This window comes from Nuphar pumila, chromosome 4 (genome assembly GCF_984573655.1).
Source record: "Nuphar pumila chromosome 4, dmNupPumi1.hap1.1, whole genome shotgun sequence".
NCBI classification, from domain to species: domain Eukaryota; kingdom Viridiplantae; phylum Streptophyta; class Magnoliopsida; order Nymphaeales; family Nymphaeaceae; genus Nuphar; species Nuphar pumila.
The window spans coordinates 37,339,820-37,411,908 of NC_143252.1; the positions used below are offsets into that span (position 1 = coordinate 37,339,820).

Consider the following 72,089-nt stretch of genomic DNA (forward strand, 5'->3'; position numbering starts at 1 on the left):
CGGGTTCGGGTTGGGGGTATGCCAACCTGCCAAACCGGCTGACCCGTTTAATAAACGGGTTAGGCGGGTGGGTCAACCCGCCAACCCGACCCGTCAACCTGACCCGCGAACCTGAGAACCCGTTTACCCGACCCAACCCATTTCTTAAATGGGTTGGCGGGTCGCGGGTTACCCGTTTATTAAACGGGTCGGGTTCGTGTTTGCCACAGCCGACCCGTTTAATAAATGGGTCGGGTTCGGGTTGAGGTATGCTGACCCGCCAACCCGACACGATTGCCACCCCTACTTAAAATCCCAAAGCCAATTATAGAAGCCCGAAACTGAGACAGGGTTCATGCAACCACACGTACTTATCTACAATACAAGCTACATTGACTCGAAGATTCACCGTCCTCTTTACTCGCTAAAAGAGACATCTTATCTTGGTAATTACTGCGACGCCTGACCTCTCTAGCAGCCCATTTTTGTATCATTGTATGAATATATTGAATATGATCCCTCCCCCTCTTCCACGCAGCCGGTAAAATAGCCTCCTCTCCCCTCTGAAAAACGATTTGGCGCTAAAAAGGAAGGTTTGGATGAGGGAGTTGGACAAGTAAAGGGATGCGTTTCATCCTTTAGAGAGGAACACCTGGGACTACTCCTCTACCAACGTTCCGCACTTGAAGGACTCTCTCTTTTGCCTCTGCCACCATCATTCTCAGCGCCCTTTCCCTCTCACAGCACGCTTTCGTCTTCTTCTTCTTCTTCTTCTCTCTGATGCACTAAAGAGATGCTTTGTCTCAGCGTTTCTGCCAGCACCCACAATCCCAATCTCCGCCTCACCTCTCGTTTCGGCGATGGCGGCAGCAGGAGAAGGATCCCTATGCAGCTCTGTACTCGCCCTCTGGTGAAATGCATGGCTGTTTCGACCGTCTCTGTTGGTATGGTTTTACTTGAATCCATCCTTTTAGCGTTCTCTCTCTTTCTTTCTTCTGTTGGGGAATTGGGGCTTCTGGTTTTCGTTTCCTTTCTTTTTTGTGATTTTTAGTGGGTTGTGACCGGAACAGATTCGGACGATGCGTTGAGATTCGTCGAGGCGTCGAAAAATGGGAACGTTCTGCCGCTCTACAAATGCATATTCTCCGATCATCTCAATCCGGTCCTCGCCTACCGTTGTTTGGTGAAGGAAGACGATCGGGAGGCTCCTAGCTTCCTCTTCGAATCCGTCGAACAAGGCTACAAGGGAACGAATCTCGTAAGCCTCCGGTTAAACTGTTGTTCATCTTCTTCACGTCTCAATTGACAGACCCATTTGTTAGTTGTGTTGGAATCATGTGGGGCTCATTGTGGTCTCGGTTGTTCTTCTGGTAGGGGAGGTACAGTGTTATTGGGGCGCAACCGACGTTGGAGATCGTTGCAAAGGAGAACTTTGTGACCATTATGGATCATAGAAAGGGAAAAAGGACTGAAGAGCTTGTTGAAGATCCTATGGTTATACCCAGAAGGATTATGGAGAAGTGGAAGCCCCAATTGATCGACGGTCTTCCGGATGCTTTTTGCGGTGTGTCATCTTATTTCGTATCATTTTTATTCTCGTTTATGCTTGAAAAGCAAAAGAATTTGAAACCAGCATCCGTTGATCTGGATGACGGAATGAACTCTCTGTGTGAGAATGCACGTTAGAACATCTTATTCTTGTTTTCCAAGGACAATAGGCGAGCATCGTATTTGCTTTTTTGGCTCATTTCAGCACACTGAGTAGCTAACACACATGTAATAACTCATATAAACCAGCAGAACTCATCTCAAATATATCCATTTTGTATTGCCATGCACCATAAATTTTAATTAGTCACCTCCAACTACTATAGCTTAAATTTAGTGAATGATGCAAACGAAAATGTTAAAACTTGCCCATAATAGATTTGCATTGATCCTCAAACAAGCTAACATAATCTAATTCCGTTGTAAAACGGATTCTGGAAGCATTCATAACATAAGGTGGGTGCAGTAAACTGTAAATACACCAAAAAGAGTGCCAGAAAAAAGTTACAGATTACTGCTAACTTTCTCCCATTTGGCTTTGTTATTCTTGTTTCTGTTTTTAGTCTAAACCCATTTCTTATATTTATGTGTTTCAGTTTTCACATGTCTTGCCGTCACCTTGCCTATCATGTTTCTAAATTTTGGTTTTTCATTGAACGAGCCATGTACATCAAGCTGCTAATGCATGAATCACTATTTTCAATGTGACAACCATCTCATATACGTCTAATCTTGAGATTTTTGTCTTGAATGTTAATCTGCATGATGCTCCCCAATCTGATTTTATTTATATGTTCTAGTGTGGTCCTCAAATGGTTCCGCAGTTCTTCCTTTTTCCTCCATCTGTGCCAGCAATATTCCTGTTGTGTGTTTTGTTTTGCCCTGCATCCCGTTTTGCTTGTGTGATTTACATGTAACTGATCAGATTGCAATGAGTTGAAAACAATCAGGGAATCCTTCTGTGGCATATCTAGCTTGGACTGTAGCGAGACCACAGGTCCAGTTGTCCTTATAGGGGATGTTATGCTCTGTTCATTTTTCCCCTTCGTATCATCCATGTCAGTCATCTGACAGAAAGAGTCAAATATTGTGTTGCATATTGACAACTTGTTGGCACCTCTGCAATGATTGTTCTTTGATGTGTCCTCTATTTTTTTTGTAAAATTTAACTATAAATATATGTCACATGTAAGTTTTTCATGGTTTCAGGCGGTTGGGTTGGGTTTTTTTCATATGATACCGTTCGCTATGTAGAAAAAAAGAAGCTACCTTTCTCATCTGCTCCCAAGGATGATAGAAACCTTCCAGATTTGCATCTGGGACTTTACGATGATGTCATAGTGTTTGATCATGTGGAGAAGGTGTGCTTATTCTCTCTTACTGTTTAATTTTTATTTTTAAAATTTTGGTTGAAAGACACTATATTGTTTAACTTCATTTAGCAGTACACAAATGCACAGGAATCAAATTGATCCTCTGACCATTGTGGACCTGAGATCCAGCATATCCTCTGAATGCTCTTCCATATTGTTTGCATCACATACTTAGATCTATCCACTGACAATTTTGCAAAATAAACCAAAATATCTCTACTCTGCAGTAGTCCTTATAGATGACTTCATTTTCCCATATATGATTTGATGAGTAATGATATTCTTAGAAAGCATACGTGATCCACTGGGTTCGCCTAGACCAATATGCCACAGCTGAAGAGGCCTATGAGGATGGGAAGAAGCGGTTGGGTATTCTGTTATCTAGGGTGCAAGATGTTGACACGTAAGTTGATGCTTTATCATCATCCTTGATTTTGCATTTTTGTTGCTTTAGTTGGTGTTATTCTTACAGTTAGTCATATTGAGTGCCACTTTCATATCTATAACTTAAGTTGCAATTGGCAGGCCAAGGCTGTCGGCAGGCTCTGTAAAAGTATACAATCAGCTTTTTGATACTTCATTGAAAACCTCAAGCATGACAAGTGAAAGGTACAAGAAAGCCGTCTTGGAGGCCAAGGAGCATATCTTAGCTGGAGATATTTTTCAGATTGTTTTGAGCCAAAGGTTTGAGCGAAGAACATTTGCAGACCCATTTGAAGTGTATCGAGCATTGAGGATGGTGAATCCAAGTCCATATATGACTTATTTGCAAGTGCGTCTACTTTCTACTTCCTGTACCTCTTTTATTATTTATTGATTTGTGATTTATCTGGTTTAGTTCGGGTATTATGTGGGTTTCTGTTCTTTGTACCAGTTTGTTTTTGTTGTTGGCCCTATTGTCATGTTATGATGGAGTTTTCCCTTTTCCAGTCTAGAGGTTGCATATTAGTTGCTTCAAGCCCTGAAATTCTCACTCGTGTAAAGAAGGTAAGAAATTTGTTCACTTGAAAATAACTATATTGATTGCTTCTGATGGTTATCTTGTTGCACATTTTAATGACTTAAAGAACCAAAGGAAACATTGTTGGAGCTTATTCTTACTGGCTTTCTTGGTGAAATCCAATTATGCTTTTTGCGCTTTCATGTCTCAACCATGTTTACCACTTATTTCTCCTTAAAATTTAAAATTTTGTTTTCTGTCATTGACATGGTTCTAAATGGATGTATATGAGCAAATGCCTAGATGTTTAAAGAGTATTCTTTGTCATTTTATCTTAAGGTAAAAAACATTATGGTTGTAGTGGCTGATCATCTAATAAATCTTTATGAAGGGTGAAAGTGAAACTTCATTCAGTCACCAAAAAGACATGCAAAAAAGAGGCTGATAGGACATCACCTTGATTAATTTCATTTGATTAGCATTTCATGTGAAGAAGTATTTCCAAATCCCAACTACCTACTAGGTTCAGTATGTCGTTTTTGCGACTGCATTTGGCCCATAGGAATCTCTGTCTCCCAACTGAGCTCCACTAGGTTCAGTATGTCATGTTTACGACTTTGCATTTGACCCATAGGAAGCTCTGCCTCAGCGATTAGGCTAAGTTTTATTCACAAATGGAGTTTTTCTTGGTACACTTTTGTTACTTTGTTATGGGATATACCCTTAGTTGTCAAAAGAGGCGCCTAGGCTGGCTAGGTGTAGGGCCACCGCCTAGGCTTACTGTTCTAGGCAGCAGGGCCCTTTTTTTTTTACCTAGGTTGTTCATGCCTAAGCCGCAGGGACATAATTGTCATGTTTTTTAAAATTTTTGTCTCTTTTCTTTCTTTTTTCTTTATTCTTCCTCCCGCCCCTAAAAGCTTTCTTTTTTTATTCTCTCCTTTTCTTCTTTTGTTTTTCTTTGTTACCTTAATTTTTTTTCTTCTTCCTCCTTTCACCCCTCTGCTTAGTTGTCAAAGTCGGAGCCTAGGCGGCCTAGTTGAGGTAGTCTCTCGGTCTGATGTGCAGTTGTACACACATATTATATGTTTTCAGTGTAATTGTATATAATTATATATATTAACACATCATAAACATATATTATAAATTTACAATATTATGTGTTTATATTATATCTATAATTATATATATATATACATATTTGTGTACTTAATTCATATATAATCTATATGTTTATGAGTTATCTATTTGGTTGTTTTTATGTAATATAATTGCTTTAAAGTGTTTGACAACATTATTTGTCTATTATTTATTGTTGATTGATTTTGTGTTATATACATGTTTGTTATTAATTTTAGTAGTTTGTTTACATATTTTGTATTTTTTTTTAAATATTTTTATTTGGGGTACCGCCTAGGCCTCGCCTAGTCGTTTTAGGGGCTTACTGCCTAGACTCCGCTTGACGTCTTTGACAACTAAGGATATACCTATAATGAAATAGTGGAAAATATAAAATCAATGCAACTAAGGACTTACAAGATCACAAAGTGCACAAACACAAGTCCACTATGAAACAACACAATAGACAACAAAGGGCAACACAAGAGAATAATAAAAAACATATTCTTATTGATTGAATGCGTTAGGGAAAAGCATGGAGGAATAGGGAGGAAACACCCCTATTTATATACATCAAAAAGGAGAGAGTGAGAGCCATTGGGGGCTCCTACATAGAGACGTTGGGAGCCCCCAATAGTCACATTTGTGATCATTGGGGAGCCCCAAGTCTCTATGGTCAAATGACCATAGAGCCCTCAAAGGCTTATTTAATTACAAAAGAAAAAAAAAGGAAAAAAGAAAAAAAAGAAAAAAAGAAAAGAAAAATAAATGCTTTTTAAAACAATTATTTATTACATATGTGAATTAACAAGAATGTCCCTAATAGGCATTAGCTATTACAAAACTAAATATATATATATATATATGAATATATATACATTTATAAATATATATACTTATATATACTCATATATATATATTTTAACATCCCTCCCACCTCAAACTTACAATGAAGTGACTAAAAGTTTGTTAAGGAGAAAAAAAATCGAAGTGCATGGAGAGCTTGATGAAGATATCTGCAAGCAGATACTCGAATGTGACATATTGTAATATAATAGTTCCTCTTAGGTACTTATCACGTACATAATGACAATTCATCTCTTTGTGTTTTGTTCGCTCATGGAAGGTGTGGTTACTTGCAATATAGATTGTACTCTTATTATCACAACACATCTTCAAAGGTTTTGAGATGATGACACCCATATATCTAAGAAGACTTTTTAGCCACACAAGCTTTATTGTTATTGTAGCCATTGCACGATATTCTGCTTCGATTGAAGATAAGGATATTTTTTGTTGCTTCTTTCACCTCCACGATATTAGAGAATCTTTTAAAAAAACACAAAAACCTATGGCTCAAATTATATCATTGGGATTTTCTCTCCAATCAACATCAATATAAGCAAGCAAGTCTAGGAAAGAAGATGAAGATAAAAAAACTTTTTTTGTTATGGTATTTTTGATATATCTGATAATTCTTAACACAACACTCATGTGCATAGTTGTTGAAGTATGCTCAAACTGAGTGACAACGTGAGTTTCATGAGCTATATCAGGTCTGGTGATTGACAAATAAGTGAGTGACCCAATCAATTGACGATAAGGTGTAGGATCTTCAAGGAGAGTCTCATGTTCAAGTCTTAATTTAGCATTGATCATTTCAGGGGTTTCTACTTTCTTGTTATTTGAGATGTCAGACTTAACGCAAATATCAACAACAATCTTTGTTTGAGACAAAATGTACCCTCTCGGAGAATAAGGAATCACACTCTTATTATCACAACACATTTTCGAAGGTTTTGAGATGATGACACTCATATCTCTGAGAAGACTTTTTAGCCATACAAGTTGTGAGAAATCACACCAGAATGTGTTTACGCAGAAGCGAGAGGAATCGTTATGGCGGAGATGCTAACTGAAGATTATTTTCTCTGTATTATGTATCGTGCCCTATATTCTCAATATATACACAATATATGGGTCGGGTCTGGTATGTTATATCAGACCCAAATACAATAAACAACCCAGACCTATGAATGACCTACACACATATGGATCGGGTCCCAAACCCGAATGGGAACAATACACCAATCTCAATACCCTCCCTCAAGTTGTGCATGGTGTTGTACCATGGACAACTTGTTCTTTAAGAACCAAAATTTTACACTTGTAAGTCCCTTGGTGAACAAGTCAACGACTTGATCTGCTGTCGGAATGTAAGCTCGTTCAATTTCCTTGTCTTCAATTTTCTGTCGAACAAAGTGTTGATCAATCTTTATATGTTTCGTGCGACTGTTACGGATGGGATTGAACGCGATCTGTATAGCACTATGGTTGTCACACAAGAGGGTAGTGGGAAGAACATTTTCTCCTATTTCAGTTAAGAGATGTCTCAACCATGTAGCTTCTGCTGTGGCCGCTGCCATAGACCGATATTCAGACTCAGTGCCTGTAACGCCTCAAAATTTTAACCCAAAATTCGAAGTTTTTTTTTTATAATAGCGGAAACAAGAAATAATATAGGGTTAAGCATTTCGAGACATTACGGTGGAGAGAAAACCCAACACATTTATTTCATTTCAATATCAATGAAAATTAACATTAGAGTTATAAATTATATGAACAGTTAAAAATTACAATAAACCCAAGCGATTCTTGGAACAATAAATCCAAAAACCTCGATCCGATGCCTCGTCTCGCAGCCGCTCATAAACCATATTCTTTACCTGAAAAATAGTAAATTGATTGGAATTAGACTACCACGTCTAAGTAGGAATTACTGTAAATTTGACAAATATACTAAGTAACAAATATGCAAGAGATTTGTTTAATTACGGACAATAAAACATAGCATGAGAATATGAACATTACTAAACTACTGCACATTGTTAATTTAAGTTTCTAGCTAGAATATATGAACACTACCAAGACCAAATCAACCATTGCAGGAGTACAAAATTCATTTCATGATAAGGTAATATCATTTGCAGCATTTAAATATATCATGGCCACCGATTCCATTGAATGCTTAAAAGTAAGTGAAACAGACTATGCAACAACTATAACGGACATATACATAAGCAAGTAAAGCGAATTGTGCAACAGCAGCAACATGCATATCAGTCATATAACAACCACAATATAAATTCAATTATCTCATATCTACACCTTTCAGTATTTCATTTCATCACAAGCTCAGAACATGCTGGAAGAATATAAACATGTCTCCCTAGTAATTTCAATCACTGTGATACTTAAAATATTCTAATTGATGTTTATCTTTTCTTATCTCGCGGGTACACACGGGTCAAGGCAACCATCACAGAAGAGAACGTTCGGGGTATATTATTCAAAGTTGTTTTATTAACCCGAACATTCTAACTGGGACTGAAATCCCAAGGGAGCGGCCAGTGACCGAGAGAAACTCCCAAAGGCCAAAACCAAAATAGGATGCATCCCTAACTTCTGCAGAAGAACATGGAACTACCACCTAGGACACATTTGGTAGTCCGGATCCCCCAACTCTGAGGACTGGGACCAACGAGTCGCTTTACGCTCGAAACTAAACACATGTCCCCAGAGTTTTGTACCACCTACCATCTCCAAGGTAAGCTCGAATCTGAGTGGGTTAATCTTTTCATTTAATTATTTTCCCGAAGTATGGGGCATTTCCCCAACTTCTTTCTAATATCATAGTAGTAAAATTCTCAACCTTAGTCATTTTACCAAGGTGCATAGAACAATCCCAATCCTTTGTCATATTAATTGCATAACCCACCCAAAGTACTCCGGTGCCTTTAAACCAGTCAAGCACGAAAGTTATTATTTAATTTCCTTACCAATATACTTGAACCAGACCACGTACCTACATTAGGTACTTAACCCGTATCGCCCCTTGGGCAAGGTTTCCCTAAACAATTAAATTTAAGTTTCTTATCAGTATTATGATCATTATTCTAAATGCTTCGGTACCTTTAAACTGTAAAGTACCAAGACCCCGGTACCTTTAAACCAGTCGGTCGCACAACCTTTATGATTAAGTTTTCATCATTTTTCTTGCCATAACACACAGACTAATAGCCCAAATACCCGTATCGGGTAATTCAATCTGTCTTGCCCATTAGGCAAGGCACATGTCTAAAGATTGCAGCGTGCACCAGGTTATGTGTTGAGTCAACCTCTAATATATAACAACTTCTATGTATGCTCAGCATAGTTTATTGTCATGTAGGGTCTCAATATTGAAATGAAAATTTCTCACAAACATGGTAACTACCAGTATCTTCAACAGTTAACATGAGTTATCATAAGCATGCCATATCTCACAGCATAAGACATAGACAAAAATAGGCTAATCAGGAATTTACCTAGACAAGTTAGGGTTTACATAATGAAATAGTTTCAATCGGCCAGCATAAACATGCTATGTTTTACAGGATGAAACCATTAGCATCTGTCAACATAAATTATGTTGTGTTCAACATAGGTTTACAGAATAAAATAATCAACATCGGCTGATCATAAACTATGCTAAGTTCAGCATAACTTTACAGAATAAAGTAATCAACATCGGCCAATCATAAACTATGATAGTTCAGCATAGCTTTACAAAATAAAACAATCAACATCGGCTAATCATAAACTATGCTAAGTTCAGCATAACTTTACAGAATAAAGTAATCAACATCGGCTAATCATAAACTATGCTAAGTTCAACATAACTTTACAGAATAAAGTAATCAACATCGGCCAATCATAAACTATGATAGTTCAGCATAGCTTTACAGAATAAAACAATCAACATCGGCTAATCATAAACTATGCTAAGTTCAGCATAACTTTACATAATAAAGTAATCAACATCGGCCAATCATAAACTATGATAGTTCAGCATAGCTTTACAGAATAAAACAATCAACATCGGCTAATCATAAACTATGCTAAGTTCAGCATAACTTTACAGAATAAAGTAATCAACATCGACCAATCATAAACTATGATAGTTCAGCATAGCTTTATAGAATAAAACAATCAACATCGGCTAATCATAAACTATGCTAAGTTCAACATAGCTTTACAGAATAAAATAATCAACATCGGCCAATCATAAACTATGATAGTTCAGCATAGCTTTACAAAATAAAATAATCAACATCGACTAATCATAAACTATGCTAAGTTCAACATAACTTTCAGAATAAAGTAATCAACATCGGCCAATCATAAACTATGATAGTTCAGCATAGCTTTACAGAATAAAACAATCAACATCGGCTAATCATAAACTATGCTAAGTTCAACATAGCTTTACAGAATAAAATAATCAACATCGGCTGATGTAATTTAGCATAATCAGGTTATGGATTGGAACGGATGCAATCGGCCAACGTAAATCAACACAAGCGTGATATATGTTTCAGAATAAGAAAGATATGATCTGTCAATCAAAATTTACATAAGCCTAATTTGTATTACAAAATTAATTATACAAAAAAATCAGCATTCATCATCACAAGTCTGGAAGAAAACCCCTCCAAATTTGGGTTTATCCACTGCTACCTCCAAAGTCCTCTTTTTACGGAAATGTGAAACACGGACTGTCCCCTTTTTCTCTTCTTTTTTTTTTCCATAATAATCTGAAACCCCCAAATCGCAGATTTGGGGTTTTCGGTTTGGGGTTGACAGACGACCCCAAATTGGGGATTCCCCCCCCCCCCCCCCCCCTTACAAATCGATCAATTTGGGTTTTGGACAACCCACACCCACCAAACCCATGATTGACAGAAACCCTACCGTAAATCCCAGATTTTTGATTTGGGGATTCACGGCAACCCAAAACCCCAATTTTTTCGAGTTAGGAGTTACGGCAAATCCAAAGCATGCTTGAAAACTAGTAGATATGTGAAATCACAGTAAAACCTACCTCGGCGATGCGAAATCCCCAACTTTGTTCGATTGTTTCTCCCGAGCCGCTGTGAAGCCAAGCCCTCCTCACGCCGACTCCACGAACACGAATGAGAGAGATGGGAAAACCGAAGTAACCTCGTTGTCGTGCTCGTGAGTCGTGTGTCTTTCACCGACTGGTGTAAGAAAGAAAGGAAAATGAGAGGGAGAGAAAGAGAGAACGAAAAAGGGAGGGTAGTAACGAGAGGAAGGGGATGCGAGTGTGTTGGCTGAGGCCATCTGTGAGCAAGAGGGCAGAGAGGGGTGGGGCTGCAGTGAGAAGAGAAAGGAGTTAAGTAGGAGGGTGTGCCCCCGAAAAGGAAGGAGGTGGTTACCTCCTTCACTCGTCTTGGCTGCGCCTCATCGTTCCACAACCACCCCTCACAACGAGTTAGGGTTCAAAAATGAAACCTAACACTTTATTTATCGGGTAGGGACCTCTTTCTTTTTTTTTCTTTACTTAACGCACGGTGAGGTGCGGGGCATGGATCGACCGGGTCCGCGACCCGCGATCTAGCCACGGTTTGGATCCGCGGCCCAACGATGGTTTGGGTCCGATATTTGGACCCATACAGATCCATATATATTTGTTTATACTTAGTATTATTATTATGACCTTATTTTTATTTATATATATATATATATATATATATATATATATATATATATATATATATATATATATATATTATCCCACTATCGGGCACGGGGTTGGGTTTGGCCACACTCGTGACCCGCGACCCAAATCTTTAGTGGGTCTGCACTTGGCCTATTCGGGTTCATTCGCGGATCCAGATCTCCTTTAAGTTTTTAAAGTACTAATATTTTAAAACTTTGAATATGGATCCAAATTAAATTACTATGGATCCAAATACATGATTATGGATCCCAAATGATCTTATTTTGGATCCAAGTAGCGTTTTAACTAGACCCGAGTATTACCGTTGTAAAATTGACATTGAAAATTAAGAATCCGATATCCAAGATCCAAATGAAATATCGAAATTCCAAACATGATATTATGAATCCGATATTGAAGATCCAAACAAAATATCCGATATCCGAATGCAAAGAACACATACAATAAAGAAAAATATCTGATATTCAGTTCAAGAACATAAATTTCAAGTTTATTATTGGATAAAATTCACGGGTATTACATCCTTTCCCCCTAAAAAGAATTTCGTCCTCAAAATTTCATTGCAGGATTCCCTTAAAGATCGTAGTCTGAGGGAATTGGTATCGATAAGGATGCACATAGGTGTGCGAACTCCCAACATATAAGGATCAGAACAACACAATGAGTTTATAAGAGAAGTTTGAAGTTTAAAATTATGTCTCGACAGAATTCATACATGATTTCTTTGATGACAAAATATACTAAATCACAGAAAAGTCTTAACCTGAGACAGTTAGAGTGTACGTTCACTACTTTCTACTTGTTTAGTCACGAATGATAGACACAACCTGTTATTCCTTTAGCTTGTTCTAGATTATTGGATGAAATTTTCTTTATTTTATCATAACCACGTCGTTGTTTTTGTCTTTGCTACTTCTAACAGACTTTTTATCTTGACTAACCTCCACTTATTCCTATTTCTCAAGGCTTTGCACGGTTAGTTATCTCCAATCGAGATTTCGCTCAAGACATAATTCTCTCACAGAATGGCTCATATATCCACGAAAGACATAAACATAACATTGTATCAAGATCTAAAATCAATAATGATCCAATTCTGCTATAACTAAATCCAAATCTATTGATTTCTAACTAGCTATATTAATCAATCTCAGCAAATTCTCCCAATTTACTATAACTCTTTATTATTTAAAGATTAACAAGATCCACGTCGGATCACCTGGTCTAGGAAATGCACAACCTCACACGGAATTACCGCCCTAGATGGTATACCCGGTCTTGGACAATACATTTCCTCACAGGAATTTACCGTCTTTGCGGCTACCCGTTCTTGGATAATGCATTACCTCACGGAGATCTACCGCTATAGCCGGATTACCTGATCTTGATCATACACACCCTCACAGATAACCTTTATGGAAAAGGTCCTCAAAATGTGCCAAAATAGTGATACTACAAATTACCGCTCTCAAGGTTAGTAGCTACCAATATGGGCACAAGCATATATATCATCAATATGCATCATTACTTCAGTTGGCACATAAATCATAAAATTACACCTTTCACCATTATGGTTCCATGAACCATAGTTCACTATTGAACTTAAGCATATATCGCATGCTTTCAAAATTTCAGATCACGTGGCCTTTCAATCATATCATACTAAGGCATATTATCCTATGCATCATATCATTGCCACCGGGAACATGGCATTTTCCAAATTTAACATCGAAGCATGCGTAATCAAAACATGCGTCCTATACAATGAAATCTTGTATACATCAAGAATCAATTAAACCTCAAGATATGTAACTTATACGTTGTTCGAGTTATGCAGATAAGTTTCCAATCATATATGTATATGATACATTCAGATCATTTCCTCATTTTATGTGCATTGATAATTCTTACATTATATCACATTCAATTATTTCGACATGAAACACACACACATATCTACTAAGAAATTTAGTCAAATATCCATAATACACACATCAATCATGCTATACAAGTATGATAGATCCCTTCAGACAATCATAATACGGTCATCTACAATGAAACTATATAGGCGTGGTACATCCACCTAGTAGGTTGACACTAATGATTTGTTGGCGTGATAAGTCAACAACCTAAAAGCTAATCATTTGTAGGCGTTATGTATCATTCCCTAATAAGTAAAAATTAATCAATTGTAGGCGTGAATTCACCTATATACTCATATGAGAATCACAATAAAAGAACAAGTATTATGATAAATAACAAAACAAAATAACTCATACTCATAGAGCGCTTGCAGAGTGTGGCACGACCGTGATATTTGATTTATTGTTCTCAAGCTCTGATATCATTTGTAACGCCCCAAAATTTTAACCCAAAATTTAAAGTTTTTTTTATAACAGCGGAAACAAGAAATAATATAGGGTTAAGCATTTCGAGACATTACGGTGGAGAGAAAACCCAACACATTTATTTTATTTCAATATCAATGAAAATTAACATTAGAGTTATAAATTATATGAAAAGTTAAAAATTACAATAAACCCAAGCGATTCCTGGAACAATAAATCCAAAAACCTCGATCCGATGCCTCATCCCGCAGCCGCTCATAAACCATATTCTTTACCTGAAAAATAGTAAATTGATTGGAATTAGACTACCACGTCTAAGTAGGAATTACTGTAAATTTGACAAATATACTAAGTAACAAATATGCAAGAGATTTGTTTAATTACGGACAATAAAACATAGCATGAGAATATGAACATTACTAAACTACTGCACATTGTTAATTTAAGTTTCTAGCTAGAATATATGAACACTACCAAGACCAAATCAACCATTGCAGGAGTACAAAATTCATTTCATGATAAGGTAATATCATTTGCAGCATTTAAATATATCATGGCCACCGATTCCATTGAATGCTTAAAAATAAGTGAAACAGACTATGCAACAACTATAACAGACATATACATAAGCAAGTAAAGCGAATTGTGCAACAGCAGCAACATGCATATCAGTCATATAACAACCACAATATAAATTCAATTATCTCATATCTACACCTTTCAGTATTTCATTTCATCACAAGCTCAGAACATGCTGGAAGAATATAAACATGTCTCCCTAGTAATTCCAATCACTGTGATACTTAAAATATTCTAATTGATGTTTATCTTTTCTTATCCCGCGGGTACACACGGGTCAAGGCAACCATCACAGAAGATAACGTTCGGGGGTATATTATTTAAAGTTGTTTTATTAACCCGAACATTCTAACTTCTGCAGAAGAACATGAAACTACCACCTAGGACACATTTGGCAGTTCGGGTCCCCCAATTCTGAGGACTGAGACCAACGAGTCGCTTTACGCTCGAAACTAAACACATGTCTCCAGAGTAGGGATGGCAGTGGACCGGGGGAAAGCGGGGCCCCGCCCCGCCTCGCCCTGTTTGGACCGGGGATGAAGGGTATGAAACGGGGATGGAGGCAGGGACGAAGGTTAAAATCCATCCCCGTCCGGGGGTGGAGGCGGGGATGGACTGGCACGTTCCCCCGCCCCGCCCCATCCCGGTCCATACCCGCCCCGGCCCCGGCCCATCCCCGTCCCGGCCCCGCCCCGCCCCATCCCCGTCCCGTCCCGTCCCGGCCCCGCCCCGCCCCATCCCCGCCCCCAACCCTTTATATTTTTACTGTTTACTAACCCTAACTCCCTTCCCTAATTTCCTAACCCTGGAGTCGCCGAGCTGGGCCGTCGCCTCTTCCCCTTCCCCATCCGCATTATCATTGTAGCCGGGCCGTCGCCGACCACCGTTGGCCGTCGCAGGGGGAGGCCTCCACCGTTGGCCGTCGCAGGGCCGTCGCCGATCTCCGACTCGTCCTCGGCGACGCTTGGGTGCAAATGCACACCAAGAAGCTTCGGCAGTACGTCGCTAACTACGAGCGCATGGCGTGGAGCAAGGTCGTGGCGGCCATGGCGGAGATGCCGGTGGTGATCGATGCCGAAAGCGCGAGGCGGGCTTTCAGGCGGTTCAACTCCGCCTTCGAGGAGGCATACCGGGCGCAGACTGCGTCGATCGTGGTGGAGGACATGAAACGGGGATGAAGGCGGAAACGGGGACGGGGCGGGGATGGGGACGGGGCGGGGGTGGAGGACATGAAACGGGGATGAAGGCGGGGGTGGAGGATAAAATCCATCCCCGCCGCGGAGGCGGGGCGGGGGTGGAGGATAAAATTTTGAGGCGGGGCGGGGGTGGAAACCTTGTCCCCCGCCCCGCCCCACTGCCATCCCTACTCCAGAGTTTTGTACCACCTACCCTCTCCAAGGTAATTCCGAATCTGAGTGAGTTAATCTTTTCATTTAATTATTTTCCCGAAGTATGGGGCATTTCCCCAACTTCTTTCTACTATCATAGTAGTAGAATTCTCAACCTTAGTCATTTTACCAAGGTGCATAGAACAATCCCAATCCTTTGTCATATTAATTGCATAACCCACCCAAAATGCTCCGGTGCCTTTAAACCAGTCAAGCACAAAAGTTATTATTTAATTTTCTTACCAATATACTTGAACCAGACCACGTACCTACATTAGGTACTTAACCCGTATCGCCCCTTGGGCAAGGTTTCTCTAAACAATTAAATTTAAGTTTCTTATCAGTATTATGATCATTATTCTAAATGCTTCGGTACCTTTAAACTGTAAAGTACCAAGACCCCGGTACCTTTAAACCAGTCGGTCGCACAACCTTTATGATTAAGTTTTCATCATTTTTCTTGCCATAACACACAGACTAATAGCCCAAATACCCATATCGGGTAATTCAATCTGTCTTGCCCATTAGGCAAGGCACATGTCTAAAGATTGCAGCGTGCACCAGGTTATGTGTTGAGTCAACCTCTAATATATAACAACTTCTATGTATGCTCAGCATAGTTTATTGTCATGTAGGGTCTCAATATTGAAATGAAAATTTCCCACAAACATGGTAACTACCAGTATCTTCAACAGTTAACATGAGTTATCATAAGCATGCCATATCTCACAGCATAAGACATAGACAAAAATAGGCTAATCATGAATTTACCTAGACAAGTTAGGGTTTACGTAATGAAATAGTTTCAATCAGCCAGCATAAACATGCTATGTTTTACAGGATGAAACCATCAGCATTTGTCAACATAAATTATGTTGTGTTCAACATAGGTTTACAGAATAAAATAATCAACATCGGCTGATCATAAACTATGCTAAGTTCAGCATAACTTTACAGAATAAAGTAATCAACATCGGCCAATCATAAACTATGATAGTTCAGCATAGCTTTACAAAATAAAACAATCAACATCGGCTAATCATAAACTATGCTAAGTTCAACATAACTTTACAAAATAAAGTAATCAACATCGGCTAATCATAAACTATGCTAAGTTCAGCATAACTTTACAGAATAAAGTAATCAACATCGGCCAATCATAAACTATGATAATTCAGCATAGCTTTACAAAATAAAACAATCAACATCGGCTAATCATAAACTATGCTAAGTTCAGCATAACTTTACAGAATAAAGTAATCAACATCGGCCTATCATAAACTATGATAGTTCAGCATAGCTTTACATAATAAAACAATCAACATCGGCTAATCATAAACTATGCTAAGTTCAGCATAACTTTACAAAATAAAATAATCAACATCGACCAATCATAAACTATGATAGTTCAGCATAGCTTTACAGAATAAAACAATCAACATCGGCTAATCATAAACTATGCTAAGTTCAACATAGCTTTACAGAATAAAATAATCAACATCGGCCAATCATAAACTATGATAGTTCAACACAGCTTTACAGAATAAAATAATCAACATCGGCTAATCATAAACTATGCTAAGTTCAACATAACTTTCAGAATAAAGTAATCAACATCGGCCAATCATAAACTATGATAGTTCAGCATAGCTTTACAAAATAAAAAAATCAACATCGGCTAATCATAAACTATGCTAAGTTCAACATAGCTTTACAGAATAAAAAAATCAACATCGGCTAATCATAAACTATGCTAAGTTCAACATAGCTTTACAGAATAAAATAATCAACATCGGCTGATGTAATTTAGCATAATCAGGTTATAGATTGGAACGGATGCAATCGGCCAACGTAAATCAACACAAGCGTGATATATGTTTCAGAATAAGAAAGTTATGATCTGTCAATCAAAATTTAGATAAGCCTAATTTGTATTACAAAATTAATTATACAAAAAAATCAGCATTCGTCATCACAAGTCTAGAAGAAAACCCCTCCAAATTTGGGTTTATCCACTGCTACCTCCAAAGTCCTCTTTTTACGGAAATGTGAAACACGGACAATCCCCTTTTTCTCTTCTTTTTTTTTCCCTTAATAATCTGAAACCCCCAAATCGCAGATTTGGGGTTTTCGGTTTGGGGTTGACAGACGACCCCAAATTGGGGATTTCCCCCCCCCCTTACAAATCGATCGATTTGGGTTTTGGACAACCCACACCCCACCAAACCCATGATTGACCTGAATTTTTTTTATAGAAACCCTACCCTAAATCCCAGATTTTTGATTTGGGGATTCACGGCAACCCAAAACACCAATTTTTTCAAGTTAGGAGTTACGGCAAATCCAAAGCATGCTTGAAAACTCAGTAGATATGTGAAATCACAGTAAAACCTACCTCGGCGATGCGAAATCCCCAACTTTGTTCGATTGTTTCTCCCTAGCCGCTGTGAAGCCAAGCCGTCCTCATGCCGACTCCACGAACACAAATGAGAGAGATGGAAAAACCGAAGTAACCTCGCTGTCGTGCTCGTGAGTCGTGTGTCTTTCACTGGCTGGTGTAAGAAAGAAAGGAAAATGAGAGGGAGAGGAAGAGAGAACGAAAAAGGGAGGGTAGTAACGAGAGGAAGGGGATGCGAGTGTGTTGTCTGCGGCCATCTGTGAGCAAGAGGGCAGAGAGGGGTGGGGCTGCAGTGAGAAGCGAAAGGAGTTAAGTAGGAGGGTGTGCCTCCGAAAAGGAAGGAGGTGGTTACCTCCTTCACTCGTCTTGGCTGCGCCTCATCGTTCCACAGCCACCCCTCACGACGAGTTAGGGTTCAAAAATGAAACCTAACACTTTATTTATCGGGTAAGGTCCTCTTTCTTTTTCTTTTTTTTTCTTTACTTAACGCACGGTGAGGTGCGGGGCATGGATCGACCGGGTCCGCGACCCGCGATCTCGCCACGGTTTGGATCCGTGGCCCAACGATGGTTTGGGTCCGATATTTGGACCCATACAGATCCATATATATTTGTTTATACTTAGTATTATTATTATGATCTTATATATCTCTCTCTCTCTCTCTCTATATATATATATATTTTAGCCCACTATCGGGCACGGGGTTGGGTTTGGCTACACTCGTGACCCGCGACCCAAATCTTCAGTGGGTCTGCACTTGGCCTATTCGGGTTCATTCGCGGATCCAGATCTCCTTTAAGTTTTTAAAGTACTAATATTTTAAAACTTTGAATATAGACCCAAATTAAATTACTATGGATCCAAATACATGATTATGGATCCCAAATGATCTTATTTTGGATCCAAGTAGCGTTTTAACTAGACCCGAGTATTACCGATGTAAAATTGACATTGAAAATTAAGAATCCGATATCCAAGATCCAAATGAAATATCGAAATTGCAAACATGATATTATGAATCTGATATTGAAGATCCAAACAAAATATCCGATATCCGAATGCAAAGAACACATACAATAAATAAAAATATCTGATATTCAGTTCAAGAACATAAATTTCAAGTTTATTTATCGGATAAAATTCACGGGTATTACAGTGCTGGACCGTGCAACGGCTCGTTGTTTCTTGCTGCTCCAGGCGATAAGATTCCCATCATTAAAAACGTAGTACCCTGACACCGAGCGCCTGTCATCCGAGTCTCCAGCCCAGTCTGCATCTGTATACACAACTAGTTGGTGTCGTTCACCTTTAGTTTTAGCTTGATGATAAACTAGACCATCCCCAAGGGTTCCTTTCAAATATCGAAGAATCCTCTTAACGACATTCATATGCTCTGTGCATGGCTCATGCATAAACTGCGAAACTTGATTTACTGCATATACAATGTCTGGTCTAGTAAATGTGAGATATTGAAGCATACCTACAAGACGCCGATATTGTGTGGGATCTCCATATACTTTCCCATCCTGGGAACTGAGCTTATGATTAAGCACACTAGGAGTACCGATAGGTTTACAATTTTTCATGCCTGCTTTATCCAATAGATCCAAGGTGTACTTATGTTGGGTTAGTAAGAGACATTCACCCTGTCTATCAACTTCAACTCCCAAGAAATATCGCAAATATCCCAAAACTTTCATCTTGAACTTCCTACTTAATAGAACCTTTGTGAGTTCTATGTGGTCATTCGAGTTCCCAGTTGATCTCGAAAGATAAAGAGAGAGTGATCCAAATGAGACAGAATGAATCCATGCCTTTGAATTTCAAGAGAGAAACTATCAAACCATAAGCGAGATGCTTGCTTTAACCCATAAATGGACCTTCGTAGTTGGCAAACATGTGTGCTGGAACTATGTTCTGCATAACCGGGAGGTTGCTCTATGTACACTTCTTTCAGACTGCCATGCAAAAATGCATTTTTGACATCTAATTGACTGAGAGACCGTTTATAATTGACAGACAAAAACAAGATTAACTAAATGATTCCTCTCTTGATCACTGGGCTAAAAGTTTCTTCGTAGTCTTGACCATATTCTTGTGTGAAGCCCTTGGCTACTAGCCTCGCCTTGTAATGTTCGATAGATCCATCAGGTTTGTACTTTATTTTATAAACCCATTTAGACCCGACAACATTTTTATCTAAAGGTCTAGGGACAACATTCTAAGTCCCGCACTCATGTAAGGCCTCCATCTCCTCATTCATAGCCTCCACCCACTTGACTGAGTTAGATGCTTGTGAAAAGTTGATAAGCTCATCCTGCTTTTCAATTTGAGACATGAATAATTGTAATTCCGTGGAGAAATTATCATAACTGACCCACCTTTCAATGGGATGACGCACCCTCTCAGACTTCCTGGGTAACACATCAAGTCTCTGAGCATTATTCATGTTTCGTTGCGTATAGACAATTCCTTGAAATTTTGTGATATCTGGGACAGATCTAGTAATGATTTGTTTGTCTTGTGGCTCTTCCCTTTGTGCTTGTACATCAGTTTCATTATGCTCAATAGGTTATATAAGGCTTGGCAAAGTACCTTGTGTTTCTGTATGGTCAAATAGCTCAGCAGCAAGCCATGGCTGGTATCCTTCAACATTTTTGTTGGGCCCATCTGTACTCATGAAGACCTCAGTATTAGTCTCATCAAACACAATATTCCTCGAGGCCCTGATGCAGTTACTGATGGGATCATATCAATGATATCCTTTGTATTGATCAGCATATCCCACAAATTTACATTTGCACGCTTTATCCTGAAACTTGTTACGCTGGAAATTGTCAATATGAACATAACACAGCCAAATACCCGTAATTCATTGTAATCAGGGTAAACTTCAAATAATGTAAAATAGGAAGATTGATTTTCTAGTAGTTTCATAGGCAGACGATTTATAATATACACGGCAGAATGAAAGGCTTCTGTCAAAAAACTGAGAGGATACTGCTATCATGTATCATACTCAATGCACTTTCCACAATATGACGATGTTTTCTTTCCGCTACACCATTTTGTTGTGGTGTATGTGGACAAGATATGCGACGATTGATTCTATTATCTTGAAAAAATTCAGTAAATTCCTTTGATAAATACTCTCCCCCACCATCACATTGGAAATGCTGTATTTTAGACGAAAATTGATTACGAACTAGAGCACAAAACGAGCGAAAGAGCTTAAACACTTCAGATTTATGTTTCATAAAATAAATCCAGGTATATCTGAAATAGCTATCAATGAAGGTAACATAATAACGACTTCCAGATAAAGAAGCTTGAGGAACAGGTCCCCAGACATCAGAATAAATAATTTCAAAAGGAATAAAAGCTTTTTGATTTATTGAATTAAAAGAGATAACATGACTCTTACACAATTGACAACTAGAACAAAGTGAAGCATCTGACTCAAGATTCAAACTGGACTGTGGAACAAGCCCCCTTGACACAAGTTTTTGAATAAATAAACGATTACAATGATCTAAACGACGATGCCAAATTTTTGGCTTATTACACTGAGAGAGAGTAAAAACATTTTTAGATGATAATGACTGAGTTCTTTGCAGGCTTGGGAAATTATCACGAACAAAAGAGGCTTCCTTGAGGACATACATGTTTCTCTGTCGTTCTCCTTCAACGAGCATCCTCTTCGTGAAAAGGTCCTTGACACATACAGAAGAATGAGTAAATTCGACAGAAGAATTAGTATCGTCAACAAGTTTAGAAACAGAGAGAATATTTTTGACAATGCTGGAAGAATGATAAACATTAGATAAAAGTATGGAAGAATTAGGTAATGGAAGAACAACATTTCCAGCATGAGAGATAGGATGGATGACACCATCTCCAGTTTTAATACTGTATTTTCCATGATAAGGAACAAGTTTTGAAATCTTACCAACATCTCCTGTGACATGGGCGGCAGCTCCAGAGTCAATATACCAAGTTTCTTGCTCACTTTGTTTGAAGCTTAATCCTGAAAGTGTAGATATGAGGAGATTTTTCACATTGTCTTTTTCATCATCCTTAGATCCTTCCCCTGGCTTTCCTCGAGCAGAAGTCTCAACACCATTGAATCTACTTTTATTCTGTGGGTTGAACCAACAATTCACTTTAATATGCCCCCTTTTGTTGTATTGAAAACAAGTTGGTATATTCTTGGAGTTTTGGTTCTTTGTAAAAGAAGTAGGCTGCATGTTAAGGGTAAGCAGTAATCCACGCCCCCCTTGACCAATCCTTCCATGTCCACGTCCTCCTCGGAAACCTCCCCGTCCCCTGCCTGACATCATCCCTGTGACAAGTACTTCATGGTTGTTTGAATTTAAAGTCATCTCCTCGCCTCTAATAAAGACTTCATACTGTAGCAACTTTGCACGAAGATCTTAAAAACTAGGCAATGAAGGTAGACACAAGAGAGATGTGACTAACATGTGATAATCATGGCCAAGTCCATGTTGAACATTATCTTTGTCAAAAATTTTGCAACCCACCATGGCTAGCTGATCCATAATGGTCTTGACTTTATTCATATACTCTGTGATAGATAGAGAGTCCTTTCGCAAAAGTTGAAATTTTCTTTTCAAATATAAAATTCTAGCCTCTGAGATCTGAGAATACGTCTGTGTCAATGTCTGCCAAAGCCCCATGGTTGAACACTCATCTAGAATGGCCACCAATACCTCTTGAGACAAAGCAGAAGTAATGTAGGCCACAACTGTCTGATATTTTCTCCTTCATGTCGCAAAATCTGGATTTCGAACTAATTTGTTGGAAACTTCTCCTTTGTCATCTCGCTCCTCTTGCAAAACAAATTCTGGTGGGACATGAACTGTCCCATCAAGGTGTCCGAAGAGATCCATACTTCTAATGAAAGGTAGAATTTGCCTCTTCCAGGTTAAGTAATTTGAATTATTGAGTTTTTCAGAGATGAGTTGGCCAAGAAAGCTTGGTGGAAGAGAAGGAGAATCCATAAAGAAAGAAATTTAGAGAAGGATAATAAAATACAATAAGGATCAGGCCGACACAACAAGCAGTCTGACACAACAACAGTGGTCTATCTGTCACTCTTTTTTCTAGGCGTCAATGTAAAGTGCTACTCAGACGTTACGTGAGAGGCGTCCAGCAATGAACCCTCAAATGTAAAGTGCTGCTCAGACGTTGCGTGAGAGGCGTCCAACAATGAACCCTTTCTTGTATTGAAAAGACTACACAAACGATGGCTCTGATTTGCACCGATTATGATTAGACTTGAGATCAATTCCAAAGGTGTAACAAAAACAGATTTAAAATTTGATGTGGATAATCGTGACAAAGGGCCAAAGATTGATTTACGATAAAAATATATATCTATATTTCTGAAATGAATAATCAGATCTCGTGTTTGAGAAAGTAACATAGATCTGGGAAAAACAATCAGATTTCGTATTTTTGGAAAGAATATGTAACGACAAAAGAGATTTTGACGAACTAATCAAGTCAGGGTATGAAAATGATGCTATTTATGAAATCAGGTCTGAAAACAAGAGAGAAGATGAAGACACAGATCTGAAATTGAAAACAAATCTGAAAGATAGGATAAAGATGCAAACAGAAAACTAACAAAATCTGTCTTGATAAAGAAACAATGATAAGAATGACGATGAGATACGATAGAAGGAGTTGGAATAAAGGGCAGAATCACATTAACCTGGAATGTGAAGACCGATCTCTCGAGACACGTTCTGGGATCAACTTCACGTCCTTGAACAGAGGTCAGACGAAACCCTGCTATGATACCATGTGAGAAATCACACCAGAATGTGTTTACGCAGAAGAGAGAGAGAAATCGTTATGGAGGAGACGCTAACTGAAGATTATTTTATCTGTATTATATATCGTGCCCTATATTCTCAATATATACATAACATATGGGTCGGGTCTGGTATGTTATATCAGACCCAAATACAGTAAACTACCCAGACTTGTCAATGACCTACGCATATATGGATCGGGTCCCAGACCCGAATGAGAACAATACACCAATCTCAATACAAGCTCCATTGTTATAAGCAAGCAAGTCTACGAAAGAAGATGAAGACAAAAAACCTCCCTTTGTTATGATATTTTTAATATATCTGATAGTTAACACAATATTCATGTGCACAGTTGTTGGAGCATGCTAAAATTGACGGACAACGTGAATTTCATGAGCTATATCAGGTCTGGTGATTGACAAGTGAGTGACCCAATCAACTGCCAATAAGGTGTAGGATCTTTAAGGAGAGTCCCTTATTCAAGTCTTAACTTAGCATTGATCACTTCAGGGGTTTCTACTTTCTTGTCCTTTAAGATGCCATACTTAACGCAAATATCAACATCAATCTTTATTTGAGACAAAATGTACCCTCTATGACAATAAGCAATTGCACTCTTATTGTCACAACACATCTTCGAAGGTTTTGAGATGATGACACCCATATCTCTGAGAAGACTTTTTAACCACACAAGTTCTATTGTTATTGTAGTCATTGCACGATATTTTGCTTCAATTGAAGATAATAATACTTTTTGCTGCTGCTTGCACCTTCACAATATTAGAGAATTTCTTAAAAAAACACAAAAACCTGTGGTTGAGATTTTATTATTGGAATTTCTTCCCAAATTAGCATCAATATAGGCAAACAAGTCTACGGAAGAAGATGAAGATAAAAAACTCCCTTTGTTATGGCATTTTTGATATATCTGCTAATTCTTAACACAACACTCATGTGCACAGTTATTGGAGCATGCTCAAACTGACTGACAACATGAATTTCATGAGCTATATCAGGTTGAGTAATTGACAAGTGAGTGACCCGATCAATTGACAATAAGGTGTAGGATCTTCAAGGAGAGTCCCATGTTCAAGTCAAGCAACTTCAATGCCTAAAAAATATCTTAAAAAACCCAAGTCAGACGTGTCAAAAGTTTCTTTCAAAACATTTTTAATATCAATAACTCTCTGCTTGTCACTCTCAGTGATTATCATATCATCTATGTAAAGTAGAAGTACAACTACTTTGAAACCTGCACTTTTAACAAAAAGAGCAGTGTTAGTATAGTAGGAATGAAAACCCAGAGACATAACACTGCTAAATCTATCATACCAGGTTTTTGCAGCCTATTTATGACCATACAAGGCCTTCTTAAGTCTGAGATTTTTTCATTTTCAATACTAAATCCTGGTGGAGGGTCCATATAGACCTCCTCATTTAATTCTCTATTAAGAAAAATATTTTTAACATCAAGTTGATATATGGGCCATTTTTGAATAGATGCATCTACTATGATGATCCTAACACTGATCATCCTAGCTACTGACTAACCTAGGTTTATATCTTTTTAGGGTCCCATCACTCTTGGTTTTAACCTTAAAAACCTATTTACATCCTATAGCTTTTTTTCCTAAGGGTAATGAAGTTATTTCCAAAGTTGTAGCCTTTTTTAGAGTATATTCATTGCTTCAACCCAATGTGGTAGATTTTTAGCTTCATTATAGTGTGACGGTTCATAGTAGGAATGTAAGGCTATCAAACATGCTCCATAATTTGGTGTCAAAGTATCATATGATACAAACCTACTAGGTGGGATAGAGACATGATTTGATCTCCTAAGTGGAGTTTCTTCTATAAAGGAATCATGTGTATATTTTTCTAAGGCACTTTGAGGATTTCTTTGCTCACACCGGGTATACACTTGTATTGGTTTATCAATAACATTATCATTACTTGATTCAACATTTTTAACATTAGAATGCCCGTCATTATCACCATTATTACTTAAGGAATTATCATTCAAAGAAACATCACAAAAGGTTAATTCTTCTTGTGGTAAGTAATCAAATAAGAAGTTATAATCTATTTCCTTAGTTATTTCAAGTCTTTTGTCATTTTCTAAAAAAGTCACATTCTTAGAAACATAAAGTTTGTTATTTTTGAAGTCAAAACATCTAAATCTTTTTTGGTTTTCTCCATAGCTCATGAAGGCACATTCAATGACTTTTGGAGATAATTTATCTCTTATGCAAGAGGACAAAACATTGGCAACAAAAAATTCTCAATCATTTATAATCGAGAATTCTTTCAAATAGTTTTCTATACGGAGAAATGTTTTGTAGGGATGATGAGGGCATTCTATTTATCAAGCAAGTTGATGTTAGAACGACCTCGACCCAAAAACTCTTTGGAACATCTTTCAGTTTCAGTAATATGTCTATGTTCTTTCAGCTAGTCCATTTTGTTGAGGAGTTCTTAGACAAGATTTTTGGTGACAAATCATATTTTGTTTTAAATAATTTTGAAATTCATTTGATAGGTATTCACCACTCGAGTCAGATCTAAGGATGAAAATATTGCTTTGAAATTGATTTTTAATAATCATATGAAATTCTTTAAAGTAAGAAAAAAATATCGGATTTGAGATTAAGTAAATCCATACATATTTAGTGAAATCATCAATAAATGTAACATAGCATGAATATCTTCCTTTTGTTATGGTCGAAGAAGGCCCCAAACATCTGAATTCACTAATTCAAAAGGTCGTTTAGAGATAAATGCTTTATTTAAAATGGAATAGCTTTCATTTTTTCAAAAATACAATCCTTGCAAATTAAATCTTTCTCGTTACAAAAATTTTTCCCAGAAAGGAAGAGATACATCTTTGAATAACTTGGATGTCCAAGATAATTATGCCAAGTTTCAATGTCTTTATCTTGAACATAATTACAAAATGATTTTGAGAGGAGATTTAAAGAATCCATGAAGTTAAGATTTGGAGATTCCGTAGGAAGCAACCTTTAGATGAAAAAGAGATTTCACATCCATGATTGGATATTTGAGAAACCGAAAAAAAATTTAAATATAATTTTGGTATAACTCTAATTTTTGGAAGACAAGTTTTAAGAGGAATCTAAGGTTCCAATACTTTTAATTTGCAAGGATGTTCCATCAACGGTAAAAACATAGAAAGTTTTTAAATTAGTGCATAAGTTGGATAGACAATTTTTATGTGAAGTCATATAAAAAGAAGTTTCCGAGTCAAGGGTCTAAGAGTACATACCGGTAGGAGAGGATGATGCTTTCGTGACTCCCAAAGTTGATGAAGATTTAAGTAGTTGTTGGAGTGCCTTCGATAGTTGAGCAAGTGAAAAAGTGTTTTCCCTTTTCTAGTGTATTCTTCTCTCTTTGATGTGGTCTTTGAAAAACTGTATTATGGACATTTAGACCCGGGTCCATTGTGTCTGGATAGTTAGACCCGGGTCCATTGTATGTACAGGACCGAGTCTGTATGTTTTATTTTTTGGTCTTTCGGGTCTGGACATTACACTAGACCCGGACCCATACTGTTCATTTTACACTTATTAATATAATGTTTAGGTCACGATTTCATTATTGAAATCGTGACAGCCGCACCCCTGTTCTTCTATTTTTCTTCTTTCGCAGGTTACTCTCAAACTTACATGGTATCAGAGCCGAGATCCAGGGTCGAAGATCGAAGGGGCTTCAAAGAAGGGTTCAGCCAGAACTAGAGGTTTGAGGTTTTATCTCTCTCGTGTTCTTCATTTCTCGTGTTTTTCCCTCTCTCTGTGGATTCACGTTCCACGTGAAATCTCCTCTCTCTGTGGATTCACGTTCCACGTGAAATCTATATTTTCTCTTTATCTCCTCTCTATTCTCCCCTTTTATCTCCTCTCTGTGGATTCACGTTTCACGTGAAATCCCTAATTTCATCACGGTAACGTGAAATCCCTAATCTCCTCTCTGTGGATTCGCGTTTCTCTAACTGATTTTCTGGTGAACGTGAGTCCTTAAAGTCGACCTTTTGTCAGATCGTTAATATTCAGTTCTCCTCCCTTTTGTCTGATATATACAGATCCGAGGCATCTTTCATTCATAACCAGCGCCTCTATCTCCACTTTATCCTTCTATTCTCGTGTCTCTTTTAGTAAAAAAAAAAAAACAGTCGGCTATTTGTTTAATTTTTATTACTTCCAACATAAGCCTTATAAAAAGGAAGAAAGGAATTTTTGGATCTGATAGACTCAGATCGTCAATCTCGTGAAAAGTGACAGCCGAAAAAAAAAAACAGTACCCTTCTCGGCAACAAATTGAGCATTTCACTTTGTGACTGTTGTTAATTTCTCAGCAAAAAAAAAAAAACAGTACCTTTCTCTTCATGGATTCTCATTCCTCTCAATCGAGCATTTCTTCGAGTTTTCTAAATCAGCTTGTATCCGAAAAGCTTAACACCTGAAACTTCTTGATCTGGAAGAGACAAATCATCCTTTTTATAAGGAGTCAAGGACTCTTAGGCCACCTGGATGGAACCACTCCAGTACCACTAGAGTTTGTTACGAGAGAAGAGAAAAATGACAAAGGGGTAAGTTCAATTGTGTATGCTAAAAACGTGGAGTATCTCAACTGGGAAAGGAAAGATCAGTCAGTAGTTGCATATATCACCTCTACCCTGTCCCAAGAGGTTCTTGTTGCCATTCCCGACAATTGTACAGCCCTGCAACTCTGGGAAAGATTGGTTCAGACGTATTCACAGGTTTCACAGGCGAGGATGGTTTTTCTCAAGAGAGAATTTCAGTTGTTAAAAAAGAATTCCATGACCATCATGGAATATCTGAACAAGATGAAGACTATCACAGACCAGCTTGCAGTTATAGAATGTGCGGTAAGTGACAGTGATATGGTGCAACAAACTCTGAGTGGATTGGGATCTGACTACCATATGATCGTCACTTCACTATTGTGCCTACCTGCCCTTCCTACCTTTGATGAGTTACAAGCTAAATTAATTCAGTACGAAATGACTCTGAAGGGTTTTTCTGAAGAAACTCATGTTCATACAAATTCTCAAGAAGTCCTTGCCACAGGGGTGACTTACGGTTGAGGAAGAGGACGAGGGGGGCAAGGGCGAAGTGGACACGGAGGACGTGGTTTGCTCCCCACTCCGAACATGATGACTCATGCACAGGGACAAAGATCCATCCCCACTTGCTTCCTTTGTAACAAAAGGGGGCATATCAAGGCGAATTGTTGGCACAATCTAGAAAATAAAGGAAAGGCTTCACAGACAGAACCCAAAAGAAATTTCACCAATATCAGAGACAGTGGAGAGATTAAAGATCTGTTGATATCTGCCTTGTCAGAATTAAAATTGAAGTAGAATGATCAAGGTGCTTGGTTTGTTGACTCAGGGGCAGCAACTCACGTGACTGGTGATGCAGGTAAACTCTCCAACCCTATTCCTTATTTTGGCAAAAGTAAAATTGTCACTGGCGATGGATCCCACCATCCTGTTTCTCATGTTGGAAAAACTGTCATTCCCATGTCACATTCCACCCTTGAACTTTCTGATGTTCTTCATGCTCCCAACATCAAGAAAAATATTGTCTCTGTTTCCAAACTTATTGATGATAATCATGCCTCAGTTGAATTCACTCCCTTCTCTGTGCAGGTCAAGGACCTTCGCACGAGGGAAACATTCGCTGAAGGGAAGAGACGAGGCAATATGTATGTCTTTGAAGAAGCTCCATGTCACTCCGTCCTCCCTGCTCATCTGGATTCGAAGTCTTCATTAGAGTCGTGTTCTTCTTATTCTGCAAATGTTTTTAGTATTTCTGAATGTAATAAGCCCTTCTTATGGCATAGTCGATTAGGACATTGTGGGAGTCATTTTATTGAGAAACTTGTCTCGAATAATCTCATCCCAAAAGAAAGTCTCAATGGGGATGAGAACAGTCAGAAGTGTTCCAGTTGTCTTTTATGCAAAAGTCATGTATTGCCTTTTCATTCCATTAATAAGAGAGCTTCAAAACCTTTTGAAATAATTTGTTCTGATGTATGGGGGCCCGCCCCAGTTGCCTCTGGATCTGGAAGCAGATACTACCTAATCTTTGTTGATAGCTATTCTCGATACACCTGGATATACTTCATAAAAAATAAGTCGGAAGTTTTCTTTTTGTTTCGAAATTTTCTTTCCTTAGTAAAAATTCAATTTTCTGAGTCTATCCAATTTTTCCAATGTGATGGAGGTGGGGAGTTTAGCTCTAGTGACTTTATTTCCTTTCTTCAAAATAATGGGATAGGAAGAAGGGTGTCCTATCCACACACCCCTCAACAAAATGGGATTGCTGAGCGAAAACATAGGCATATCGTTGAAAGTGCCATGAGTATGCTTCATGACAGTAATCTTCCCATCAATCTGTGGACAGAAGCTTTTCATTCTGCCGTACATGTGATAAATAGACTGCCTATGGTTATTCTGGAAAATAAGTCCCCTTATTACTGTCTTTTTGGAGCTCATCCTAATTATCATGATTTGCGTGCTTTCGGATGTGTTTGTTATGTGCACATTGATCGGTCCTTGAGAAATAAATTTCAGGACAAGGCTCAAAAGTGTAGATTTGTGGGATATGCAGACGACTACAAAGGATATAGGTGTTATGATTCAAGCAACAGGCGCATCAGAATCTCAAGGAATGTTGTCTTTGATGAGCAAAATTTTGATCACAGAGTCGACACAACGGACATGTCCCCTAACGCAACTGAAGTTTATTATCCTTGGCTGAATTCAGAACTTTTTACTAGTTCCAATGAAGTCTGTCCTCCAGATTGTGTGCAGCAAGAAGAAGAAATGTTTGAAACCACCGGGACATCGAGATCACAGAATGAGGAAGAAGTATCATCATCCATACCAGGCAGATACAAGGGCATTTGCTATTCTAGACAGAAAACGAGAACATCAAGTCATCTAAATTCCGTTTCAGCAACCGACCCTACTCCCTCTCATGACCATGAAGTTAGGAGATCAAATCGCATACGGCATCCTATTGATAGGTGGGTAAGCTACAACAACTTTTCCTTGGATTTTCAGCTGTTTTTAACAACCCTCAATAAGGAAGATGAACCTATTATGTATTGTCAGGCAGCTACTTCTATCAAATGGGTAGAAGCCATGAATGATGAAATGCAAGCCTTGCATGAATGTGGAACCTGGGAAGTTGTTCCCCGACCACCTGACAAAAATGTTGTCGGATGTAAATGGGTCTACAAAATAAAGTACAAGCCAGATGGAACCATTGAACGATACAAGGCAAGACTGGTGGCAAAAGGGTTCACCCAAGAAGCCGGGCAAGATTATGATGAGACCTTCAGCCCGGTGGTGAGAATGGGAACAATTCGAATCATTCTTTCCCTGGCTGTTGAATATGGATGGAAGCTGAGTCAGCTTGATGTAAAAAATGCGTTCCTGCATGGGGATTTGAAGGAGGAAGTCTACATGGAACAACCTCCTGGATATCAAGAACAAAACTGTAAAACCCATGTGTGCAGGCTAAAGAGAGCTATTTATGGTCTAAAACAAGCATCTCGTTCTTGGTTTGACAGCTTCTCGCTTGAGATTCAAAAGCATGGATTTTCACATTCCCTACTGGACCACTCATTATTCATTTTTAGAAGTCAGAATGTGACCACCCTACTGTTAATATATGTTGACGATATTGTCATCACAAGAAACTCTGAAGCTCACATTAAAGAAGTCAAAAACTTGTTGGGCCAGAGGTTCAAAATGAAAGATCTTGGTGTCTTGGGCTACTTTCTTGGTGTAGAAGTTGACAGCCAGGCTCATGGTTTGACTCTCACTCAACACAAGTATACAGTAGATGTTCTTATTAAGGCAGGCATGAAAGACTGCAAGCCTCTAGGAACTCCAAGTGTGCTTCACCAAAAACTTAGCATTCATGATGGAGACCTGTATGAGGACCCCACCAGATATCGCAGTCTAATAGGGATGTTACAGTATCTCACATTCACTCGTCCTGATATTGTGTATTCAGTCAATCAAGTGTCTCAGTTTATGCATGCACCACGTACTGGACATATGGAAGCGGTTAAGAGGATCCTTCGATATCTGAAAGGAACCATTGGGGACGGATTGATATATTCACCACAGTCATCTGACAGCAAGGATGAGCATGAACTTACTGTATATTGTGATGCAGATTGGGCAGGAGACCCTGATGAACGGAGATCTACATCAGGATATTTTGTCTTCATCGGTAGAAATTTAGTCTCTTGGAGTAGTAGAAAACAAAAGGCTGTCGCTAGATCCAGCACTGAGGCTGAGTATAGATCCATGGCTGCCGCTACTGCCGAAGCCACATGGATCAGGCATCTACTAACTGAAGTGGGAGAAAAGATATCTCACTCTACCTTACTGTGTGACAATCAAAGCGCTCTCAACATGTCATTCAATCCTATACATCACAGTCGTGCTAAGCATATTGAGATCGACCAACATTTTGTGAGACAAAAGGTTGAAGAAAAAGAGATCGAGCCTGAGTTCGTCAATACTGAAAGACAAGTTGCAGACATATTTACTAAGGGTTTGACAAAAGATCGTTTTTGGATGCTTAAAGGCAAGTTGTTCATGGTCCAAAACCATGATCAACTTGAGGGGGGGTGAAAAACTGTATTATGGACATTTAGACCCGGGTCCATTGTGTCTGGATAGTTAGACCCGGGTCCATTGTATGTACATGACCGAGTCTGTATGTTTTATTTTTTGGTCTTTCGGGTCTGGACATTACACCAGACCCGGACCCATACTGTTCATTTTACACTTATTAATATAATGTTTAGGTCACGATTTCATTATTGAAATCGTGACAGCCGCACCCCTGTTCTTCTATTTTTCTTCTTTCGTAGGTTACTCTCAAACTTACAGTCTTTTCAATGGAAACAACCTTGTTCTTGGATGTATCATTAAGTTTGGGATAATTAGGCCTTATGTGTACCTGTTCATGGCAATGGTGGTAAATAGCTTTCCTATAACCTCCATTATAGTTATTTTGCCTCTTAAAGTGTGGAAGTTTATAAGATTTCATATAGTTGTTGAGTTTAGAAATAACAAACACTTTATCTCTCTTGACCATACTAAGACGTGTTTCTTCTTGACAAAATTTGGCAACTGCATCTTCCAAAAGAAGATATTTAGATATATGAAGAATGGAGGATCTAACTTGCTCAAATTCGGGCTTAAGCCAATGTAAAAGTTGAAAAAATGTTCTTTTTTCATTTGTTCTCTTCTTAGCTCGAACTCCGCCTGTGTAGTTATACACTGCCGGTCCCAAGCCCGGATAAAGGAGGAGGGTTGCGGTAGGCCTGTGACAGCCAGCATAAAAACTTTGTCATATCCTATGAAAATGAACCAATATGAGAATTTCGTTGGGGCGTTCCCTACTGAGCGACGCGCTGTACTCTCTAGGCCCGGAGGCAGTGATAAATGTGCAAGGGTTGCTAGGTCGTCGCCCAGAAGCGACGCGTCACACCGGCGCCCGGGTGTGGTGTCAAATAGGCAAGGGTTCCCTCACTTTGTTGGACGGGTGGGGGTAAAGAAGTTAGTCCAAGACCATAAAATTAGGTTAGCCACTTGGAACATAGGGTCTTTAACTGGTAAGTTGGTAGAGTTAGTAGATGTTATGTGTAGGAGAAAGATTGATATTTTATGTCTTCAAGAGACCAAATGGGTAGGTGAGAAAGCTAAAGTGATAGAACCTTGGGGATATAAGATTTGGTATACAGGAATAAATAGGAATAGGAATGGAGTAGGGATTGTTATGAGTCGTCAGTTTATAGATAATGTAGTTGAGGTCCGTAGGAAGGGTGATAGAATTTTACTTATTAAATTAGTATTAGGTACGGATATTATTAATATTATTAGTGTTTATGCACCTCAAGTAGGTTTAGATGATTCCATTAAGCATCAATTTTGGGAAGATTTAGATGGAGTAGTACAAGAGACATCTTATGGAGAAAAGCTTTTCATCGGCGGTGACCTTAATGGACATGTAGGCATTAGTAGGGATGGATTTGAGAGTATCCATGGAGGCTATGGTATAGGAGAAAGAAATGAAAGTGGAGAAAGGATTTTAGATTTTTGTTTGTCCTATGATATGATCTTAGCAAACACTTGGTTTAGGAAGAGGGAGTCTCACCTAGTAACATTTAAAAGTGGGGTTAATACGAGTCAAATAGATTTTTTCCTACTTAGAAAGAGAGATAGGGGTTGTTGCATCGATTGTAAGGTTATACCAGGAGAAAGTGTAGCTACACAACATAGAGTCTTAATTTTAGATCTTAGAATTAGACAATGCCGCAAAAGGGATAGACATAGGATAGATCCTAGAATTAAGTGGTGGGCACTGAAAGGAGCTAAACAAGGAATGTTTGTAGAGCAGGTAGTTAAGGAAGTTGATTGGTGTCTCGAGGAGGATTCAGAATCAATGTGGAATAAGATAGCGGGTGGTATGAGAAAAGTAGCTAAGGAGGTATTGGGTGAGTCTAAAGGCGGTGCACCACTAGGTAAGGATACATCATGGTGGAACGAGGATGTCAAATTAGCTATTAAGGTTAAAAGAGAGTGTTATAGAACTCTAAGTAAGAGTCGTGATAATGAGAATTTGGAGAAGTATATGATAGCAAAGAAGGAAGCTAAAAAAGTTGTTCGAAACGCGAGGGCTAAGGTATATAAGGAGGTTTATGACAAGTTGGATACCAAAGAAGGCGAGAAGGATATTTATAGGCTTGCAAAGATGAGAGATAGGAAATCGAAGGATTTGGGTATGGTTAGATGTATCAAAGATGAAACGCAAAGGGTTTTAGTCAAAGATGAGGAGATTAAGGAAAGATGGAAAGATTATTTTGATAAGCTATTTAATGATAGTCATGCTCAAGATCTTGGAGACTTCTCCATTCCTTTTCATGAGATAAATCGTGACTTCATGCGCAAGATTCAAAAGAAAGAAATTGCAGAGGCTTTGAAGAAAATGAAATCAAGAAGGGCAGTTGGCCCAGATGGTATACCTATCGAGGCTTGGAAATGCTTGGGAGAGAAAGGTTTAGAATGGTTGACAAATCTTTTTAACTTGATTTGGCGAACAAATAAGATGCCTAATGAGTGGAGGAAGAGTACTTTGGTGCCTTTATATAAGAATAAGGGTGATATACAAGATTGCACAAACTATCGTGGTATAAAACTCATGAGTCATACTATGAAACTTTGGGAGAGGGTGATTGAGTCTAGGTTGAGGAAGGTTGTCATGATATCGGAGAATCAATTTGGTTTTATGCCTGGAAGATCAACTATGGAAGCTATACATCTTCTTAGACAACTTATTGAAAGATATAGAAAGAGGAACAAAGATTTGCATATGGTTTTTATTGATTTAGAGAAGGCATACGATAGAGTACCTAGGGACGTTCTCTGGTGGACAATGATGAAGAAAGGTGTTTCTCTCAAGTACATTAGTATAATTAAAGATATGTATGAAGGAGTAGTAACCAATGTCCGCACTTGTGGAGGGGTGACAACCAATTTTCCGATAACGGTTGGGTTACATCAAGGATCTGCTTTAAGCCCTTTCCTATTTGCGATAGTGATGGATGAGCTTACGAGATCAATCCAAGAAAATGTACCGTGGTGTATGTTGTTTGCTGATGATATTGTTTTGATTGATGAGTCTAGAACTGGGGTTAATGCTAAGTTAGAATTATGGAGACAGACATTGGAAGCTAGAGGTTTTAAGTTGAGTAAGAGTAAGACTGAATATATGGAATGTCGGTTTAGTAAGCAACGAAGTAGTGATGGGAGTGTAGTGAAGCTTGGTGAGCAAGATATACCGGTGAATGATTATTTCAAATATTTGGGATCCATCATTCAAAAGTATGGAGAAATTGATGGAGATGTAAATCATAGGATAAAGGTTGGGTGGATGAAATGGAAAAGTGCTACTGGAGTGCTGTGCGATCGTAGAATGCCATTGCGGTTGAAGGGAAAGTTTTATAGGACGACTATTAGACCCGCTTTACTATATGGTACGGAATGTTGGGCTGCCAAGAGACATCATATTCAAAAAATGAGTGTAGCTGAGATGCGGATGCTTAGATGGATGTGTGGAAATACAATAAAAGATAAGATTCAGAACGAAGAGATACGTAAGAAGGTAGGTGTTGCACCAATTGAAAATAAGATGCGAGAGAATCGTTTACGGTGGTTTGGACATATTCGGCGAAGGCCTAATGATGCTCCAGTTAGAAGGTTGGAGAAATGGGAAAATATATTAGTTAAAAGAGGTCGGGGTAGGCCTAGGAAGACTTGGATGGAGATGATAGGAAAGGATATGAATGCTTTGAACCTCACCGAGGACATGGCGTTGGATAGAAATGATTGGAGGAAAAGGATTCATGTGGAAGACCCAAAATGAATTTCTTTTTTGGTTCATATCGCTGACCCCAATTGTTTTGGGATGAAGGCGTAGTTGTTGTTGTTGTTTTGTCTCTTCTTAGCTCGACATCTTCACTAGTAACCCACTTGGGTTCAGGAAGAGTCAAAATCACATAGTGGACCTAGAGAACTAAAATAATCACAAACACTTATTTCACATTGTTTGATGCTTCATATTTTTTCTTGCAAGAAAAATTGTCTTGCAAGGTCTTTTTGGGTATACATACCCTTCATAAAGAACCAAACTTCATTGACTTTACGAATTTTGACAATATTGGTACATATCTTGAGCTCAACACTATTCATAACTCATGCAAGAATCTTGGCATGGTTACTTTCCAATCCTTTGCCTTAGTTTGATGATCTTGAATAACTTTCATATGTTTCTCACCTTTTAAGGCTTTCTCTTGATCTCCCTCTCTTGTGGTGAGCTTTAGTTGTGGCTCCAGAATAGTGCTTATCACATATCTCCAAAGTTTTTTTTTCTTTGAGGTTATTTTCCATTTGTCCGCACTTATGGAGGGGTGACAACCAATTTTCCTATAACGGTTGGGTTACATCAAGGATCTGCTTTAAGCCCTTTCCTATTTGCTATAGTGATGGATGAGCTTACGAGATCAATTCAAGAAAATGTGCCGTGGTGTATGTTGTTTGCTGATGATATTGTTTTGATTGATGAGTCTAGAGCTGGGGTTAATGCTAAGTTAGAATTATGGAGACAGACATTGGAAGCAAGAGGTTTTAAGTTGAGTAAGAGTAAGGCATAATACATGGAATGTCGGTTTAGTAAGCAACTAAGTAGTGATGGGAGTGTAGTGAAGCTTGGTGAGCAAGAAGTACGGTGGATGATTGTTTCAAATATTTGGGATCTATCATTCAATAGTATGGAGAAATTGATGGAGATGTAAATCATAGGATAAAGGTTGGGTGGATGAAATGGAAAAGTGCAACTGGAGTATTGTGCGATCGTAGAATGCCATTGCGGTTGAAGGGAAAGTTTTATAGGACGACTATTAGGCCCGCTTTACTATATGGTACAAAATGTTGGGCTGCCAAGAGACATCATATTCAAAAGATGAGTGTAGCTGAGATGCGTATGCTGAGATGGATGTGTGGAAATACAATAAAAGATAAGATTCAGAACGAGGAGATACGTAAGAAGGTAGGCGTTGCACCCATTGAAAATAAGATGAGAGAGAATCGTTTACGGTGGTTTGGACATATTCGGCGAAGGCCTAATGATGCTCCAGTTAGAAGGATGGAGAAATGGGAAAATATATTAGTTAAAAGAGGTCGGGGTAGGCCTAGGAAGACATGGATGGAGGTGATAGGAAAGGATATGAATGCTTTGAACCTCACCGAGGACATGGCATTTGATAGAAATGATTGGCGGAGAAGGATTCATGTGGAAGACCCAGAATGATTTTCTTTTTTGGTTCATATCGCCGACCCCAATTGTTTTGGGATGAAGGCGTAGTTGTTGTTGTTGTTGTTGTTGTTGAGGTTATTTTCCATTACGGATGTCCACACCATGTAGTTGAAACCATTTAGCTTGAAGGATAAATCAATCTTTTGTTCATGCTCCATTTTGAGTAATAGAAGAAAGAGAGAGAGTAAACAAAGAACATGCAGGAATATGTCCACGAGCACCATGAACACTTGATGATGCTTTCTCACGATCACAAGCACTTGATAGCCACTTTCCACAAGACCAAGATCTCTATGGCTCTGATACCATGTAATGAAATAGCGAAAAATATAAAATCAATGCCACTAAGGGTTTACAAGATCACAAAGTGCACAAGCACAAGTCCATTATGGGACAACACAATAGCCAACAAAGGGCAACACAAAAAAATATGTTCTTATTGATTGAATGCTTTAATGAAAAGCATGAAGGAATAAGGGAGAAACACCTCTATTTATATACATAAAAAAGGAGTGTGACAACCATTGGGGGCTCCCACATAGAGACGTTGAAAAATGTGACCGTTGGGGAGCCCCAACGTCTCCATGGTCAAATGACCATAGAGCCTCCAAAGGCTTATTTAATTACAAAATATAAAAAATAAAAATAAAAGAAACAGAAAAATAGCTGTTTTCTAAATCAGTTATTTATTACATATGTGAATTGACAAAAATGCCCCTAAGGGGCATTAGCTATTGCAAAACAGAATATATATATATATATATATATATATATATATATATATATATATATATATATATATATATATATATATATATATATATATATATTAACAATACCATCACATGGAGGCAGGATCAGGTGCAATCACATTTTACAAATGTAATGTACCCCTGCACCTGATCACCCTCCGTCTTCTGTTGTACAGCCTGTCAGAGTGGGGCCCAACAGCAGATGGATGGTGATGAGGTGCAGCACTATTACAAAACTGAATATATATATATATATATATATATATATATATATATTAACAATACCATCACATGGAGGCAGGATCAGGTGCAATCACATTGCACAAATGTAATGTACCGCTGCTCCTGATCACCCTCCGTCTTCTGTTGTACAGCCTGTCAGAGTGGGGCCCAACAGCAGATGGATGGTGATGAGGTGCAGCGGCACATTGCATTTGTGCAATGTGATTGATCCCAACACCATCACATGGGTTGTACCTGTCTGTTTTTGTATTTTCTAGTATTGTAGTATGTATTTTATAAGGTTATGGTGTATGAGGTTGCTAATTAAGAATGCTGAGTAAAACAAATAGCTTATTGATTGACCTTCTGAACCAAATGACATTGCAAAACAGTGTCCTAATATCTTCCCATTTACGTGTAGAACCTGTGATAATGGCTTGCTTATGTATAACCCTTGGAATTTTTTTTTTGTTGGTGATTAGTCTGTGGGTGGGACACATGCATTTAACAAGATTAACTGCATGACGCCATGGAGGCCGTTCAATGAAAGAGCTTATAGTTATAAGGGAAATCATATGGAAGGATTTGATGGTAAAGAAACTAAAAGAATTTGAGTCAAAAAAAGAGATTTTAAGCATAATACGAATCTTAAGCAGATAATATATACATCATATGTCAGGGATCTTCTTGTACTTGTCTGCGAGGTTGATAAAATGAAATGGAGATGAATGTCTCTGCAAGTCTTCCTCTCATCAATTAGTCTTTTGCTTCTGAATATGTATATACATCTTTCTCATTGTACTAGAGAAGGTCACATACTGTTTGAATTTCTGCTAATATATATTTTTCCTTTAAATGTGTCAATTTGTGTTCCTGATTAAATAGCAGAATTGTAATCGAACTAGCTTACTAGGTAGAGTTCCAAAACATTTTCACATAATTCCTCATTTTTTTGGGATATTTTCCTTGCTTACTTTGTGTCTGCCTGTATCAATATTAATGATATCTTCCATTCTCTCATTATGTCTTTAAAATTTTAGGTTTTTCTGCTGAACTTTTATAAAAGATTCTCCTTTAATGGCAGAACAAGATTATCAATAGGCCACTTGCTGGGACTGCTAGAAGAGGCAGGACAGAGAAGGAAGATGAAATCTTAGAACATCAACTACTGAATGATGAAAAGCAATGTGCCGAGCACATTATGCTGGTTGATTTGGGAAGGAATGACGTTGGAAAGGTAACTGATATCACTTTGGGCATATTCCTCATGTGCCACACATTCACATTTGTATGGTTACCGGTATTTGTATAGGTAATATCTTTGAAGAATTTAGAAAAAAATGCATTTTATCAAGAAAATCTTGGAGAGCATTTGGTGATTTTTAGAAAAGCACAAAAGTGAAACTAAATGTATTGCTAATTTTTTTTACATAATAAAAAATAATATATCTTAGTAGGAAGCATTTTATTTGAAGGTAAAATATTTTAACACAAAACTATCACTATAGTTTTGCAAGAATGTCTCACTATTTTGAAAATTTCTGATACAACAACAACAACTACGCCTTCATCCCAAAACAATTGGGGTCGGCGATATGAACCAACAAAGAAAATCAGTGGAGATATATGCATGTACTTTCCATTCTTAGCCTCTTTGCTTAGGAGTGGCTGTTAAATCTCCTGAAGTGATGTGAGCTCTGAATCTTTCACGAAAGGAACTTTGATTTTAGAATTACAAGATATATCCATTATATGAAACGTTCTTCCGATAAAAGAGAAGTACCATATTTCTTGTCAAATCAAGCAAATATTTTTGAATAGCTTATGGTGTAATATTCAATTTATCTGCAATAATTTTTGCTGATGTTATTAAAGACATACTGTATTTAGTTACACAACATGATTCAATAGCAGTTATGGATATTATTGGAAACATCTGTATCCTTCTTTTCATGCTTCATGTGTTTTATATCATTCATATCCTACGAGGCTACAAGTTTATTTCACCACCTATTTCCTCTTTTTAGGGACGATGTGTTGTGTCTGTTTCGTCATTTATACTAAGATACCCATGATGTGCTACCAATCTGTACAGTAATTTATATCTGTTACCTGCTTTCTCGGACAGAAATTATGCGCATCTATATGGTCAATTACTTTGATTTGGTTGTGAATGAAGTTGAACCGTCAGATAATATCTTTTCTCTTTTTTGTTTATTAGCTCTTTTTCAAATAAATGTTCAATTTAGCTATCGATACACATATCTGAAATGGCTGAGTTGCATAATAATTTTATGAAAATTCGGCCTGGACATACTACATATCGGAGTTGGCAAACTCGCCCTTGAATGACTGCCTTCGGAAAGGACGTGTTTATGACCAAATATTAGTGTCAATTCATGAAGTTTACCACTTTACCCTATGGAATGACTTCCAAGTACTTCAAAGCAACCTTGTGATTGGTTCACCCATTGGCTTCTGCTGTCAAGCTACTTTCTGGAATTCGTCAGTGAATCTGTTGGTGGTATCTTGTTCTTGCACTTGTTTCTCAAGCATCAGAGAGGAAGGCATGTGGTGTACCTTATCAGCTACTAGAATATATGGGCTAGTTAAAAAGTCAAAAACTGAATAACTTGGTCTTGGAGTTGGAAGTTCAATGCATAAAACAATATACTTTCCACTGCTAAGGGTGTCCAGGGATGAAAACATATTTGCATCTTTGAGTTGTATTTGCTAAAACCAAGGTTATTGAAATGCCAATTTCTTGGGTGCATACTTGTCGTTAACTAAGGTTCCTTGCATTTTGGAAGGTTATAGCATAGGCTAAATTGAGGAAAATGTATAATAGGCTATTTTTATTTATGTTATTTTAAATGTTTGAACTGGTATTTGAATGCTTTTGTTTCTAATCTTTGTAACTTATTACTAACATTAATAGAAAGATCCCACTTTCTAAAAATAGGTGGAGCTTTTTCTTTTTGCTTCTATTAATTTTTTATATGGCTCCTGAAACAACAAATGGATGCGTTTATCATCTCCATTGACCTCTCCACCATTGATGACCCCTTCCCAGTAGCTTCAGTGGCACTCTCACTCAGTAATTCCAGTGATGGTCCTACCCTGCAGTGCTGATCTTTCCTTTGCAACTTTTGTTGCTAGTGCACTGATGATCTAGGGTTATCTGACATTCTTGCTATTGTCCACAACCATCTGCTCTCTTTTGATATACAGCTCCTTTTGCAGAAGGCCCAGAAGAAGCATACCCACCTCTGGATCGTGGGTAGTAGGAGAGAGAGAGTGCCCGACACCCGTACTTCAACCCATCTATAGTGGGGAAGCCAAACCAAAGGAAAGAACACACCAATGATTGTTGTGCCCCGTGGGCAATCCCCTATTGGTTGACATACCTCACTTCGTCAAGGTGAGACTTCTTCTTAACCAATGTGACTCTTGAAGGCATCTTGGAGCTCCTAGGTGGTGTACCTCTTATTCCATTGCTCAAACGGATAAACAAGCATGGACCCGTCTATAGATTGGCTTCCTGACCGAAGAATTTCATGGTGATCCTATGACAGCGAAGCATGTTCTAATCAACTTGATGGGTGGCTAGAAGAGGAAGCGAGATGAAAGGACTGAAACCTTCTGGGCTTGATGGTTGGGGGTGAAGATGATGGATAGGGGTGCTTGGGGAGGAGAGGGCAGCTGCGCGTTAGATTGACTTGTAGTGGTTTTGAAGTGCCAGAGAGCTCGACCATGGCTAAGATCAGCTGCAGCAGTAGGTGATGTTAGTGAGAGAGTGAGGAGGATGGCATTGTGAATGATAGTAACCTAGGGTTAGTTTTGTCTAGGCATCCATCGTCTTTACAAGGGAAATATCAGGGTTTATTCTCTTGATTGTCAACCATCTTATTGCCAGCTTGCACTAGTACAAACTCCTTTTGAGCTGGTATCAACCTTCACTACCTCATGAATAGTTTTATATCCAAATGTTACTATTAGCCATAGAAAAAATCAAACTGCTATGTAGGGTTTTTATTTAATTTTTTGAAAAATTAAATAAAAATAATCCAAAAAGGCCAAAATCTACGGATCATTAACTGTTTGTTAATTGCTTACCTTGGTGCATTTAATGTTGTAGTTCATTGGTTGGTTCCTATTGTTTTGATTTGGTTGGGAACCTTGTAGCTTGGCGTTATATGTTCAGGACAAAGCTAGATCTATCTTTTCTTTGCTTGATAAAAGTAGAAGTTTATTAAATAAAGGAAAAGGGTGGTGCTGGTTGGGGGCCATGGCACAACTCTAAGACAATCTCAAATGCAAGCGTGGTGTAGAAACTAAATGACCTATATGGTACCTTCTGGGCAAGATTTAATGTGTTACTCATACGCAACAGTAACTGCTGATGAGGTCTGATTCAGAATCTGGACTTTGGAGTTGACAAGTACATCCATGGTTGTCAATCTGATTGAACCTGAAAATAATATTCCATGCTTATCTTGAATAAGAAACTCCAAGTAAACAAAATTCTGTACATTTAGGTGAGGTACTCAATGAACTTCTAGATTATTGGCTTGACCTGAAAATACATGTAATTGGCTACATGTTGGATGTGACCCTATGTGGACAAGATGATCAGATGGTCAGGCCAATTTTTTGATTTCTTCAGTGGGTTAAACTTGTCAACTGAAGACCTACTAAGCTGTGCTCAGTGTCCAGTCCTAACACAATTTTGACCCTCGGAAAAATATTCTGAATTCCTTGGGTCTTTTGACCATTTGGCTAAAAGCAAAATATTTTTTTCCCATTTGCACCCTGCCTGTTGGTAATTGAAGACAAAAGAGATCTTCGGAAAGGTTTACATTGGAGGAAAAACAGGTATGCTGGTTGGTTTCCAAGGAGATTAACCTATGTCACATAGGTGCGGATGTGGGTGCGGGTGCAGATGTGGCACTTTAAAAAAACTTGGCTGCGGGGGTGCGGGGAGGATATGTATATATATATATATATATATATATATATATATATAATTTTTAACAGTTTTAAGTTAACACTATGTGTCTTTGTGTGAATTTATGTATTTATATATATAATATAGATAAAAATGGACTTGATTAGGGTTAACTGAATCTTCTTTGGATAGAAATGGACCTCTGTGTGGTTGACTTCACCTAACACAAAGGAAGCTGTGTCCAAGTGTCGCACCCGCCTGGGTGCGGGTGCGACACGGGTGCGGTGCCCTGTTAGAAGAGTCCGTGTGACATAGAGATTAACCTGTGTGAACCTTGACCGTGCACACATAACTGGATCTTCTTGTGTTTTCTGACTGTGTAAATCCACATATTGGAGAATTTTGTCAAGGGAAAGCTTTTCCCAGGATTTTTTATTGTGGATTTTCTTGTAAATGCCACTAGTGTCAATAAGGAATTAGAATTCCTTGCCTGGGACCTTTAAGCATCTTTCAGTTTCATGCATATGTTACTATTTTGTGTGTGGCTAGTGATCAAAGCACAACAGAGTGAGGCTGTTCCGTAATCAGAATGAGTACTGGAAAAGACTTGTTTTTGGTTTAACCTTTTTGTTGCTTCAGATGAAAACATTTCCTACGTTCCGTATATTGTTGCTATGAAGCTAGAACCATGGATTTCAATAATCTCATATCCAGATCTTTTATCTCTCAGGTCTCAAAACCAGGCTCCGTAAAGGTGGAACGGCTCATGAACATTGAAAGATATTCTCATGTGATGCACATCAGCTCCACGGTAAGTCTGAAATTTGTGCTGAATTTGAAAAATATACTTGTCTGTTTCATTCGTTTAGATTTTGTTCAGAATGATATTTGATGCATAATATGCGTTAGTTTCGTAACTATGTCACTTGAGATGCTAATTATGTCATATTGCAATTGTTATTAGACAATTGTGAGGTCATTCTTTTTAATGTGTACTGAAAAGCTTCTGACGTGCTTGAATTGTTTACTGTTCCTCTTCCTATGCATTATAGGAAATATATGAGAAGCGAGTATTTGAAAGCCTGAATTTTACATGCTTATATGCATGTGTTGAATATGAATAAATGAGAAATCTCATGTTGGTATTTGGTTCCCTCTGTACAGGTAACTGGAGAGCTGCTTGATCATCTCTCTTGCTGGGATGTTCTGCGTGCTGCACTTCCTGTTGGTACTGTTAGCGGAGCCCCAAAGGTTTGGTTTCTGAAATTTAACACCCTTTATGAAATGTAGTGTGAAGTTCTTGGGTTTAATTTCTTGATTTTCTTTATCTTAAACATCCAAAGTTGCATGCAGAAGAATAATCTGTGTATTTTTATTTATTTACACGGGGTAGGTTGGTGCATTTAACACCATAAGTTGGCACACATGGAGTGACTTGACTGCTAAACTTTTGATTTCTTACTGCATTACCATTCAAATCTTCATTTCTTACTTCAACCTATTGTTTCATTATTATTATTATTTTTTTCCATATAACAAAGGTGAAAGCCATGGAGTTGATTGATGAATTGGAGGCGACGAGAAGGGGGCCATATAGTGGTGGCTTTGGTGGTGTATCATTTACTGGCGACATGGATATCGCTTTGGCTCTTCGAACTATTGTGTTTCCTTTGGATACCCGTTATGACACAATGTACTCCTACAAGGATGCAGATAAGCGTAGGGAATGGGTTGCACACCTTCAGTCGGGTGCTGGTATTGTGGCAGACAGTGATCCAGATGATGAGCAGCGAGAATGCGAGAACAAAGCTGCTGCCCTTGCCCGTGCAATAGATCTTGCTGAAGCAACTTTTGTCGATAAATAGAGTGGTGTAGGGCATAGGTTATTTTCTTTGTAGTTTTGATGATCTTGCATGTATCCTCTTGATGAATAAACGGTCTATTGATATTTATCCTCCTTTGTATTATGGTTTTGAAAACCTGCTGATGTTAATTTGGGATTGCTTTTGTTCACTCAATTTTGGTAAATCTACATGTTAAAACTTAGTTTAATCGAATGGCTTAATGAACCATCTTACTGCAGAACAAATAAGATTGATGATCTACGAAGAAGGATCGGTTGGATGATGGAGAGAGCATCAAGGATTGAGTTGGATGAGTCTTTGTTCTCTAGCTAGAACTTCACTCTGTTTTGATTGCCTAATGGGTCTCTTGCCACACTCTGTATTGCATTTGTTTCGCAATAACTTCTTGTTATGTGATTATAACCCAACAGGAGGGAATTCTGGTGGATAAGATCCATGAAAATGAGTTCTGTTTTATAAACGGGTTAGTCTTTAGAACATACAATGTCCAGTCCAGTCCGATCTGGTTGGAATTGGATAAATAACTGTTTGGAACCAGGTTGCAACAGGCTGAACCCTCATCTATTTTGAAGGAAAGCTAATATACGTCAGTCGGTCCACTTTCTGCAGATCCAGTATCTGACAGTGTCAGATCGTATCTGGATCCCAAATCGGTCTTACCCATTGAAAGTCATTTCCATTATTGGATTAACTCAGATCTGACCCAAATCCGAGCCACTTGCAACACTAATATGGGGACCAAAATTTATTTATTTATCAGCAACCCTATGTGTATATATATCGGATCATGATCAATACATGGCTGTATAGTGGTTGCCCCAAATGAAGAAAAGTGTTACCTTTATTTCTCTTTTACCGTTGAGGGATGGAAAGAATGTCCGTGTGCGGTGAATAGAGAGACTTTTATTTCCTACAAGAGTGAAAGGGAGTCAAAGAGCACCATTATTTTTAATCAATGCCCTTTGGGCCCACATGACCTGACCTGGGAGTCACCAAGTTTCCGTTTGGACTTTGGAGCCTTCTTATTGTTTCAATACCAGGCAGTTGAAGGTGGGTTCTTAAGCATATAGAAAAGTTCTATTTTGGGTCGGATTTGGGTTTTCCTTTCATATTTGGATCCAGATTCCGATAAAATAAATTTATATTCGTCTTCGAATTCAAGACTGAATCCGATTACCAAGGGGGAGGGGGCTTCACTTGTCTGGTAGGAGTAGCTAGTGCACATCAACTTGTGTTGAGACGCGGTTGAGACTCTGCAAGTTCAAATCTCAGTGGTATAGTTGTATAACTGGTAGGGGTTTGCCTAACCCAGCTTGCCTTGAAAAAAAAAAAACTGAATCCTATTAATCAGAAATCCAATTAGTCAGATATGGTACAGCCTACACCTGAATTATCTATAATACGTATGCGTGGTGGCTACATGCTGTTTATTACATGTATAAGAGGCATCCGAGGGTAAGGCCGGGCAATGGGTTAACATGGCCAGTAATATATATATATATATATATATATATATATATATATATATATATATATATATATATATATATATATATATATATATATATATATATATATATATATATATATAGGTTGAAGCTTTATCAACTCAATCTGACCACATAATGCCATTTGTTTGCAAGGATAAAACCTTGGATTGTGTTATTTTGATTTATAAATGATTTTTTGAGTGAAGTTTTAGTGAATTATGGGTTATCAATTTTCAGAACCCTTAAAAAGCCTACTTATATGTCACAATCACATGATTAAAATTCATTTTCTACTAAACATACCTTGTATATCACATTCATAAGGTCCCATCTACGAAAAAAATCCAAAAAACATAAAACAAAGTTATCCATACTCAATAATTTTGTGTGTTAACAACTCCAAATACATATAGTGATTGCTTTCTCCTATGGTAGGAGGGTGCTGACAGCCTTACTTTTTAACTTTTTAATTCTTCTCGTTTTTTTTTTTAAATCTATCTTTATAGATCTGAACAACATGGTCTGTTTTAGTAACAACAGGCATGTGAGTGGATTTTTATAAGACTTAAAAAATCAGTAGTTCACAATTTTATAGATTTAAAGACTCAAAATCATATGTTTCATAAAAACATGATCCCACATCCGATGCCCAACCAAATGAAATATGCTAAAACACATCTTTGAGGCCAGATTTGCCACACATGGTTTGAAACATAAAAAAAAAAATCATCCCTGTCCGCACTATGGTATGAACAGTTAAGAGGAACCGATTCTTATATATATATATATATATATATATATATATATATAAAGAGAGAGAGAGAGAGAGAGAGAGAGAGAGAGAGATCCAAGGGGTGTAGCGTAGTGGGATGAGGCCTAGACCGTTTGACTGGCAGTCTAGGTTCAAATCCCATGGATATCACCACCCTGCATAAGCCAAAGTTTGGCGACTCCCTGGGGTCGAGGGGTAAAGTTTTATGCTGATACGAACGTAGACCATAGTACGGCAGGCTGAGCTAGCACGATTAGCTCTCTGTACCTGGGGCGATTTATCCGAGTAAAAATAAAAAAAGATATCTTATATATATTCCCAGATCAGTCTGGCTAAGTTAAACTCATGAGTCTAACTGATCAGCAACGGGCTGACCCAAAATCGGCTAGTCAAGTTGATGGCTTTGGCCAAGCCAGCCCATTGCCATAGAAAATTGTCCAAGGTGCCTTAGATACCATCCATCATCAAGATGAACGGCACCCAAAAACAGCCAAAAGGATGATCCCCACCTAGATGGGCCCCACAAAAATTTTCGATGCTGTTTGCTTCCTAGATGAGCATGCCGAAAGATGGACAGCTGACATTTGTCCAAAACAAAAAGCCTTTCTTCGTTTGTGGCTTCCGTTCGTTTTGATGATGAACCACACGCAAGGTACCTTGGACAGTTCTGTCCAAGCCCCCTTGGACCTGATCCGCTCTCTTATCCGAATGACTCTGATCGTTTTTCCATCACCAGCAGTCGTGACCTGATTCACAGTTTGACCTATAAATTCAGCAATTGTCCTGCAAATGAGGTATGCTAGGTCTGGTTGGGAACTGTCCCTAAACTGGTCCAACTCTGACCATGGATGAGGCCAACACATATTTTTTTTTGCATTATTCAACATGACTTTAGAACGGGAGTAAAGCATAAGGAAAGGCCCACCTAAGAGGTAGCGACAAATCTCGCAAGAAATTACCCAAAAGTTAAAAGCGGTAGTTTCTCGATAGTTCTTCGTCAAAAACATAAATATCGTGTTTGAAACACGATATGCATGTTTTTATCGGCTATTTATCGTAAAAAAATGTGGTTTTTATTTTTGAATATTAAAAATTTAAAATTTTATTCCGAGATTTTGCCAAAAAGATTTGTGAGATTTTTTAAAAAAAAATCAATTTCTCGCGAGTTTTTTTTTGCCTGCGAACGTTTTTAACTTTTGTCACTGTTTAAGAACTCACATTGAAAGAAAAATAGTTACCGTAAAACATTACGGCCACACGTAAGCTTTTGAAGCTATTTTTGCCCCCAAAAGTTAGTGTCCCATTTGTGCAATAGGCTAGTGAATTAATTAAAAAAATGAGAGAGAGAGAGAGAGATAGGTTACCGTTGTCTTGGTGGGGACACTGCTGACACCCCCAAAACAGCCTTTGTCTCCATTCACACTCTCCATCATTCTTGTCCTCCTTTCACTTCTTTCTCTCACATCCTCTTTTTCGTCTCTCCATCCTCTCTCGCCTGTCTGCTTTTCTCTCCTTTACACAGAGCCTCTCGGAAAAAAGAAGCCACCAATGCGAGGATGCGGCAGCATAAATCGTCCCTTTTCCGGCTGCTGCTGCTGCTCATCCTCGGCTGCTGCAAAAGCGAAGGGAAAAAGACGGAATTCGACTTCAACACGCTGACGCTGGGGAGGCTGAAACTGCTGGGCGACGCGCATGTCAAGAACGGGACGCTGGCGCTCACGCAGGAGCTCCCCGTGCCCTACTCCGCTGCGGGGAGAGCCCTCTACGCCGAGCCCATCCGCCTAGTCGACCCGACCACGCGAGCCAGGGCCTCGTTCACCACCACTTTTTCCTTCTCGGTTTCGAACCTCAACCCTTCCTCCATCGGCGCCGGACTGGCCTTCCTCTTGGCCCCCGACGACCGCACCCTCGGCGACCCGGGCGGGTACCTCGGCCTCCTATCCGCGCTCGACCCCCCGAACCCCACCATCGTCGCCGTCGAGTTCGACACGTGTATGGACGTGGGCTTCGGCGACATCAATGGCAACCACGTGGGCCTCGATCTCGGCTCCCTCACCTCCACCGCTGTCGCCGACCTCGACCCTCTCGGCGTCGACCTCAAGTCCGGCGACGTCGTCAATGCCTGGATCGACTACGACGGCCGCACCTCCCGTCTGGATGTCGCCGTCTCTTACTCCAACCTCCGTCCCTCCCATCCCATCTTGTCCGTCCACGTGGACCTTTCCTCCCACCTACGCGAGTTCGCGTTCGTCGGTTTCTCCGGTTCCACCCAGGGTAGCACCGAGACCCACACCATCCAGTGGTGGAGCTTCGCCTCCTCCCTCCCTTCCTCCTCCTCCTCTTCTCCGCCACCACCACCTCCTCCTCCACCCACTTATTATCCTTTTCAAACCCCACCGACTAGTGGTACTAGCACTAGCACCACCAATTACTCACCACCCTCTTCAACTTCTAATTCTTCTGCCCCTTCTCCGATCCCCCAACCAGACCGAATCCATTCTCCTTCTCCGTGCCACAACCGGCTCTGCAAGTCTGGCCCCGGTGCCGTCGCCGGAGTCGTAACAGCCAGCGCGTTCTTGCTCGTCGCCTGTGCGGGGCTCATCATCTGGTTCCGCTTCCGGGGCGTTCGATTACGAGGCGGCGGCGGCCTGGCTGAGATTCCGGCGTCGGCCATGCTGAGTTCCCCCCATGAATTCAGCTACCGGACGCTGAGATTGGCGACGCGCAACTTCGACCCCGGCCGGATAATCGGGCACGGCGCCTTCGGCACCGTGTACAAGGGGGTGATCGCGGAGACGGGGGCGGTGGTGGCGGTGAAGAGGTGCAGCAATGCGAGCGACGGGCAGGGCAGGGCCGAGTTCCTCTCGGAGCTGTCGATCATCGGGGCGCTGCGCCACCGGAACCTCGTCCAGCTGCAGGGGTGGTGCCACCATAAGGGGGAGATCCTCCTGGTCTACGAGTTCATGCCCAACGGCAGCCTCGACAAGGCTCTGTTCCAGCCGGCTCCGGTGCTCCCCTGGCACCACCGTCGCCGGATACTCGCCGGCGTCGCCTCCGCGCTCGCCTATCTCCACGACGAATGCGAGAAGCAGGTGATCCACAGGGACGTGAAGGCCAGCAACATAATGCTGGACGATGGATTCAACGCCAAGCTCGGCGACTTCGGCCTCGCCCGGCAGGTCGAGCACGACAAGTCGCCGGACGCCATGATCGCCGCCGGGACGATGGGGTACCTGGCGCCGGAGTACGTCCTCTCCGGCCGGGCGACCGACAAGACCGACGTCTTCAGCTTCGGCGCGGTGGTGCTGGAGGTGGCCTGCGGTAGGAGGCCCATAGAGAAGGCGGTGGTGAACTTGGTGGAGTGGGTTTGGGGGCTGCGTAGAGACGGGAGGCTGGTGGAGGCGGCGGATGCGAGGCTGGGGGGAGAGTTTGAGGAGGGGGAGATGAGGAGGGTGCTCATGGTGGGCCTCATCTGCTCCCACCCCGACCCTCTGCACAGGCCCTACATGAGGAACATCCTGCAGATGCTGAGTGGTGAGGCACCCCTGCCTGCGGTGCCGAGCTCCAAGCCTAGCATTAGCTTTAGCTCGAGTTTGCTCATGAATTTGCAGGAGGACAGCGCGTCGGATTACAATGGGATTGCCATCTCGACCTCCTCCGAAGGATCCATCAATGGAGGTTTTGAGGTGTGATTTTTAGTTGGTGTTTTTTTGCGCTTGATTATTCTTTTATGTATATAACATGATTTACATATTTATTCAAGGAATGATATTGCTCAGGGGTCGCCATAATTAATAAGGTACTAAAATGAACACTTTTTGATTAATTTTTTCGTTTTTTTTTTCATGAATCTAACCTTAGCTTTGAGAGATGGGTGTCTCTTTCTGCAACCAAAAGAGATTCTTGGCTTCTTGCGTATACTTATTTGCAAAGGGACGCTTGTTGTTGCATTTTTTTCCTGCGTTTAATGAGGTTGGGGATGTAAATTTCATGCGTCCGTCCGTCTGTCATTCGCTCTTTGGTTTGAGATTTGGATGTTTTGGGCTGGTCTCTGTGGTTGGTGTTGAGATTGGGCATGTGATAGGCTGCTATTATTGCAACATACACGGGAATACGAGCCCCATGTGCATGAATACGTGGCGCTCATTCGATCCCCGAACACAGACGTGGGATTCAGTGAATCATGGGGGGCGAACATACACCACCCTCCCCTATTATTGGCCTCGTAGGAGCTTTGGCTCGTGTACTGTCACCGAGCGGGTGGTGTGACTGGTGTCGTTGTCAGGCGTAAGTTGTTTATCAATGTATGAGAGAGAGAGAGTAGCAATTTGGTGCTTTGTAAATTAATTGGTGAATTGCAGATCTAAAAGAGAGAGCGGATCAGGTAAAAAGGGCGTTTTACAATGTAATTGCAAAAAGAGAGGGATGGGGTAAAACGACAAAATAAAGAGTTCGACGCTTTGTCTCAAATGCGGCCAACTGCACGAAACAGATGTTTACTTCCATGTAGATTACTGAAACGTTTTACCTGATCCGCTACCACAAAGAGGCTTCTTGCAGAGGGCTAACGTGTCATAGACTGCTAGGGAATCTAAACTATTTGGGGATTTAAAAAAAATAATATCCACTTTTGCTTTAAAATTTAATCTAAGCCCACCTTTCTTCAAATCTCAAAAACAGGCCCAAATTTTGCGGTAAACTGTTCAAGGGTTGAAAGTTGCTTGCCGTGAAAACATGCAACTGAGACAGATTAAGAGAGAGAGAGAGAGAGCAAGCATCGTTAATGTGTTGACAAAAAGTCTATCATCATCTGAACTGCACGTGAAATGCAGCCAAGGCAAACGAAGATACATTACACAAGAACTCATGGTAATGTGCCATGGCTTTCTGCATATAACCACCAAAATTTTCTAAAAACATACCATCAGCAACCTCTACTATAATGGATTCGTCATTCAACAACTTGAATAGAAGAAATTAGTAAGAAAACCCTGCCAATCCAGTTCTTAGGAACCCAGGATTTTTTTTTTTTTTAAATGCGGCTTCTGAGTCTACTGTTGTCTTGGAATAAACACCCTGTCAACCCTAATTTTAATTATCATGATATAAAAGAAATCAAGATGGAGTTCATGATGTAAGATGATTTGACCAGTTACATGATTGATACTCTGTCTAGTAATCAAGTCTTGTGGGGGATAGTCAGCCACAATGCAATCTATTCTGTAGTTGACAGATGAAAATCTAAATGAAATGATCCATCAGTCGACACCAAACGTGGGCTTACTGATAGAGTTTGAGCTTATGTGTCACTATTTCTGGAATTGCTTGGGGAGCATGATAATTAAGTGTACTTTAGGTGACAAGCTGTAATTCAATGACTATAACTCTCAGATAAAACAAAAGTAATTAAAAGACAGAAATAATCAAAAGTTTCATACAAAATATAGTGTTTTTTTTTTCAGATTGAACCCCATATCTATGATGTTTGATGATGATGCAATAAGGCTATTAAATAAAATATATTTGCATCACAAGGAATCTGAGAATTTTATTATGCATGGACAATTTTATTATACCAAGCCTTAAGCACGTTTTGGTATGATAGAGAACCTGAAACTCAAGGTAAACTTAATCAACATTAAAATTCAAGGTAAACTTAATCAACACTATCACATCATAGGATTGTATCATGCATTAAAAAAAATTCTTAAAAGAAGCTCTCTACATCTAAACTACCATGAAACAAATGTTTGATTAAACTGCCTTTAAAAACAATTACAAATGATCCTTTCAATCTGTTAACACCAAATCATAGTCCACAAATCAAGGTGTTCAAACAGATTGCATCCCTTAAAAGCATTTAAACAAACAACAGCCGTAAATAAACCAAAAAACTAAATACGCGTAGGATTAAAAGGATCCTCCCAAACAAGTGGGAGCAAAAAACTGCAGAGGGGAAAAACACAAAGAATAAACAAAAACCATAGATAAAACAACCCATGGACCCTTTTGCAGAAAGCGAGAGAACCAGGTCACTTGCATTCGCTGGGGATTGAAGCTGAACAACATTGACAGAGTCATGTTGGATATTTGGGGTTTGGGTCCAACTCAAAGGGTGACCCGGTTTGACACTATGAATAAGGTTAGTGGGCTATTAGTAGGATCTTATTGGGTGTTAGTGGGGTGGAGGTAACATTAATGTGGAGAGATCACATTCAGTAATCACTTCCTATCTTCCATTATAAAAGGGAAGGCTAGGCTAGGCTGTATGATGAGAGCATCTGAGTAGTTAACAACCACAAAGATAGCTTATTGCCCACATTTTTTAAATTTTTATTTGGGTTCAGGGTCCCACTCACCATCGACTTGAAGGCCTGGGCTCATCATGGGCGTCGATAAGCTGAGGTGAACGCCAAGCACCTGCACGTCGCATCATGGCTTCTATCGGTACATATTTGCATTCCGATTTGATTTTGTGAATATGCCAACATTGGGTTATGGGCCCACCATGCTTGATCTAACCCATTTTCTGTTGTGGAACATATCTGGATCTGAGATGAGATCAGTGTTTGGATCATAGCTCAGATCCAATTCGAGTTTCAGTTATGAATTGGATTTAGATTCAAATTTAATCGAATAGGATCCATAATTGGGTCCAAGCATTATTTATACCTGAACTGGATCAATGACTGATATAGTCCTTTTGAGATCAGTTCAAAGCCATTTTTGACCGGTTCCTTTCGATTTTTCACTGGTTTCGAGATGTAGAGACCCTACTTTAATGAATTCATAAAAAGACATGGATTTTCTCATTCGATTATAGAGTTTTATGAGCTTTTGTTCATATTTTGCACCAATTCATTAGGTTCAAATCCTTAGATGATCGGTTTGAGACCGTTTCAGACCGGTTCTAGCTTAAGGAACCTAGGTTTTACCTATATGAGTATGTTTTTATTATTTTTTATACTTTATAAGTATTCATTATTAAGAAAACATGACTTATGAATGTTAATTCATGTATTTTATGTTGGTTAAGTTATGCATAATATTTTTAAGCATGAATTATGACTAAATTCATGACATTTTATCATGAAAATTAGTTTATGCATATAAGTTGAGGTGTGAACTTGTATTTTGAAGATATAATGTATATTTTGTCATGAATAGGCATGCATTAATATGTGTGCATGGGCATGCTCTATAACACGAATATAATTTCGGTAAAAGATCTTAATTAATCGACTCATTCAATCATCAAAGTGATCTAAGTTGCGTTGATTGAAGATTCTTTGGACCATATTAAGATTCATTATTATGATTGTGTGTGACTTTATGAAACAACGATTCTATCCAAAGGTTGGTCGTTGTGTTCCAAATTCATATAGGGTGTAATAATAGACGTGTATTCTAGCCTATGAAGCATGTTCATACCCAAAAATACATTGTTGAATTGCCTCTGGTTACATGATCTGCTAGTTTCACCAACTGAAGTCGATTCCTTGTTAATTGAAGAGATGAAGCAACTATGCGTATTATCGTTTCTACCAAAGTGGAACGATAATGACTCAACTATGCTTGTATCAGAAAAGGTGAATAATAAAGGGTCTCAATTTTTACCTTTTTCATCACGAGTCTCATCTGAGCAATAATAAGGTCTTTTCTTTCGTTCTTTGTTATATCAGGTTCTTTCCTTATTGACGGTTCTAGTAATATTTCTCTATTAGACAGATCTAATTTTTTGAATTAAAAAGAAATAATGTTGTTTACTCTAGGTTATTTGGATCTGGATTTGGCCCTTATAACTGAAGAACCTCCCGCTCTTACAAAGCAGAGTACAATCGAACATAAGGTTATCACTGAGAAGTGGGAGAGATTGAACAAACTTAGCCTATTGCTTTTGCAATCTCGAGTGACTAAGAACATTCAAGGTGCCATTCCTCACTACAGGATAGTGAAGAATTTAACAAGAGCCATTGAAGTTCAATTTGTTAATTCTAATAAAGCAATGGCTAGTATATTGATATCCAAACTGGTATCTATGAAATATACTGGTGATAGTCATATCCGACAACATATTTTGAAAATGAAGAATATTGCATCTCAATTGAATGACATAAAGTTTGCTATTTCTGATTTTTTCTTGGTCTATCTGATTTTGACCTCATTGCTTACTGAATATGGATCCTTCAAGATCTCTTACAACACACATAATGATGCGTGATCTTTTAATGGCCTCTTGGCCAAGTGTATTAAAGAGGAGGAGAGACTGAAGGGTGAGAGGTGTCGAGTGCACATATAGCCTCTTATAAGAAAAAAACGTAGGTCGGGGCCAAAGAAAAGCTCATTCAAAAAGAAAAATAAAAAGAAAGCCACTGGAGAGAGTTGAAACTATTAAGCAAAAGCCAAATCTCTGCAAGGAGGCTCTTCTATAAAATGTTTCTTCTGCAACAAGAAGTGACATAAGAAGGTAGACTGCTTGAAGTATAAGAAATAACTTTAAAAATAAAGGTAATAAGTCATTCATTTTTCATGAATGCAATTTGATTCATGTTTCATTGCATAATTGGTGGATTGATTCTGGTACCACGATGTACATTATCAACTTTTTGCAGGCATTTTTGAACAAAAGGAAATCAACAAAACATGAAAGAAGCATCTTCTCAAAAAATAAGATGCGTTTGCATGTCAAGAACGTTGGGACCTGAAGAGTTGTGTTGGAATCGAGATTCATTTTAGATTTGGTTGATACATTTTATGTTCCATCCTATAGTCAGAATTTGATTTCAATTTCAAAACTTGATAAGTATGGTTTTATTTTTAAATTTGAAAACTCCAAGCTTATTATTATTAAAAATTCTATTAATGTAGGTTATGCAAATGTGTGTGATGGTTTGTATCGGTTAAAAACCAAATTCCAAATTTAAGAATCACATTTTGTTGAGAACACAATGATTGACAATAAATGTGGTCTAAAGATAGATCAATCCTATTTGCGTTGGCATCGAAGGTTAGGATACATCTTGAAAGAAAAAGTTCAAAAGACTTATGAAAGAAGGAATTCTTGGATCTTTTGATTTTACAGATATAGAACCATATGTTGACTGCATAAAGGCTAAGCAATCTAACACGTATAAGAAAGATGTCAAACACAATAATGGAAAGTTAGAAATAGTGCAAACGGATGTTTGTGACCCTTTTTCACCGTGCTATATGGGTGAAAAGTATTTTGTTACTTTTATAGAAGTCTTTTAGGTTTTTAAGGGCTTCAAGAAAGAAGTAGAGAAACAAACCAGTGAAGTTATTAAGATGGTCAAGTCTAATAGAGGTGGCAAATATTATATTTGTTTCACTGAGATGGGACAAAAGGAATGGCCATTAGTGTAATTTTTAAAAGTGAAAAGCATTGTACCTCAGTATACCATGTTTGGTAGTGCTTACCAAAATGGTATAGCTGAAAGAAAAAACTGTATGTTTAAAAAAATGGTTCGAGCGATGCTGAATCATTCAAACTTTCTCTTGACCATGTGGGGTGAAGCTCTTAAGATAACAATGCATATTTTGAATAAGGTTCTTACAAAGACTGTTCAAAAGACTCCTTAAGAGTTATAAACTGGTAGCAAACCTTCTTTGTCATATATGCGCATATGAGGATGTCTAATATAAGCTAAACTCTATAACCCATATATAAAAGCATTTGATCCTAGAATGACTAATAGATTTTTTATTGGTTATCCACAAAGATCAAAAGGCTTTAGGTTTTATTATCCATCTCATACACTACAAATAGTAGAAACAGATAAAGCGAGATTTCTTGAAAATGGTTCTATTGGGATATATACATCTCAAAGTATTAAATTTGAGAAAATACAAGATTCAGGTTTCATATATGCGAAGGATAAAGACTCATTTTTTCCTGTTATTATCCCTTTGGATAATATCAGAGAAAGTTTGGTCAATAAACATCAATCCCAAATAGAGCTAGTTGTTGATGAGGATATACAACAACAGGATACAAAAGTTTATTTTGAACCACCAATAGCACCTGTATAAAGATCTACAAGGATCAAAAAATCTGCTATCCATCCAGACTATGTGATGTATTTGTAAGAGTCTAATGATTTTATAGATATTGATGATGATCCCTTCATATTTGCAGAAGCCATTGAAAGTAAAAGATCAATACATTGGATCAATGCCATGAAGAAAGAGCTTAACTTTATGACAAAGAACCAAGTGGGGGATCTTGTACCTTGACTTAATGGAGTTAGACCAGTTAGTTATATGTGAGTCTTTAACACCAAGATAGACTCTAAAGGTCAAGTAGAGAGATACAATGCTAGGCTTGTTACAAAATATTTCACACAGATAGAGGACATTGATTATAATGGGACCTTTTCTCCTATCTCAACTAAGGAATCGTTGAGGATAATCATGACCCTCATAGCTCATTTTGATTTAGAGCTACATCAAATGGATATGAAATCTGTCTTTCTGAATGGGGATATGGAAGAGGAGGTATAAATGCAACAACCTCATGGTTTCAGTGTAGATGACTTAAATAATTTAGTTTACAAATTAAAGAAGTCAATTTATGAACTTAAACAAGCCTCCCGCTAGTGGTATAAAAAGTTTAATCAAGTAATTATGAACTTTGGATTAACTGAAAATATTGTTGATCAATGCATTTATACTAAGACTAGTGGGAGTAAGATCATAATTTTGGTTTTATATGTTGATGACATTCTTCTCACAACTAATGATTTGAGTCTACTATATGAGATAAAAGATTTTCTTTCCTTTCATTTTGATATGAAGGACATGGGTGAGATTACTCATATCCTTGGAATCAAGATCCATCGTGACAAAACTAAGGGTATCCTTAGCCTCTTTCAGAAATCTTATATCTTTATGGGATGAAGAATTATTCTCTTGGTTCAACACCCATAGTGAAAGAGGATAAATTGAGCCTAAAAGACTATCCTTAAGATGAAAATAAAAAAGCTTAGATGACAACTATCTCATATGCTTCAGTGATTGGGAGTTTGCAGTACGCACAGACCTGCACACTACATGATATAGCATTTGTTGTGGGAATGCTTGGTAGATATCAGTCAAATTCAGGCATTTCTCATTGGAAGACATCGAAAAAGGTCATGCACTATTTATAAAGAACAAATGACTACATATTGACTTATAAAAAAGTTGACCACCTAGAGGTCATTGGATACTTTGATGCATATTTAAGAAGATGTTTCGACAGTAGAAAGTACTCTACTATTGGATATATCTTCCTACTAGCAGGTAGTGCCATCTTATAAAGAAGTGGAAAGCAGTCTACAACTGCTTCTCATACCATGAAGGCATAATTTATTGCTTTATACGAGACTTCGTTTCAAACCATTTAGATAAGAAACTTCATTATGGGTCTTGGGATTGTGGACTCTATTGAGAGACCACTAAAGATCTTTTGTGATAATGAAGCAACTGTGTCCTTATCAAATAACAACAAGAGATCAACCTTGTGTCGACACATGAATTTAAAATATTTTGTTGTTAAAGAAAGGACTGAGAATCATTTGGTATGTATTGATAAAATTGATATGAAGAAAATGACTGCGGATCCCTTTACTAAAGGGCTATCACCAGGATTGTATTATCAACATGTAAAGGGGATGAGTCTTTTTAATTTCTTCTGATGTATGACAATACATTATGTTATCACATTTGTGAAAATTAATTATTTCTCTATGACTTTGTGTATTAATGATTTTGCATAAAAAATCTCTCATATGGTTAAAGAGAATAACAATATTAAACAAACCAATAGAATATGTTAGAGACCAACCTATTCATAAAGATAATCTTAACATGCTAAAGCACTGAAAATGAATTATATTGTAGTACGTGAAAATATGACATTTCATAAAAAATGTTTATCTTCATGACTCATATGATTCATTCTTGTGATACATGATAGCATGTGAACTCACATGAATAATTAAGTTGAGATAACAATATAAACCTTGATTTATTACCATTTTAGTGTTAATGGGTCAAGTTGGAGAATGTTGGACATTTCGGGTTTCCGTCAAACTCATAGGGTGGCCTGGTTTGACACTACAGATAGGGTTAGTGAGCTGTTAGTGGATTCTTAATGGGTGTTAGTGGGGTGGAGGTTGCGTGAATGCATAGAGATCACATTCAATAACCACCCGTATCTTCTATTATAAAAGGGAAGGCTAAGCTGTATGATGAGAGCAACTGAGCAACAAACAACCACAAAGATAGCCTATTGCCCACAATCTTGAAATTCTGGTTTGGGTGCAAGGTCCTGCTCGCCTAGGCTCATCGTGGGTGTCAATAGGTTGAGGTGAACGTCGAGCACCCGCACGTCGCATCATGGTATCTATCGGCACATATTTGCTTTCCGGTTTGATTTTGCCAATACACTAACAAATCAATCTTTCCACATAACTAGATAGAGGGAAAGAAATACAAAAGAGTCAAAATCATAAGAAAGAAAAAGAAAAAATAGTAAAAAAAAGTACAGTCACACCAGTGAGGAGAAAATCTAGACATTCAAAAGGTATGATATATATATATATATATATATATATATATATATATATATATATATATATATATATAGAGAGAGAGAGAGAGAGAGAGAGAGAGAGAGAGAGAGAGAGAGATTCCCAAGTGATTGTTTTTTCCTTCTCTTTGTTTTTGGTGTTTCTGCTCTGTATGCTACTCCAAATGTAGTGTTTTAAATTTAAGCATGTTTTGGAAAAGACAAAAATTAAGATTTTTTTGGTGATGTGTCAGGTGCTTGGTCGCAGGGACACACCATTTAGGGCGCGTGTTGATAGCAACAGAAATGGACACGTACACTTGGATACGCTACATATAATTATTATTTTAATATTATTTCAATATTTTTTGATATTTTTCAATAAAAATACATTTACTATTATTATCAAAATATTCAAAAAATTAAATTTTATTGATTACAAAATTTAAAAAATATGGTGTCGTGTCTTATTTTCTGAAAACTTTACAAACTTGCAAGTCGAACTCGGATGTCATGTCCTCTTATCCATGAATCTTTGTAACATAGGTCAGGAAGAACTAGAAACAAAAAGAAAGGTAGAGGCTTGCTAGGCCACCACCCTGCCTTCTTCGACGAAGAAGGATTGGTTCGATGAGTCATTGTTCTCTAGCTAAAATTTCAATCTGTTGTATGCCTAATCGTTCTCTAATATACTCTGTATTATATTTGTCTGGAGGAGAACCTCTTGTAATATATATATATATATATATATATATATATATAGAGAGAGAGAGAGAGAGAGAGAGAGAGAGAGAGAGAGAGAGAGAGAGAGATGTGTTCCTTAGACCCTCCTTTTTTGTTATGTCTTGTTAGGCTCTTTAAAAAATCATAGTTTAAAGTATTTTTTTCGCATGTCTAACACTGTAAATGTGATCTATAGGTTTTGTTTAGTGAAAACTGGCTTTTGGATTGCCGGAATCTAACCTGTAAACATGATGCAAGAGTCGATTCTCACTAAATTTATCATGCTAAAATACATCTAACGGTTCAAATCTATCATAAAACACTTAAAACCTATAGGGCAGAACGAGAAATGGAGCCTAATATATTCAGTTCTCTCTCTCTATATTTCCTCAATTTAATATTGTACCCATACATATCAGGTCATCAATTAATGAAGGATTTGTAATTTTCAGTGACTGCTGACTGTGAGAGTTACAGCAGTTCATTTGCTTGCATGAACATTGTATATTAATTTCATTCTGATTTTATCCTAATGCTGTCAACAGTTACGCTTGATTTTCAGCTGAGTGCCGATACATATGGGACGATATTTGCTATCCTCATTTGTAAGGAACCCCTTAATTAGAAGTCCAGAATCTGACCTCATGGATGTATTTAGCATGGTCAAAATAATGGAGATAAACTCTTGGATCGCATTTTTTGAAATAAAAATATGATTTTTTAAAGGTTAAAAATTCAATATGTTATAGGTCATTGATTTTTCAACCATAAGAAAATTCAACATGTCAGAAACACATGATCAAAGGGACAGTTTCTACTAAACCAAACATGCAGAAACTAGAGGTTCCATACCCGAGGGTAGCAGATATTATCGTCATATTAATGCAGGTAGCATTCATGAAACCTACTTCTATAACTGCCCCGTAGTTGTAAAATATCATAAAATATATGAAAGAATGACAAAAAATAATTTCCTTTGTAACTTAATCAAAATAATACTTCAGACGACATTTCAAGAAATTCTGAATTTGTTTGGGCTTTTCCACGGTTGCAAAAAATTAACACTTGCATACCCCTGCCCAAAGTTTGCCATTTTTTTAATTTTAAAACACACAAAGTTTTGTCAATAAACGCACTTAAGTTTTGCCAATAAACACACTTAAATATTTTCATTGTTAATGAGAAAGACCTAGAGTTTCCTTTGTTAAATTTGCTGTTAAATGTGTGCCAAATTACTTCACAAGTTTGAAACCCATAGGTGGCATCCCTTGCTGCCAGGTCGAACTTTCCTGTGGGCAAGGGAGACCTCAAGGGCCTACCAGCCGACGCCAGCCAATGTGCAGTCAGTGATCAGAGGTTTTCCCCTTAGATTATCCCCCAAAAAAACTGTGCTAAATTACCATTTTATCTTAGAAAATGTTATAAAAAGAGCACCTAATTTTAGTATTCATAAATATATCTATCCTTTCGATTTGTATAAGGCCTATAAATATGATGAGTGATGATGGAACGGGAAGAAGAGTAGCCTCTGAAGAAGGCAACTTTGATAATAGAGGTTGGATAGGTGGGACAAAACGGTGGGCGGGAAAGAACAAATATGGGAAACCATAACAAAGAGAAAAAGGTTCTCTCTCTCTCTCTCTGTGTGTGTAAATCTTTTGTATATTTTTTGTTTTCCAATTTCAAACAGCACAGAAAGGTACTTATTTGCTGTAGTCAAATTTGTTTTATATTGGTGTGTTTTAATTTCATCAATACTATAATTTATTCTATAAATATGTTAAGACTTTAGTTATTCTATTTTAATCTTAACTGAAAATTTAATGACAGTCCTTTTCATAATTTCATTGTGTTACAGAGCCCGGTCGTATGGGTGGGAGATGTACTAGTGTCAGTAATGATAAAACAAATTCATGCATTCATGAGTGTGTACATAATATCGAAATGGCTATATGTCTGGATTTCAGAATCCGTTTCTCAAAGCTGTATTACAAGCCTACCAGCTATCTGCACCATCCATTTTGACAAAGGAAGAAAATACATGCCCCAGATGGACAAAACCACATGCGGGCGTGCGCCAGTAAACCATCACTGGATATTTTAAAGGATTGTTTGTTTTCTTGCAGCAATGGATCAGGGTAGAAGGGAAAGGCATCCTAATGCTTCCGCTGTCATACTATGTACTCGTTTCTCCTGTCAAAAATGAAATTGCTCACAAGGGATTTGCCTTTCTGGTTAGGGCCGACCATGGTTTGTCATTTAACATGAAACTATCATGGTTCAAAATCCACGGGAGCATCCTTGCCGCAAGGTCGAAGTTGAGTATACGTTCTGATAAGGAAACCTCAAATCTTTTAGCAATAAGAGGTTTGTGTTTTCAAGGAAACCTCAAAGCTTTTACACCATGGTGGATCCAGTCTAGTAGATGCATGTGTTTTCAAGAAAGAAGAAATCAAAGATTGCTAAAACCGAAAACATTCAGGAATTTGCCGCGATCTCGTTAGTGGGGATGCAAATACTGTGTTGAAACTTGTAGAGCCTAGGAAGGTCTAAGAATCTTTACTATTGGAAGAGAATTTTGAATGATGCTTGGGTGCTATGTTCCTGTTTTTATTGTCAACTGTTGTGAAACTGTTCAAATTAAACTACGTTTAATCCTTGAACATTGTACTAAGTATCTGGCGACTAAGAAAGAACTTATGAGAAAATTTGAGCTATCACTGATGATTACTTGTGTAACGAACCAGCTATTTACAGAAAATACAGTGATCAGAAATCAATCTATAAATGATGCTTCCATTCTCGATTCTCATTCTGTTACTCTGTCTATTCCACAAATGAACCGCATAGGTCTATTCATGGAGTTGAACCAGCTTGGTCTCTACCGATCTCGACATTGCCGGATCTGCCGGCTGCCAAAAATACCCGCCAACCCTGCTCCAGTCCACGGGGTAGAAAGCCATGTGAGGCAGGACAGTGAAATTAAAACCAGGCCTCTTTGCCACCCTTAAGACCACCCTTGAAACCAGGTAAGGGCCACTGTTTCCCCATTTGTTCCCATCAAAAGTGAGGGAGAATTCCTGAATGAATTTGAATGACAATGGATGGTTTTCATAAAAAACCAGCACAATATTGTTCAACCTGCTCCATTCCCGTCCCCACAGCCATTGCCTGCGGTCCAATGGAATTCTTCAAACTAGAAAACTTTCTCAGTACTATGATATCAGTGTCAATGTAAACACCACCACATTTGTAAAGAATTGCCAACCTTGATTCTGAGCTAGTGGGATCTCAACGGGATCAATATTCCTCTTCCTCAACTCTTTAAACCAGATCTTTGCCGGCGTTCTGTTAAACAGAAGCCGCAAGTCCCGCACCGATGACATCACCTGGTAACCGCTAGCAAACAGAGGTTTGAGCATCCTGCGTCCAAGGTCGGAATCCATGATCTTGGAGAGGATGAGCAGACAAACCTTGGGGTATTGCTTGAAGAGTGATTCTAGAGAGAACCACTTAAGTGGTAACTCCACTGAGTTACACTAAGAGGATCAGGATGATTGTTAGAATTTGCAGATTCTCTGTTCCACAGAAATTGGCAAATGTAGCTGGCAGTCAAGGCTCCTCAAATATTACGCATGAACGCTATTCACACAAATGAACTCAAATCTTGGAGAGGGTGGTGTATGTTCGCCCTCGATGATTCACTGAATCCCAGGTCTGTGTTCGGGGCTTTGAATGAGCATCACGTATACAAGCACATGGGGCTCGTATTCCCGTGTATGTTGACATAACTTTGCATCGGACTCTGGTATTGTTGCAAAGACTTAAGTACCCTTTCTTGCTATTCTTCTCATAAAGTGATGGTTTGAAAAAATGACAAAAATGCCCTTCATTCAAAAAAGAAAAAACACACGGTTCAAAAAAAGGACAAACATGTCCTCCATCCAGAAAGTCGAGGATGATGTTGACTCTTCAAAGTCTTCTTCTTTTTCTGTTCAAAAAAAGGACAAGCATGTCATTTATCCAGAAAGTCGAGGATGATGTTGACTCTTCAAAGTCTTCTTCTTTTTTCTCCGTAAAACACTGTAAAACCCTCTCTCTCTCTCTAGAGAAGAAATCAAGGGAAACAAAGAGTTTTTCCTGAAGAAGGCCATGAACATCAACGCTCTCACTCTCTCTCCCTTCTTTCTTTACTTCTGTGCACATCCAACAGACGATCCTACATTGCTCCATCGCCATCTTCTTCTTCTTCCTTCTTCGTAAAACACTGTAAAACCCTCTCTCTCTCTAGAGAAGAAATCAAGGGAGGTAAATGGTTCCTCCTGGAAAAGGCCATGAACACCAACCCTCTCACTCTCTCTCCCTTCTCTCTCTACTTATGTGCCTGATTTAGAGTTTTTGCCCTTACAGGAGGGGGGTCCGGAGGCTCCCCCTCTGGCGGGGGGCTCGGGGGGCAGCGCCCTCCGGACCAAATTTTTTTTGGGCCTTCCAACAATGATTTGTAGTATTATCGGGCTTTCCTACAGCAATTTGTAGTATTTTCGGGTCTCCAACGAAACACTATAGTGATTTGCAGAAGACACTACAAATCGCTATAGCGATTTACGGAAGACACTACAAATCGCAAATCGCTATAGCGATTTGTAGTGTCTTCCGTAAATCGCTATAGCGATTTGTAGATTCTTGCGCAAATCGCTATAGCGTTTTGTAGATTCTTCCGCAAATCGCTATAGCGATTTGTAGTGTCTTCCGCAAATCGCTATAGCGATTTGTAGTGTTATTCAGTAAGCAAATCGCTGTAAATCGCTACCCGAATTAGGACCAACTTGTCAGGGCCATATCTCCCTAACCGGAGGTCATATTCCAAATCCGTAAAAAGTGGTGTCTTCGTTATTGAGTCTAGTTTAGTTCTGTAAATTTTCAGTGATTTCTATTGTCATTTCATTCCCCATTTTAACTTCAACGATACATTACAACCACAATCATCAAAAGAAAGATTGTCCAAGCTAAGAGTCTTGAGAGAGTAAAGGAGGGCCTCACCACCCACCAAACAACAAAAAATACAACGACTCAACTTCAAGTGTAGTAAGGACCCAGAGTCGAATAAATTTAGAGGCAGCTCATCAGTAAGGACCCACAACAGTCAATGTGCAGGTCAGTCGGTGCGTGATGGAGCAATGTAGGATCTTCTAATGGATGTGCACAGAAGCAGAAATAGAAGGGAGAGAGAGAGAGTGAGAGGGTTGATGAGCCCCCGGACCCCCCTCCTGTAAGGACAAAAGGCCATGAACATGCTGGGAGGAGCCCTCAGACCCCCCTTCTGTAAGGGTAAAAGCTCTGAATCAGACTCCATAACTCTTCAAGTTGAATGATGCTACCCACACTGGGAGGAGCTCTCAGACCCCCCTTTTTGTAAGAGTAAAAACTCTAAATCAGACTCCACAACTCTTCAAGTTGAATGATGCTACCCACGCTGGGAGGAGCCCACAGACCCCTCTCCTGTAAGGGTAAAAACTCTGAATCAGGATTTATAACTCATTTAGTTGAATGATGCTACCCACGCTGGGATGAGCCCCCCAAACCCTCCTCCTGTAAGGGTAAAAACTCTGAATCAGGCTCCATAACAGTCAATGTGCAGGTCAGTTGGTGCTTGATGGAGCAATGTATGATCTTCTAATGGATGTGCACAGAAGAAGAAATAGAAGGGAGAGAGAGAGAGTGAGAGTTGAATGATGCTACCCACGCTAGGATAAGCCCCCAAACCCTCCTCCTGTAAGGGTAAAAACTTTGAATCAGGCTCCACAACAGTCAATGTGCAGGTCAGTCGGTGCTTGATGGAGCAATGTATGATCTTCTAATGGATGTGCACAGAAGCAGAAATAGAAGGGAGAGAGAGAGAGTGAGAGAGTTGATGTTCATGATCTCCTCCAGGGGAGATTTTTTTCTCGGATAATCCTGCAGTGCAGAGACTGGGTCTTAAATAATCATCTTCGGAGCACTTAAGTCTTTACAACCACTCCTTTTCAAGAACCGTCATTTTTTTTTGCACCAATGGAGGAGAGGGTACTTAAGTCTTTGCAATCGCATCAAACTCCAATGCTAATTAATGCTGACAAACATGGGGATACAAGACGCACATGCTTACATACGTGGTGCTCTTTGGGACCCCCGAACATGAGATGTAGCTAACTGCCCTGTTCGGGGGGGGGGGGACATATAACCTGCTTTGCAAATCTTGGGATTGGTTAGGCAAATGCGCTACCTGTGTTATATCTTGTACCTTTATGTAAACCGTACATGGCTAAATGATAAAATGTCACTAATGTAGTTATCGTAAGATTTTCTTTTAATAAAAATCAAATTCACATCTCACGTGAGTGGGTGAGTGCATTTCTCAACTGTTGTTCTTTCGTGTGGTATCAGAGCGAGAGAAAATCAATGACATCCAATTCATCAAACTAGTTCGTCTTAATGATACCCACTGCGTATGCAACTCAGAATGCGGTGGCAAGTTTAGTCTTGATTAAATAGAATAAAAAAACATTCGCAGATGGAGTCAAGACTTCTCAGATTTTGTTAATGGGTCATCTTCTTAACCCATCAAATTTGTCACCGACAAGGAAGGCAGGCAGGTAGTCAATCCTGACTCACACCGGGCCAAAAGCTGACCATTTGAATCAAAACTATCATCTCTAAAGTAGTCCTCAGATAAATCATGAGATCTAAGTCTGCCCATGATGCCTGGGTAGTGCTGTAGAAAGCCTATGGCTCACAGTTACCATTGTTAATCATGATGTTGAAGAAAGAGCTAACTTTTATCAAGAAAGAATCAATGGACATGTTGGCATATATATATATATATATATATATATATATATATATATATATATATATATATATATATATATATATATATATATATATATATTGAGAAAATCAGATTTTTATTTGATTCGTTGGCTTCCTCGTGTCATTCAGTTGATGACACAGATCTCATTCAAATAACTCTTAATGGGCTTCCCATTGAGTATGAAAGCTTTCTAACATCTGTTACAACTGGCACTACTATTCGTGACTTAACTGATTTGTATGATCTACTTATAAATCAAGAAAAATGAGTACTCTTGTTGCACTCAAAATCGTCTAAACCTCAAGAATCAACCCAAATTGCCTTTTCTGCCATGCATGGTAGAGGTCGAGGATGTGGTTTCTACATAGGTCACTGGAATAAAAAAAGAGGACACAAACACAATCTCTCCTCGAATGACAACTTCAATTAGGGTAACTCAAATCAACAAGTACCTGCAACTTGTCAATACTGCGGCAAGCGCGATCACACTGCAAAAGACTGTTAGGACATCCTAAAAGCTTTTTCGGCTATGTCTATGCAACAAATTGGGGATGACTATTAGTACCAGATATGGGTGCTACTAATCATCTGACGATGAATGAACATAACTTTGCAAATAAATCTTCATATCAAAAGAGTGAGTCCAACATGATAGGAAACAACAAGACTCTCCCTATTTCTTATACATGAGACACTGTTCTTTATCTAGAGGATCTCAATTTGCACTAAAGAATGTTCTCTATGTTCCTGCCATTGCAAAAAACTTAACTAAAGAATGTTCTCTATGTTCCTACCATTGCAAAAAACTTATTATCTTTTGATCAATTTACTACGGATAATGGTTGCATTTTTTAATTCACTCCATCTCACTTTATTGTTAAGGATCGTTAAACAAGCAAGATTCAGTTTTGGAGACCAAAAACTAGTGCGAGCCTATATCTAATCAAGGCAAGCAATGATTCTTCATTGATGAAAGCATATGCGAGACAACACAAATCCTTTAATACATGACATCGACGACTTGGACATGCCAATAAGACAATTATGTCATTCCTTAAATCTTGCAATGCTATTTCTTTTGATAATAATAGGCAAATAAAAACCTGTGTTGATTGCCTCATTGAAAAGGCTCACAAACATCCTTTTGGTCACTCCCAAATCTAGCAGTTCATGGGCTCTAGAACTCTTGCATGAAAATGTCTGGGGCCCTGCGCCTGTGGATTCCCAAAAAGGTTTCAGATACTATTTGCTATTAGTTGATGATTACTCAAGGTTTTACTGGTTATTTCTTATGAAAAATAAATCTCAAGTGTTTGACTGTTTCAAAATTTTTAAGTCCATTGTTGAAAATCAAGTTGGCTTTGCTATTAAATCTTTTCAGTCAGACAATGGTGAAGAATTTACAAGTTTTGAGCTTGCAAGCTATCTTCAAAATAATGATATATTTTATCATTTCTCATGCCCTCATACACTTGAACAGAATGGACTTGTCGAACGTAAGTATAAACATATTCTTGAAACTGGTCTTAGCATACTCAGTGAAACGAATTTAGCATCTGCCTATTGGGTTGATGCATTCTGAACAACCACCTATATCATCAATCGACTTCCAACTTTAGTTCTAAGATGCTGCACACCGTATGAGCTTCTCTTCCATCGTAAACCTGACTATACTAATCTATGAGTATTTAGTTGTCTTTGTTATCCCTTACTCACACTCTATAATAGGTCAAAATTTCAGCATAAAACACTATCATGTCTCTTTTTTGGTTATGCATCATGTCATAACGATTATCTTTGTTTTCATCTTCCAACTGGTCGCATATATATATATCTCAACATGTCTATTTTGATGAGTTTTCTTCATACAGTTTATGGGACACATCGACCTTGCCTCCTCTATCATCTTCAAACTTAACTTAGTGGGGAATTTCCCTGTCAGTTGCACCTGGCATCTCATCTATGTTGTCTCCTTTCTTGTCTTCATCATCCATATGCTAGTCACTCGAGTTTGGCCCCGACCCCTCTTCTGTGTCCCCTGTACTTGTTGTGAACACTAGGCTTGATCCACCTTCTCTGCTCAGTTCACCGTCCCCTGATCCTCACCCATCCCCTACCTTGCCCCCACTCCCTTGGTATCTCCTGATTCACTCTCCTCTAGTCTCGCTCCTCCAACAGATCCTTTTATTCCTCCATCTAGTCCAAGCATTCATCATCTTCCGGATCATTCTCATCCCATGATCACATGGTCTATGACTGGCTTCTTAAAACTCAAATCGTTCACGACTTCTCTATATCCTCTTATGCTTACCAACCTTCATGCCTCCCTTCTTGAACTCGAACCTTCTACCTTTAAATAGGTGTCTCAACTTCCCCATTGGCAAAAGGCTATGGTTGCTAAATTTGATGCTCTTATGTGAAACCACGCCTGACACTTGGTCCCTCTGCAATCTCACATTAATGTTGTTGGTTGCAAATGGGTTTATCGCATCAAAAGGCACTATGATGGCACCATTACTCACTATAAAGCTCGTCTTGTGGACAAGGGGTTTCATAAGGAAGAAGGCATCAATTTCTTTGAGACTTTTAGTCTCGTCGTTAAGCCTACTACTATTCATGTTATTCTCTTATTTGTTGTCTCCTCTAACTAGGTTATGCGTCAGCTTAACTTCAACAATGTTTTTCTCAATGGATATCTTGATAAAGATATATACATGATCCAGCTTCTCGGGTTCACAGATGTTAAGTTTTTCAATCATGTCTGCAAATTTGACCGTGCTATCGATAGACTCAAGCAAGCCTCTAGGACATGGTACTAATGCTTGGACATGTATGTAAAATCAACAAAAAAAGCTCGATTTGGGTCAGACCTGAGTCAGGTCCGGACATAACTCGGATCCGAACCCGACCCAGATCCGAACCCAGGTATAAACCCCCCGACTCTTTTTAAAAGGGTCGAGGGTTAGGGTTTGAAACCCTACCCCCCCCCTTCTCTCTTTGCCACCACCTCGCCTCCATCTCTCCTCTTCTGTTTGAACTCCGACAACCCACCGGCCGACAAAGCCTCCTCTTCTCAGCAACGTTGACCTCCCCTTCTCCGCCCTCGGTCTTGAGCATCCTGCTGCCACAGCCGCTGCTCATCCTCTCTTCTCTCGTCTGACCTTCGACCCCCTGGGCTGTAGCTCGTCGGAGCTAACGCCGACGACACCCTCATCCTTCTGGCCATCTATCAGATAAACCCTCTCTCTTTGTCCTTCTGCGTTGTCTTTGACTTCTTTTTCTTCTTCTCCTTGTTTGCGAAGGGGAGGAGTCGAGCCCCCTCCTTGGTGCCCCATTTTCACAGGGGTGGTGCTGAGCCCCTCCTTGCTACCCTGTTTCCAAAGGGGAGGGACCTTCTCTCTTCGTCCTCTCCTTCATTGCTGGCAGACAGGGCCTATCGGGACTCCTTATTGCAGGACAGGAAGGGCTCTTCCCCCACTTTCTTGCACCCTCTGCTCGCAGAGGAGGAGCTCAGCCTCTCCCAGCACCTCTTATTCCATAGAGGAGGGATTCGACCCCTCCTCGTGTTTGTTTGCTTCGACAGGCGAGGCAGGGTCCGGCCTGTCAGTCGAGCCCCTCTTTCCTCTGCCTTCTTTTGTTCCGGTAGGCAAGGCCTGCCGGTCCTCCCGTTCAGGCTGATAGGGGCGAAGCCCTTGTCGCCTCGACCCTTTTCAACAAGGGGCTTCGCCCCCCTTGCCACTCATTTGTCCAGCGTGGTAGGGGCGATGCCTGTGCCACACGTGGGTCTTCAGCAAGGGCGATGCCCCTGCCCTTGAGCACCCTTAGTTAGGCAGGGGCTTCGCCCCTACCTCTTCT

At 38.9% G+C, this 72,089-nt stretch overlaps 2 protein-coding genes and 1 pseudogene across 2 annotated transcripts; 2 read left to right on the forward strand and 1 right to left on the reverse strand.

Annotated features, from left to right (window-relative positions):
• The first annotated feature begins 455 nt into the window (after positions 1-455).
• On the forward strand, positions 456-46,015 carry ASA1 (anthranilate synthase alpha subunit 1). Its single transcript, XM_090002991.1, has 11 exons — positions 456-923; positions 1,050-1,237; positions 1,354-1,543; positions 2,737-2,888; positions 3,188-3,303; positions 3,426-3,672; positions 3,831-3,887; positions 40,100-40,252; positions 44,694-44,774; positions 45,128-45,214; positions 45,505-46,015. Exons 1-11 carry the CDS (start codon positions 773-775, stop codon positions 45,826-45,828), a joined length of 1,746 nt encoding a protein of 581 aa, XP_089859117.1. The 5' UTR covers positions 456-772; the 3' UTR covers positions 45,829-46,015.
• Positions 46,016-49,262: 3,247 nt separating this feature from the next.
• On the forward strand, positions 49,263-51,898 carry LOC149840023 (L-type lectin-domain containing receptor kinase VIII.1-like). The gene has a single exon (XM_090002990.1). It carries the CDS (start codon positions 49,647-49,649, stop codon positions 51,780-51,782), a length of 2,136 nt encoding a protein of 711 aa, XP_089859116.1. The 5' UTR covers positions 49,263-49,646; the 3' UTR covers positions 51,783-51,898.
• A 12,233-nt stretch (positions 51,899-64,131) lies between these two features.
• On the reverse strand, positions 64,132-70,852 carry LOC149840024 (uncharacterized; annotated as a pseudogene).
• Positions 70,853-72,089: the final 1,237 nt, after the last annotated feature.

Coding starts and splice junctions, on each gene's coding strand:
- LOC149840023 (XM_090002990.1), top strand. CDS start 49,647: ATGCGGCAGCATAAATCGTCCCTTTTCCGGCTGCTGCTGCTGCTCATC.
- ASA1 (XM_090002991.1), top strand. CDS start 773: ATGCTTTGTCTCAGCGTTTCTGCCAGCACCCACAATCCCAATCTCCGC. Junction 1,238..1,353: donor GCTACAAGGGAACGAATCTC/GTAAGCCTCCGG, acceptor TTCTTCTGGTAG/GGGAGGTACAGTGTTATTGG. Junction 1,544..2,736: donor TCTTCCGGATGCTTTTTGCG/GTGTGTCATCTT, acceptor TCATGGTTTCAG/GCGGTTGGGTTGGGTTTTTT.